Source organism: Xiphophorus maculatus, chromosome 3 (assembly GCF_002775205.1).
Source record: "Xiphophorus maculatus strain JP 163 A chromosome 3, X_maculatus-5.0-male, whole genome shotgun sequence".
NCBI classification, from domain to species: Eukaryota; Metazoa; Chordata; class Actinopteri; order Cyprinodontiformes; family Poeciliidae; genus Xiphophorus; species Xiphophorus maculatus.
Window position 1 is genome coordinate 13,855,964 of NC_036445.1, and position 70,478 is coordinate 13,926,441.

Below are 70,478 nucleotides of genomic sequence, written 5' to 3' on the forward strand. Positions count from 1 at the left end.
CCGATTTTATTCCCAGCTGTCTGGTGTGTTTCTTGTAATATAAACAGGACTAAAAACAAACACACCCCTTGAAAAGGTTTTAACTTCAAAAACATTTTCCTTCCACTTAAAAATTACTATATGTTTTGTGTCTATTAGTCAAAAGAAAACACGTTGCAGTTGGTTGTGAAAAAAGTTTGCTGACCTTTGGGTTATAGTGTAAAGGGGCGTAGGAAACCTAGAGAATACACCACGCACGAAGCTGACACCCTCGAGCGCACCAGCACGTGCCAGCGCACGGTCTTGGAATAATAAGCAAATAAGTGCGCGCGGCCGCGAACTGTGTGCAGAAGTCATCAGTGTGTGTAACGGCGCGTCGCCGGGTGGCCTCCAGCATCACAGAGGAGACCAGGCGTTTCTGTGACTCCGTAACTCCAGCGAGCAACAAACAGGAGAAGGTCCCATGCGCAGCTCTCCCGCCGGGCTATGCCTTCCCCTACTCGGGAGGACGGAGCAGCTCCAGCTGAGAGCCGCGGAGGGGACGGCCGAGGTCTGGTGTGCGCCCTGGAGATGGAGCTGACGAACCGCAGCCTGTCAAGCAAGATGGACTGCGTCAGCTGCGACGAGCTGATAAATCGAAACTGCGCGGACTCCCCAGAAGTTTCAGTGCCGCTGCCTCCCCTGGGGAAGCGGGTAACTCACATGGAGGGAGACGACCTGTGCAGGCTGATAGACAGAAAGTTTCTGATAGAGGACAAGAAACGCCTCTGCGCGCTGGCTTTGGGCACCGCTTTGGTGGGGATCTTGCTGATGATAATCCACGCCGAAATATGCCCTTATGTTTACGAACCGGTAGGTTGCACATACAGTCCACTACTGTCAGTAAGGAATTGATTCTATGTGACAAAACCTCTCATTTCTAATCATTTGCTTATTTTCCTAGCTTGGTTCTGACATCACTTCCATTCTTTATGCCCTGACTTTTCCTTTACTCAGTTGATTGAACTCGTGTATATATTAGGACAAAATAAAAGAATGTCCACCCTGCCTTGAACATATTGGAAAGCAAATGATGTCCGTACATTTGCGTGAAAGTGTCACGTTGTACGACATCAAACAGACATCTGATCTCTGAAATTAAGAGGATGTACACCGATTCAGGGAGAATAACATAACATTATAACATTTGAATGATTTGTGCAGTTCAACAATTCAGCTTCTTAAGATCTGAGTTTTGTAAATGTGGATATATTTTGATTCTCATGGCTAAGGAGTTGTCAAGAAAACAGAAAAAGCAAAAACAAACAATGCGCATTGGGTAAATGCTCCACTTTCAGTATTGTGTTCAGCATCACTTTCTGTTTTTGACTTGAAATACAATAAAAACTGTTTAAAAAGTAAAACAAAAAATACTTGCCAAATCTTTTCTGCCCTGAATGTATTGTAATTAGAGGGTTAATATAATATTGCATCAAAACCAGACGGGCAATATGGAATTAAAAATGTAACATAAATAATTAGTTGCCTTTATTGCTATCATAATAAAAAGTAATGACAATAGTTATTAGGAAGCTTGTTGTTTTTGGAAGTAAACCACATGCAGAAAACAAATTCTGTTCTAAAAGATAAAAACTAAACCACCCAAACGGGCTACTCCATTAGAATAGATTTAACTTTGCCAAGTTTCATAGTTCAGTGAAAGTATAATGGTTCCTGTTCATTTGTACTGTAATTTATATGGCAATTAAAACATAAAATATAAACTAAAGTAGCTGAGAATTGAAAGAAATTAATGATTAAATGAACAGTGTGTTTCATAAGTACTGTTAGTTGCTCTTAGAATTGAACGTTTTTCACATAACAACATGCAATAGCACTGACACACTGTTTAATTTAGGTTTTTGCTGTTGGTAAATAGTTTTGTATGAGGTGGCGCCATCAGAGGATTTATGGCGTTTGGACATCTGACGATCGGTTGCATTCAGTATTTTAACTGTGCTGCTGAATAATTGTTTTTAAGCCCATTTTGAAATGTCAACACGATACTGATGCTCTCAGGAAACCATGGACTAACAGTAAAAACAGCAAGCTCAATCATACAGACAGGTTTAGTGGTTTGGGAACATTGTCATTTAGTTTGATTCCTTTCACAGTATATTTTTCACATTCAGAATAGATAATGTGATAATTGCTGTCCCCTAATGAAAACAGACGAGTTTTTGATTATGAAAGTATTTCTTTCAGTCTTGCTTTCCCTATTTACTAAATAATAAGATATCACCCTGACAGACAATGTCAGTTGTAGGAAGAAAGTGCAAAGATTGTAAAACAAAAAAAAGCAGAAAAGTTAGATGGTAAGAGGTAGAACAAGTAGACAGAGGACAGGATGAAATGAGGTACAGAGGACAATAAAGAGAAACAGAAAGCAAATATCAGGTAGAGTGTTCAATATTCCCAAAGTTTTCCGCTACAGACAATTAAAAGTTCTGATACATAGACAGCAACAGAATGGAGGACCATCAATAAAATCCATCATACTGGCAACTTTTAGACAAAACGAGTCTCAGATTGTAGGAGATATATTTGATTATACAGCCAAACAAATTATTGGTTCAAACATCATTTTGTCTGTTTTTTATTTCATATGATAAAGTTTCATGTGAACTGGATCAAAAACAGTAATCACAGACAAAAACAGCGTTCTCTGCTGTTTAAAAATCTTGAGAACAGGATTAGAGTGTTCTCTCTGTAACTTTCAGAAAGCAAACTTTTTCTAACTTGGTCTGCTTCGAGTCTAGAGACTTTGATTTTTTTTTTTTTTTACGAGTTTCAGTTTCAAAGATTATATTCAATGAAAAAAAAAAAAAACAACTCCAGAAAATCCACTGTAACATTTTTTTCCTGCTGTCATAAGGAGTTTCCTGATCAGCAGGCAACATAAACCCCATGCAGCTCGGCACTAGACTCTGCACCTGGGCTTTGACCCCTTCTGACCCACTGATTAGTGAGTCTGTTTCCAGATCTCCACTTTGGTAGCTCAGCCTGACATTAGCATGCAGATCTCATTGGATAACAATGCCAGGCCACACAATCAACCAATTATTAACCCCCCCCCCCTCCCCGTCCTCTGCCCTCCACCTTCTTAGCAGCAGCACGCCAGCTCAACATGTGGAAAAAAGTTCTCATGCGAGCCGCAGAGCATCCGACCCCCTTCGTCCCGCGAAGCGGCAGTGATTGATTACAGTGTCGAAGGGCCCCACGTTTCCAGCAAACATCAGCCACACGTCTTTGAGCGACTCGGAGGAAGCGGGGAACCCTCATATACACCTGATGCATTCGTTGGGGGAGTTTGGAGCCAGAGACCTGACTGGCAAAAAAATCAGGCTTTTATTTTCCAGTTCAATATGTACAGAGAACAGGTGTTATCCAATCATTCCTGAAAACAGTCATAAAACTGTGGTGGTGGAAATGTTGATGCACTGGAAAAGTGCTCTGTTGCACAGTTAAAACTTACTATTTTGGAGACTCTTCATCGTAATACATTACATGATATCCAAGTCATGTCTGAGAGCTTGACTATCATGGCTCTTTGTCAGTAACAACTACTTCATAATGCAGCAGATTTGCAGTGTCTTAGTCTTATTTTTTAGAAAGCAAATAACCTCATTTCTAAGTCTGCTGCAGCATACTTTTGGGACTGTTTTTTCAAAGATATCAGCAGCCCTCAAAGTTATATTTGAGCATACTTTTACATGGTTTTGCATGAAAACAGGTCTATTTATGTCACATTTTTCCACACTTTACCTCTTCCCCTGCAGCAAGATTGTTAACAGCACTCCAGGCTATCTTTCCACATCATTTAGTTTATAATTATGGTGTTTGCATGACCAGTCTGAACAGTCTCTCTCCATTCTGACTTTGGCTGTGTGTCTCACAATGAGCGTGTGCTCCTGTTTGTGACCTCGTGTCATCTTTTCTTATAGTTTCCTTTGAAAAGCCTTTTACGGTTTTAAACTCCACTTCGATTGGCCGAGCAGACCTGACGGATTTCAGGGGGAAAGTGGATCATTTTGACTCAGACGCTTGTGATTCCAGACGTGTGGACTCATAGTCCTAAATAAAATGAAAATTAAGGCAGAAACCAAAATCAGCCGCTTCAGATGTTGAAAACGTGACAGCTGCAACAATGTCTGAGGCAGACATGACACACTGTTTACAACGCTTTGCCAGAATAATCCATGTACCACTTGAACCTTCTCACATTTTTTTCACATTACACCAACAAACTTTAATGTATTATGTTGAGATTTCACATGATAGAGCAACACAATGTAATTCACGATTATACTTAAAAAGATTTTCCATATCTTTGCAAAGAAAGTCTGAAACATGTGGCATGAATGTTTATTTAGCTTCACTATAGAACCCCCTGCTGTAGCAATTGCTACCTACACATTGCTTCTACTTGCTAAATAGCATACTTTTCAAAGCATTTAGCAATATTGTATTTTGGCCTATCATCACATAGCCATGTATCACTTCCAAGTTTGTACACTACAGTGTGCTGGTCTATCACAAAACACATTTTTTTTTAACGGTTGTGGTTGTGATGTGAGAAAACACAAAAACATTCAAGGTGACGAAACCACAATTTTTCAAAACACTGTAATGAAAGGTATGCAAACGCAACCTGTGGTGAATCATGAATTCACATTAGGTGGGCCCACATTAGGTCTGACAAAAGTACTACAATACGCACAACTAAACTGTAAATTCACACAAGAACATAATTTCTATGATGGGGAGAATATTATGCTGTTCGATATACAACAGCAGAATTTATCAAGCTATCATCCAAAGTATCTTCACATCTGCTGACACCTTTTCTTCCATATTTCATGAAGCAGCTGCTTTACAGCCTGTGATGCAAAAACAAGATTTTCTGGGACGCCATCCATTGCAAAGTTTATAAAATCATTTTTAATGAAAAAGTTTTATTTATTTTTAGATTTTTTTTTTCTTTTTGCATGATTTGGGAGCTTTTTAATTATGGTGTACATACTTAGAAAATGTAGGTGAAATGTTCACTCTTTTGTAATACACCCACGGTTTTAAAACCATAATGTCATTCAGTGTGAAAACATTTTGCAAAATTAGCGAATCCTAAACCATTGTGTAACTTTGTGTCCCCCTGATTACAGATGAGTCTGTTCTTTAGTGCACAGAACAACTAGAATGGGGCCGTGAGACAGACCTGTCCCACATGTGGACAGCCATCAGGGAGATTTTGCTGAATTGCATCTCAAAGCAAAGTGCAGAATTTATTCAAATGAGCTGCAGTGCTCATTTGTGTTCATAAAAACAAAGCATACACCTGAAACTCTGAACAGTGTTAGACTTCTGTTAAGGGTTAACTCCTGCACATGGCTCAGTGTTTACTGTAGGCGTCTGCAGTACCAAACTATGTTTGAGTTTTGAATTAGACTTTTGCGGAGCGGGGATTAGAACAAAAAAAAAAGTTTGAAGTTTTTTTTTTTTGCTTGCTTCTTTGCATGACTATGTTGATGGTTAAGAACTCTCTTAAACACAAATTATAACATTTAATATAATGTGCATGATAATTAATCTTAAAAATATCCTGAAAATCACAGTCAGTTTTGGGAGTTGATACTTCAGATATCACTGTTTATACTTGTTTGTTCTGCTTTTAGTGGTTTGATTTCATTTTTGTAAAGTCATGTCCTGTGTGGTCACTCCTGCTTACAGTGGTTTGTCTTAATGCCTTTCACGGTTAACCCAAATTTGCTTTACTCATCTTAAAAACAATTTTTTTCTAAAAGAAAACTGCTACATAAACATTTAAAGAAACTCAGCAAAGTGTATGCTGCTGTCTCTGTAACGGCACTCGGCGAAATGTTGAGCTTTTGTGAAATCTCCTAATTAGTTCTGGATGAAGCACAGACACGACGTGGATGCTACTGCAGAAACTGTGGAAAACAACGTACCTTGCCAACGGACGTCACACACTACCACCGACACTCTTGGGCTTCACAGAGTTTGAAAGTTGGCAATTTTCTTTTTAAGCGTAAACCACATCCTGTTTAAATCTTCCACCGAAGTTTCATCCTCTGCTTTGGGATGCATGACTCACGGGTAAAGGTGCCGTTTAACCTGCTGTCATGAAGCAGTGCGGCGAATCCCTGCTTGGTTCCTCCTTCGGCTTGCAAACCGACCCTAGCGTGTGCATCTGTGCCTCCAGCTGTCAGCTTCCTGCTGTGGAAAGTATTCCATTACAAGCATGCTGGTTTCAGCAGTTCAGTTCATTATACAATCATTTATTCCTTTTTTCATTAGAAACAATTATTGTAAATCTCTGCCCAAGCTTCACGTGGAAAGACAATGATCATAATGACTCCTGTTGTGTTCTCTGAGCAGAAACAGAAGAACAATCAGCTCAATTTGTTCTTTTGTGAAACTTTCAGATACTACAGGTAGATAATATGAGCAGAAATAATGCAGAGCAGTGATCCACAAAACAAATCCATTCTTGCATTGTACAGGCAGAGGTGGAGTTCAGCAAGGCATTACCTAGGAAGTTGCCAAATTGAACATTCTTAAAAAAAAATATTTTGAAAACACAATATTTTTGTAGCATTTTATGTCTTCGGAGTTAAGTTTCCAAAGACACATGAATATATACACTGTGAGGCATTTTAATTGATTTAATTCATTCGAAACTATTTATTAACAATTAGAACTTTTCCACCGGAGATGTTCCAGTTTTTAACCATGACTGATGCTGGAGCCAGTTCTGTAAAAGAACCGGTTTGCTTTTCCACCTCTTGAGAGCCAAGACACAGCCACATCATTAAGTCATTATCAACAATTCATTTATTCATTGCTTAATTCTCCCAAGTGTTTTATTCAGTGTTTTTGTGAAGGTTTGCAGTGCACGGAGAAAATGTATCGCCAGAAATAGTACTATTTATTTCAGTAGCTCTATTAATATCACCAGCTCTGTTCAGGAATACTTTTCTATAATCAGTCCTGATCAGTTTAAATCATTGACACCAGCAACTTAAAAACAGGAGCTGAGCTCAGCTTTCAGAGCAAAATTTATTGACACCACATAAAGATAAAAAGCTGACAGAGTTAAAGGACCAAGTTGGACATAATTTCACTAATTGTAAACTAAACTGCAGGAAAACAGGAGACAGTAATCTTATGTTATTGTGATGCTATTTCGACATTTGGTCTTGAAGCTTTCGATGTTTAAATCTGAATGATTGAAAAACAAAACATCCTAACATTTTGATTGGCGTCTCCTCTGGCCGAGTGGCGACGCTGATTGCTGCTGAGAAACGCAGAAGCTTCTGGTCCTTCTACTGGTCCACTCAGTCTCTCAATATTTTCTTCCAGTCAGTGTTTTATCTACCAAAAAAACACTGATGTGTGTAAGAAAACCATATTTTGTCTTCTGCTGGGGACGATTAATGTTAATTGATCGTCAATACTTTAAATGAAGCTGAATTGTTTTGGTTTCTTGACATGTGAAGTGGTTGTATTATTTTCTGATGTTAGATTTAATTAAGTTAACCTTTTTGCAGGGAAGCTTCAGGTTTACGGTTCTTTGTTGGAAAACTGTCCTTTCTGCACTCTAAGAAATTTTCCTTCTGTTTGTCCACATTCCCTCTTGGCAAACAGTAACTCCAGATTGTCAGATGAAAGAAGTTAATAATTTCCTCCTTGCTGCATATTGTTTTCAACAATGCTAATGGGCCATTTGGGTCGACTGACAGGTTAATTTCTAAGTATGTGATATCTTTAGATACACACTGAAATGTTCTGCCACTGGGACACGCAGGCTTTTATTACAAATCGTACAATTTTCCAGACACGTGCAAACAGTTGAAGCACCAAACAGCTTAACAGTAACCATATGGTAGGTCATGTCTTTAAAAAAAAAAAAAAAATTAATCAGCCTCCATCACAGGCAACCTCAGCCTTCGAAACGCAATATATAAAGCTTTTGATATGTATGACCTGCCTTTCCCTCTTTTTCTACACACATCAGAGCCATGCGGTCTGAAGGGAAGGGAAAGCAATAAAATCACAAACTGTAAGGTTAGCTTGACCTTTACGGTTTTAGCTGCTTTTTACAGATGTTAACACGCCCAGTTAGCAGTAAAAACAAAAGCAAAACAAAAAAACAAAAAACAGGGAAATTAGAACAATCGCTCTGGGTTTTGGAAGTTTGAGGCTTTAAACGTGATAAAGGTGCTTAAGCACACAAAGCTCTTATGATTTATATCAAGAGTTCAATGGTAATTTAGAAAATTAGAACAAAGGGGAAGTAAAATATGAATAATTTCTTTTGCTATTTTGTTGCAAAGTGGAAATCTTTTTCAGCATACAATCCCAACGTTCAAAGTTCACATACCGCTGTTGACATCAGTGCTCTTTTGAGCTGGTCCAGTTGCATTTTTCTTTTCATTCTAATTATTTACATGTTAAATTCCTTCTTCAAAGCGTTTACTTGTATTCAGCAGCAAAATAGTGGAGTTATGCATGAGAAATCTGTATGAATTTTAAGAACACTGACAACAGTAAAACAAATGGAAGTGGCTTGTAAAAAGGACCAAGTTAGACTGGAATGGTCCAATTTTATTCGGTTGTTACAAAAACCAAGTTGCCTCGTCGATGTGTTCAATGTCTCTACAATGCTTTATTACATGCTACTTTTGCCAAGTTGTTTTCAGGCAGACAGACTTATAATGAGCCCAGTGCAGAATAAACGACGGCCATCATTCCAGTTGACATCAAGAGAAACAAAAGAAAAAAATACCAACTTTGGCTGTCAGAGTGAAGTTGTTTGGATAACCAAGATCACCAGTTAACTATTCAAGGTGATGCATGGAGAATGTCCTCATTTTACCAGCAACAAATATGTACAGGCACCAATCAGATGGAAATATTCAGACAGGTGGAAAATCTGATGATCCTGGCCGTCATCCACAGCCGCATCAAATCCGTCTCATCCAGACTCTTTGGCTCTGATGTGTTCGTCCATTAAAAAGCGAACCCTTCACACCTGGAATATATCAGCTAACAAATACTTTGTTTTAAACAATGCTTTGCAATAATATTTGGAGCCATTGCACCAATTACAAGTTGGCCATCAATTGAAGGCTGAACACCTCAGAATTTATCTCAAAACATGAAAATTCGGTGCCTCTTGCGATGTCACCAACCTTAATAAACTCAAAACTAGACTACCATTTATTTTATCTGCAGTGGAAATCTGCTTTTGCTATCAGTGTGTGCTTGTTAATGCACTGACTAGTAATGTACAGCACTTCATAGTACCTTTAAATAACTGCGTAACAAAAACATTAAGGGAAATAAACTAAATGTCTTTTCTTCTTTCTTTGCTTAATCTCATTCTGTTGTGTTGTCTTTGCAGGGCTCAAAAGTGTCCTTGGTAATCAACTGCTCCATAAGCCTGTCCACTGGGTGTCTCCTAATCCTCATCATAGCCTTCCATTATAAGGACATCAGGGTGAGTTCCCCTTGTTTCCTCTACTTGGTTGCTTTGTAATGAATGTTCATTTTTTTAATGTTTGTTCCAAATTAGCTTGTTTTGTTTGAGATCCCTCATGACAATTGTTTTTGAGGAGCTTTTGGTCCACTGGTGATAGCCTCAACATTGTTCCTCTGCCGTATGAGTAAAACGAGTCTGGATGGGAACATAACCCCGCACGGAGGAGCATTACGTCCCGGCTGTGATGTCGTTCCAGTCCACATGGCTTGCTGTCGCAGTTTGTTTAGCCAGTGTACCTGAAGGGATTTGACTGAGGTTAAACTGAGAAAACATTTTAGTCTTTGTCCTTAAACAGTTGCAGCATGCTTGTTCAGTGGAGAACTTTTAAAGGCAAAAGCTGTTTTCCTTTTGGACTGAGTTTGTTAGCAGTCGACTGGGTTCCTATTCTCGCTTGCATCTGCCTGATAAACACGAGGCAAAGTGTGAGGAGGAGATAAGGGAGGGAAGGTTGAGGGTGGAAACGTGACTCTTTAAAATGCACAGCAACTTTTCATTTCGATAACTTTAGTAACCCCTACGCTAGTAGAACAACCCGTTTTAGAGGCTTTACTGAGGACAAATCCAGACATGTAGGCATCAGTGAAGGTGAGGCAATCATTTAAAGAGGAAAATCATGAAACGCAGCACAAAACAAAATAAAATAAAGAAGAATAAAAAGGAGAGGACTGAAATCAGATATGAATTAGGAGGCTGGATGTAATCTTATAACAGAGGAGAATAAAAATTAAACAAACCTCATTAGTCACAGTGAAAAAAGCAAAGAACCGCAGGAGGACTGTGGTTAAGCAAAAGCAAAAGTTGAATTAAGATGAAGAAAAACCCACAATCATAGCACAGCTGTGACGTCTTTCCCCCTCTGCCATAAACACGTTATGATTGTGTGTTTCTCTTCTTATATTAAACATAAAAACTCAAATGGATGTTTGTGATCCCTGAAAGAACAACTTTTTTCCACTTTATAGACAAAATTATGGCAGCACATCAAATTCCTTTGCCACGGGTTCTACGACAAAATGGGCAACATCCTGTTTAAAAATACAGTATTGGTTAAAAGTTTTAAATTACCCCTCATTTGAAGTTATTTTGCTTCTTTTGATTTTTCCTTCCTTAGTTTTTCCTTATTAATTTTTTCATGTCTGCTACTGTGGTTCTTTTGTTTCCTTTCTTTGCTGATACCTTTTTTATTTTTACATTTATTGTGTTTTGCTACTTTGTTACTGATTTTTCTCTGTTTAGTTAGTTAGTTAGTTAGTTGGTTAGTTGGTTAGTTAGTTGCATTCTTTTTCCTAAAGCCCCTAAAATCCATTTGGAAAAGTTTCTTTGGTAAAGAGTCAAAAGACTTGCGTTAGAAGTCTTTTTTTAAACTGAATGAATCAGAAGTTGACAGGAAAAACTAATTATTTTAAATATAGTTAGGGACTGAAATTAAATGTATTAGGAGGCTGCTAAAATCTAAAAAAAAATATAAAAGACCTTCAGAAAGTGAGGGACTTTGGATCATGACCACTGTAAAAGATTATAAGAGATCCTGGCTGCCTGAAAGCAAAATACTAAGAGATGATAAAATACTTTAGACTTTGCATGTTATGCTGCAGACTTTTGTTCAGCAAAAGCAAAACAGTTTTATTAATTCCCATGTTGCCTTTTTTAATTTTCACCAGTTTCTTTCTCTGTCTGTTCCTCCTTCTAGCTGTTCATCATTGATCACAAGGAGGTGGACTGGAGAATAGCTATAACAAGTCACAGGGTTCTTGTGATCACCCTGGAGCTGTTGGTTTGTGTCATCCATCCAGTTGGCTCGTACTGGGAGGTGGACCTCTACGCCAACTCCTCCTCCGCCGCTCCTCTCTGTATTTCCAGTCACCACGATAAGGCCCTGCTGGACATGGAGCTGCTGCTGTCCATGCTCATGTTCCTGCGCCTCTACCTGGTTCACAGAGCCATCCTGCTGCACAGCAAAGTGCTCCTGAGCGCCTCCTACAGGAGCATTGGCTCGCTTAACAACATCAACTTCACCTTTCGCTTTGTTCTTAAGGTACTGATGAACAAACATCCGGCGCGTACGCTGCTGGTGTTTATCCTCCTTTTCTGGCTCACAGCGTCGTGGATGCTGACGTTGTGTGAGAGGTAAGAGAGATGTGTGCGTGTGAGTAGGTTTGTGAAAAAGAACAAAAGCGTGTTTGTGTTTTATAGCACATAGCAGAAAATAAACCGTAATGGTAAACTTTATTCAGGTTTATTCTAAGTCTTGTATGCATTTAAGAAACTTTTGATTATTTTTCAAATGATAAAAAGAAAGAACTTTCTCTTCCAACACTAAAGTTCTAACATGCAAATGATCTCTTCGTTATCAAGACCTGAAATTATGAAAATCTAACCTCAAGCCTGCCAAACCACACACCATAGATTCTGCTATGATAAAGCCAAACTACAAAGGTCTGTGACGAACTGAGATCACCTCAAAAATCTGATACTAGCAAAATATAAATATCTATTATTAAAAGGTGGCAAAAATATTTTTGTTGCATTTGTTGAACTTTCCCACATTATGTTACATTACAAATATTCCTTTATGCATTTTATTTGGATTTATGTGACAGACCAAGACAATGTAGTGCATGAATGTCACATAGACGGAAGGTGATGCATGCTTTTAAATGGCACCACTTTGTGTTGAAAGTACAACACATAATAAGAGCAAAGTAAGATAATTTCTTGCTACATTACTCACACATTTGGGTGCAATTTCATGAGATGTAAAAGACGTTTAAAGTGTTAGAATATTTTTACTAGACACAAACACTGTTTCCTCATCTCCAGTCCTTTACCAAAGTTAAGCTGTCAATTTCTTTTTCACTGCTGGAAATTGGAGCACTTGCAGATTTCCATGTCATATACTGACTTGCAACAACCTTCCCAACAACAGAAATGGAGGAAATCAGGATGCCTGCTGCACGGCTGTTTGATGCACAGAGCTTTAGGGTTGCATCTGAGGGGAAATGTGTTGCTGATATTTGGCTGGAGATGAACCGACCTGGCTCAAGTCCAGCTGAGTACTTCAAGATTGTTCTAAAGTATCAAATCCAAAGCAAATACTATGTCTGAAAAAAAGATCTCTCCCAGGAAGGTTCATGCAAATTCTCCCAAAATTCAAAGCTGTTAGGTCTAGATTTAAATATTTAAAATAATTAAATTGTTTAACTAATATATTTTGTTTCTGGATTTCTGCTTTGCGGTACTTTGAATTAAAAAGAATAGGTGGAACAGTTTATAATGTACTGTATTTACCTGTATGGGATCACAGATTGAACTTGATTTTTAGATTTGACTTCATTTGAAAGACAAATTAAATTTTAATTAAGCACAGTTTGCCATATCGGTAGTTTATAGAAAATGGTATCACCTTTGGTCAATTGAGCCAATGTAGTGAACTTCAGTTAATTATTCATTATAAGTAGTAATTTTATTGTTGTTTTCTTTGTTGTTCTTCTAAGAATGGTTTTTCTGTGCGAGTTAAAAAGCCTAAGTAATACTCTGGCTGTCATGGTGTGAGGTCATTTGTATATTTAAAGCTTAATGAGAGGTCTTACCCAAACCAATACTTGTTTTGCTTGTCAAAAGTAACATTAGAGCTGAAAATGATTGGTGCTTTGACCTCTAAATCGTTTCATAATGAACTACTATGCCAAATATTCCCCACACTTGCCGCTACCTACCATTTACAGGAGACAAACACAGTGTCATACATACTTTTCCTTCAAATTTATGTGGACTAGAACATTTCCAAGCACATGACAATGCAGGCAGTTTTGTCAGTCTGCTCATTTTAAATTTGTCATTTGGATAGCAGTCTTCAGATTATTTGGAAATTGCCATACAACCTGTACCAAGACTGATACCACTCCTGTTTGGCATTATGTTCACCCACACCTCTATATACCAAACCAAGCTAAAAAACAAAAACAAAAAAAAAAAAAAAAACAGACAGAAAACATGTTTTTATGGAGATAGTCCCAATTGCTGATGATCAGTTAATCCTATGGTAGAAAGAAGGGTGTACTTAGTGTTTGTTTTTGTTTTTTTACCTATAACTGTATTGACAGTAACTTTCTTTTTTCTCTTTGTCGCCATTACACTTTGCATTTTTCATAATTCTTAAGGTGTGTGCACTTGTTCTTTACAATGTCTTTCTAGTTTATGATGGTAATCGTTCCCTTCCTTCACTGATAAGAGAGTTTGATTAGTGAACCCTGCCTTTATTCAACATACAGGACTCTGTTTGCTCTAACATGAAAACACACACAGAAAGTGATGGATTCCTCAGCGCTGAAGAATCAATCAACTCTGTTATTTTCCGATTAATTTTATTCATGCAAATGTTCCTTAATGTGAGTCCAACTCAAACAGAGACAATAAACAGGGTTATATTATCATATAGTATTACTGAGCATTCTGTAAATATTCATCAGGTCTGTATTTTCATTTGGTTCGAGATTGACTAAATATTTTAACATGCATTACTTAAAAAATGTGCATCTCTTCTAAAGGTCTTAAACTTGCTTTTTTCTTAATTTTATCAGAGAAGTTGGTCAGCTGACAAATCCACAGACATCTATATGCATAAATCCTTTTTATTGATGTATAAAACTCAGTTGGTAGTTTTTATTTTCATTACATCCAAAATTACACGTTTCCTTTGTTGGAAGGACTTTTTTTTTTTTTAGGAATTTACAGACACCTGCCATAAAAAAGAAAATAATTGTGAAAATATGATTGGCGATTATAAACAAAAATGATGATAGAAAATACATTTTAAGGTAAACCCTCCATCTCATCTCTCAGTCACACCTCCTCCAGTCTCCATCCTCTCATCTGCAGGCGGTCCGAGTCGCTGACGACGGGCCAAATGGACACTGCCTTGTGGCTCATCGCCATCACCTTCCTCACTGTGGGCTACGGAGACGTTGCACCCAAGACCAGCTGTGGCAAAGGGGTGTGTCTCTTTACCGGTGTCATGGTAAGTAGATTAATTTCTTCTTCAGATAATGTGCCGCATGATAAATACAGGAGTCTTAAAATGATTAAAACAAAACTGCGATACTGTGGTTCTCATCCACTGGTTGTTATATTTGTTCCAGAAGAGATAAAGTGATGCTTGACTTGATGAGCTTATCTTTGTTTCACTTCTCTGTTTATTAAAAACAAAACCACTTCTAGCTTCTGATTTGCGTTGATAACTAGCCTGATAGTTATCAATGTGCTGATTCAGTTGGTTATGCTGCACTTCTCCAGCCATCTTCCGTCAACTTCTTTTGCTTTTGCATGACCCCAGTGAGGCTGCGGCAAAATGCCAGCAAAAACTTCTCCGTTTTGTAAAAAATATGAAAAGCTGAAATAAACAGAAGTAGTTGAAGGCTATGACTACATTTTAGAGCGAAATAGTGTTTCTAGCTGAAAGTATGTGGAAGCGTTAAGCTGTGAAAGAGCGCAAGTTTTTTTGGAGAATTTTTCTGAAGTTATGGGGTTTTCCATTCATTTCAAGGGGACTCGAGGTGATCACAAAAAGCTGAACATTACATAAACAATAGGAGATATCAATATCTAAAGACATAGCAGTGATGTCCTGAATGAGCAGCATATGGTTAAAATTGAATGAATGGAATAGCACCAGGGATGTAGAAATAGTTGAATGAAGGAACTTAAGGGTGAGAATGCCTGCAGTGGGCTTTCATAAATAAAGAAAAACCTTCGTTTGAAGTGATTTTACTCAGTAAAAGAACCATTCACAATATGAAGTAATTGCTTTTACAAAATCACCACAATTCTATTTTGCATTAATTCAATTTTGTTGAATTTATTCTTCACCAATAATGACTCTTTTAATTAGCAATACAGGATGTCCTTTTTCCACCGGGGTAGAAAATATAACATCATTTTCTAAAACAGAAGGGAATTTTTTTTGCCATTATATGATTGGTAAGACAAACAAATTTCTGTCTTACCAATCATATAATTATAACTACAAGGCGTAATTATACTCCTTGTAATTATACAAGCAATATAATTACTCTATTCCTCTGAATTGTTTTGTTGTATAAGACACAAATAATTAATAGAGATTAAAATAAAAATAAAAAATGATTCCTTTATTGCTTTCTTGATATGGCATTTTATCAATCTATCCTCAGGCTAAATTTATTGCAAAGAATCTGCAACACAACCTGAAAAACAGCTTGGAAAGCCAAACCAATCATTCAGACATATCTAAGCATTGTGCAGGCTGCTGTGCAGACCAGCTTTAGAAATTAACATAAAACAATTTCCTCTATGAATAGTTTAACTGCATGTCCTCTTCACTTTTCACCTTGTAGCTTTTGTCTGGCATTAGAGTATAAAACGCTGCCATACTACAACTTGCATATGTGTTAATTTAATTAACATAATTAATGTGATAGTTTTGCAACATAGATATGTACGTTTTACATCCTTGTTCAGTTTTTGCAATAGAGCCTTTCATCTGTTTTGCTGGGACTCAAACTAAATATTTTCAGCTTTGTTCCAGGTTTCTTAGATTTATTCTTCTCTGGTTTGTTTCACTCCTTCCTTGCTCCGTTACAGAACATTTCCCTTCTTTTTCTGTTTGATTTTTCCTATTTCATTTGGAATTGGATCTTTGAATTTCTTTCTTTTGGCAGTATATTTATTCTGTGCTTGGAAACCAGTTTTCTTGGATACATAAGGCTTCTGCCATGAATGCATTTTCTGCAGCACGCTTCCCAGCTGTAAGTTAACTCACTGTGGAGGAGGACACCAAACATATGAAGTATGGTCTACAGTTAGCTGTCTTTTTCTTATTTGAGGGAACAAATTAAAGGGTCCCAGTGAGAAATCTTAAAAAGCAATGCAGCTCAATTGTTAGTTAATACTGTATGATCTTATTCTTAAACATTTTCACATTTTGTCATGTCACAACCACAAATTAAAACTATCTTAGTAGGAGTTTAGAGTCAAAGAAGTATGATTTTGAAGTGAAAGTAAAATAATCCATGATTTTCAACATTTTACTCATAAAAACATGATTGGCTGGGTGAGTATTTGCATTCAGTCTGTACTTTCTAGAAGCACCATTTTCTTCTATTGTCAAAAATATTTGTTTATCTAGCGATAGAAGTCAAGCTCAGTCAGAGTTCTATGTGTTTAACATCATTTTTCCAAGTCCTGCTATAAATTATCCATTGTATTTAGATCTGGACTTTGACTGGACCATTCTAACGCAAGAATATACTTTGATGTAAATAATTTCTCTGTAGTTCTGGCTGTAGGTGGACTGTCAAACGTCTTCCCCAAACTTGCAGTCTTTCTATGCCAGGTTTTCCTCCAGAATGGCTTCGTATTTATCCTCATTCATCTTTCAGCAACTCTGACGAGCCGAAGGGAAGCATCCCCACATCTTGATCTTTCAGTCGTCATGTTTTGTAGTTAAGATTTTGCATTCGGATTGATGTCACATGTTAGTTTGGTGCCACACCTAACAATTTATATGGAGACTGGAAGGTTTTCTGTTTTACTTATCTGAGCAGAGCACCTTCTTTTATGATTGTTGTGGTGTCCCTTACATGGCGTCAGCCAAACTTCAAATAGGATGTCTTTTAGAGTTCTGCCAATGTAAGGGTTATTCCTGCTGTTTCTCTAAAAAGGTTAGCTTTATGAAGTTTCCTAACAGTAGTCCTGTTAACAGATTCTTCCACAGGAACATGGCAGCTCCTCCAGAGCTAATATGGACCTTTGGGTTGCTGACAGGAGATGTATGCTGTCTTGTCTAGTTGGTTTACATGGGAATAGCTACATAAGTTTGGGTTGTGCCACATTTTTTCAGTTAGCAGATGGTGGGTTGAACAGTGGTCTGTGAGACCCTCAGTGGTTTGGATGTTGTTTTATAGCCTAAATATGTTTAGATTAACTCCATCTTTTCCCTGTCTGCTCTGCTCTTTGGTCTCCATGGACATGTTTGCTTACTAATGTTCTCTAACAAACCTCTTAGCCATTAACAGCTGGATTTATTCAAATCACATTGCCACACCTGGATTTTGAAGGAGGAAGTTGCACCAAATCTGGGGTAGCAGAGTAAAGGGGGCTGACAAACTATCCACACCACACTTTTCTGGTTTTTATTTGTAAAATATTCCAAAAATCTCTCATATGTTTTCTTCCAAATCAGGTAAAGCTTTGTATTCTCTTGTATAGCACATAAAATGCCAGGTAATTCGAAGATTCTGGCTGTAACTTGACGAAATGTGAAAAGGTTAAAAGGGGGGGATTCATGTTTTTTTTTTTTCTTATACACAAAGAGAACTAAAGCTAATGTTCCTGTGATAGCAGGTGTTCAGAAAGGTCGGGAACAAAGTTAAAGATTAAATACATATGTGTAATAAAACAAGAAGACGGTACAGCAAGACAAACATTAAGTCACTGACGATGAGGTGTGGAGGATTCTGAAAAAGCGACACACTTCTCTGCCACCTTGAATTCAAGTTCTGGATGTGTGGTTCTGCCACACATCCAGAACCACCACAGGGATTCAACCAGATCAGAATCCCTGTGGTGGTTCTGGATGTATTTAGACACCTTTGTGACAGAGTGGAAAACAACCACTCTGTATCTCATATTTCTCCATCTGCCTTGTTTTATAAGTTTCCACTAAAAGAGAAAACTTTCCACCATATCCATTTTTACCAGGTTTATTGCATTTGGCACCACTACAGCGGGAGGGTGTGCAAACCTGTGCCCACTGTTAGAATTTTTTTTTTCCGACTCCTACCGGGAAAGTCCTGGGAGTTATAGGTAGTGATGCTCACACCTGTAATATGGCTGGAAGCTATTCTGCTCAGCACTCCTGCAAAAGATCGGTCTGCAGCTGTTTCCAGGGGTTGACAACTGTGTGTACAATCCATTGCTGTGTGTAGATGGATCCGACGAAAGAGTTTCTACCTCCAGGGTTTCGCAAACGATGTGATGATGGATATTTGGTGGCTGCTGAAGTAAAGAATAAACATCTTTCAAAACTCTGCCCGAACGTTTCTTATGATCATGCTTTGTCTGTCCTTCTTCCTCTCTTTCTCTCTCTGTTGCAAGCCAAAACGCAGAACACCAGGTAAAAACTGGTTAACTCCTACTAACTATTGTGGACATGAGCTCAGTGCATTGATGTGTGTATCTGTTCTGTTTTACATCTTTTTGTGTTGTGTTTGTGAATGGATTTTTGGAAAACTGCAGATCCTTGTTCAATAATAGCAGGTTATTCTCAGAGGAAACCACACAATTATGGAGTCTTAGACTTCTGTTTAACTACAAAACTTCTCTTTTCATGAATATAACTTGATTTATTAGCAGTAACCATTAAAATACGAGGATCAACATCAACGTCAATGACTAGCTCAATTCCTTTGAGGGTAGCATCTCAAATACTAACATGGTAAAGTTACCATAATTTTAATGGGTTGGTGTTACAAAACTTAAATTATTAACTGAGGGTCTGTAGTGAAACCAGCGCTAAATGGTTTTTTTGTACCTTTTTGGGTTTCAGGGTGTTGCCTGCACTGCTATGCTGGTGGCCATCGTTACCGAGAAGCTGGCGCTGAACAAAGGAGAGAAGCATGTTCACTTCTTCATGATGGACATCCAGATTTCTAAAAGGGTTGGTTTTTAACTCTCCTTCAGCAAATGTGTTCAATACCTCAAACATTGAGTGTATAAAATAGCAGAATGTGCAGCAGCCAAACTTGGTAAAAAACGGAAACAAAACACTGAGACCCAGCGGTGCTACTGCAGCAGTAGGAGGGGATAGTGTGGTGTTCAATCAATCAATCAATCAATCAATCAATCAATCAATCAATCAATCAATCAATCAATCAATCAATCAATCAATCAATCAATCAATCAATCAATCAATCAATCAATCAATCAATCAATCAATCAAATTTTATTTGTATAGCACATTTCAGTAGCAAGGCATTTCAAAGTGCTTTACATCATATCAGACACAGAAACACAAAGTTGGGGGTTCTTGCTTTTGCATCCATAAAAGGTTTACCAGTTAAACTCCTACTGTGTTATATGGAACAAAATACCTATTGATATTTTTATTCCCACTCACGCTCACAATCACGCAGTTTAAAACGATGAAAACAGCTTTTCAACGGGCTTCCTGCACGAGGCTCCATACACCTCTTTCACAGAATTTCGCTCTGACTCCATCATCCCTCACGGATTTTTGTGCAATTCTATGGTAGCTGTTAGTGTCTAGAATTTACAGGGTTTCCGTTTTGGGCAATGACCCTCAGTCGCTCGCCGTTTTGGGGCCTGGAGGGTTGCTTTTATTTAAATGACACCGTCAATTATTATTAGATTATTAAGAACAAAATGTTTCATGATCTATTAAATGAATATGTTAACAATTAAAACTTCCTCTTTTAGAAAAATCAAAATGTTCCAACTAGTAATCCATACATTACAAACATTTGGGCCCATATTTTCTTTTTCATTATCTCATAAATGTGACCACTGATCGTTCTCAGTGGTCAGAACCGGCTCAAACAGTGACGTGTTGTGTGAGTGTGTGTGTGTGAAGAAAAAAAAACTTCTTTCATCCACACATTCAGACATTTGTCATGTTTTCCTTTATTGTTATGCATCATTTTACTCATAATCATAGTAATCTTAACATTTTCTACTACAGTACATATATAAACATTTAAATAATATTGGAATACATTAAATACATGGATAAGTGATTACTACATTTTAAGAATTGTTTAATACATAATTAAGAAATAAAATGTGTGAGTCATAATTTAAGGATTGAATTAATTTCATGTTAATTTCACCCCTATTCATACTATTCAAAGTTAATTTAATGAAAGTAGCAGGTTCCCCTTTCCATATTTCTTCAAAACAAGAATTATTGTTTTTCTTCCTCTGTTCATCATTTAATCTACCATTTTCTTTATCTTTTTATCTTCCCGATGAGGAGAAGATATGTAACCTACCCAAAACTTATGTATCCCAAACTTGTGAGATAATGCACTAAAAGGAACATTGTGTCTGTCTTTTTACTTGTTGTCAGCATCACGGGAACATTGTGTTTTAATGCTACTGTAAATCCAGATAAGTTTGTCCTGAACAGTTTTTTTTTTACAAGGCAATGTTTTTAACAAGAAAAGACTGATTCAGCTAAAGCACAAACACATCTGTTCATTTGATAGGAATCGATTCAGTCACAAAAAACTTACAAAAACCCTCCAAGGACTCTTAATCTACAAAACTGCTCTGAACTACAAAATGTGTTTAATTTTGACCAAAGGTGTTGACTCTCTAAAAGCTAATCAGATACAAAAAACAATACAAGAGCCCTAAAATGATCCTACACCCATTATTTAAAAGAAATATATTAAAGTTTCGGGAAGTATGACTCATCATTCTGTTCTGCTTTTGTAACTTTTCTATTCCTTAATTGATACACACATGAGAACAGGATAGTGTGAGGGGGGGGGGATAAGGGAGGAAGATGAGGCCTGCCAAGTTCTTTAGAGCTCTTTCAAGGCGTCAAACAGAGGAAATAATCTTATCTCTGACAGGAAAGAAGCTTCAGTCAGTTTAGGTCGGAGCAGGACGGACAGGAAACTTAGCTTACTCTGGTGTTTCTGTTAAACGTGGCCTGCAGAGGAATTTGAAAAGTGGAAGCCTGTATTTTAAATTGTTGCTTGATTAGAAATCAGAGTTTTAATTCAAAGGGACTGATTTAAGACCCTGAGTTGAAGAAAATGCTGATTTATGACATCATAGTATTAGCATCTGCTTAGGCTTTCTAAGGAGAGCTACTTCTCCTCGCCACATGCAGTAGCGGCACTGTTTAGAGAATAGAACCATTTCCTCTCCTCTCGTGGCTGCATCCTGTCTCTAGGTGCATCTCTGTGCGTGCCCATGCATCCTTCAGAGCTATCACTAAAGGGAAAAAGGGAAGACATCCGGATACGGACACTGACAGGCTATATTAATAACCACCTCAGCAGGGCCGGAGTGACATCACAACAGAGTAGTTGTAGCGATTTGTGCCGGAAAACGAGCTGGACGCAAATAGAATCACAGTGAAGAGCGCTGCAAGACCCGAATGTGAGCCGTTGGGTCTTGTGACATTAAGAAGTTTAAGTTATGGTTCTGAAATGTTCACCAAAGAGAGAAAGTGTGAAACAGGAAAGACTATCTGAATTTAATCAGCTGCCTTAGATGCGTTAATGTCCTTTTTCAAAGATATGAGGAAACTGCTTAGCATATTGGTCAACAGTGTTTTGTAAAAGTCATAATAGAACTATATGGTGTTGACATTTTATGTCATAGACTGTAACAAAGTAGTGCTTAGTGGGGAAATAGACGGAAAATTATTCATGGTTTTCATATTTTCTACAAATAAGGAAGAGCATTAAATAGAGGAGCAGCTGAACGGTAGCTTTGAGGGAGCTGCAGAAACCCAAAGCTCAGAATTTGTTGAGATTAATGGATGAAGCTAACTACAAGACAATCCTGGAAGAAATCCCGAGGCTGCGAAAGACTTGGGACAAAGTTTTAGTCCTCAAGTGCTGGTGACCCACAACTCCTAGGTGTGTCCCTGTTCTGACAAAATGGAGTCAAACAGCTTCCTTCCTCATTAGGTGGTGATTTTCTGCAAGGTCCTATTAAAGAGCTAGTTATATGATTTAGGTGTGTTAAAATTCAAGACAGCTTAAGGCTACAGAGCACCGACTGTCGGGGACTGAAGACCTTCTTGTGTGGATGAAAGCATATTCATAAATTAAAGTAGCTTAGATCTAAATCTGGTCTGAAACGTTTGGTAAGATCTGAAAATTGCTTCTGTGTCTCACTGAGCTTGAACTACGTTGCGAAGAGTAAAGGGTAAAAAAATCACTTTCTAGTGAACACATACACACTTTTTGAATCACGTTTATTCATAAACAAATGTGAAAACTATGTATCGCTTTCCTTCTTCACTGTTCACAATTATGCACTACGTTGTGTTGGTCCCACTGAATATATTGAGGTTTGTGGTCCATATTTGCAAATATGGAACAGTTAATGTGGTTTAAATGTGTTGTGCAACATGTTAAAGATGGACTGACATTATCTTGATGATCTTATCATTTTGTCTCTGCGTTCTAATACAGATCCGGCATGCTGCTGCTAATGTTCTGAGAGAATGCTGGCTGCTGCACCGTGCTAGCCCGGCGAAGGGCAGCCGGGACGAGCATCGGCGACACCAGCGATGTCTTCTGGAAGCCATCAGAGTGTGAGTCGGACAGTGATGGCAGTGTGTTTAAGCCTGGGCAGGAGCTACAGGATGATGGCGTTTGTATGCCTTGCAGTGTGTACTTTATGGACCATTAACTTGGTGTCAGCACCCTGAATCCCCAACTGCAATGGCTAATTTAGATTACCAATGAGATTGACTTGCAAGTCTGGTGTTAGCGGGACATGTGTGAACAGGAACACACTCTTCTTTTGAGCCCAAGTCAAAGTTCCTGCTTGCAAGTGACCAATTAAAATCGTTATCGGTAAAACATTCGTTCCTAAAGATTCACTAATCAATAATACACTGAACACAGTTTTGTATTTCTTGTGGATATAGAATCCCCAAACTCCGAGAACAAGTGGATTGCACAAGCCAGGAAGTTCAGAAGTGTGATTAAGAGCTCCATTATTCTGTCAACAGGAATACTGTACATGTGTGAGGGCGCTCTGCGTTAGCATGCATGGAGGGGCCTGTGCTTCCTGTTTCAAACTGGGCTGAACCATTACAAATAAACACCCTGTGGAAAGTATGAGAGCGGGAGGAACCTCCACACCTCGGGAATTACTGTCTACTGTAATGAGACTCCATCACCTCATTATGTTCTCGGCCGCCAAGCACCGATCGCAATATTGGTTTCCATAAATCTGTTTTCTTTGTACTTCTGCTTTCGTCCATCTGTGGAGCTAAATTTATCCGTTTTCCGCCTCTGGCAATGTTTTACAGCTGTTTAACAAACTCAGCATGACCCTCTCCGTGCTGATTAGTGGAATACTCGTCAGCATATTCTTTTCCCAAACCGGACCGTCTTGTGCCAGGACTGGTATATTTGTCCAAAATTGGGACGCTGTGTCTTCAGATGAGCAATCTAGATCACTAACTGGAGCTTTTAGACCCAAAACATGATATTATTGGCTTTAGATGAGGACTTTGAATCCAAAAGAATTTTTTTGTGCCATAGAAATGACTAATTTGATCCACTTTCTGTCTCTATGTGCAACACAATGAATCATAAAATACAAAGGTGCTTATGTTTGAAATACCTCTACATGACTGATATCTAACAAACATGGTTTTTATTATTATTATTTCTCTACAGATTTCGACATTTACGCCTCAAACAAAGAAAACTGAGAGATTATGTCAGTGAGATGGTGGACCTCCCAAAGGTAAACGCCAGCTGGAACATTCAGCAACTGTTTTACATCACAGATATAAGAAACAATGCATGTATCTAGTTCTCTTTATTTCTAATCAGGGTTCAGATGCTTTTTGAGAAAATTATATAAAACAGAGAACCACTAATGGATAGTTTCATACAGTGCATTTGATTGAGTTACATGGAAAATAAGCTGAGGGTTAAACAGCCCACAAGTATGGAAACTTGTAATTCGTCTGCAGCTGGCTGTTTAGCTCTCTGGAAGATATTCAGTGAAATCAGTTCACTGTATCCTTTACTCACTGAAATCTGCTTAACATCATTCATTCTGAGTACAGAACCAGAGGAAAATACTAAAACAACCTCAACAGAAAGAAAACATTACAACCTGACTGCAAAAATAAGTAAATGGATCTCATTAAATTAAAATTTAACTGTAAGGGTGTTTCAGTAATTCAGTTAAAAGACATTAAAAGTCCTACATTAACACAGACCTATTGCACACAAAGTTATATATTGCAAGCATGTTTTTATGTTGTGAGCTTGAAATTCTGCTTCTGAAATGAATGTTGTGTAAGATCAATGAAAAAAGGGGAGTTTAATAGAGTAATATCAGCTTACTGAAGAGCAGTATGGTCTATATAGCAGTATGTAGTATATAGTGGATTTAGTTGAAACTCATTTTGTATGAATTACTGCATCAGTGCAGCTTGACATGAAGGAGATCAGTATGTAGCTCAGCTGAGGTGTTAAGGAAGTCCAGGTTGTCATAGCAACCTGGACCTCAGCTTATCAACATTCTTGAATCTGATGTTTCTTCTTCAAGATCTGTGTGGGTGCTTTTCAGTCAAACGCTGTGATACCGTAGTAATTAGACCAGCTATCGGTACTTTTGGCAGAGTGGGCATGTGCCAAGTCCTGCTGGAAAACAAAATTAGCATCTCCATAAAACTTGTCAGCAGGGGGAAGCATGAAGTACTCCGGTCCATGTCTTGGATACATCTGTGTGGTGGCTGTCTGTCACCACTCCAGCCGCATTGCAAAACTTCTTTGTTTCTCCCAAACTCTTCAATGGACTTTGCTTTGCAATTATTTTAAGGCTGCAGTTATCTCTGCTGCTTTTGCATCTTTTTGTCCTAAACTTCTTCCTTCCACTGAACTATTTATTGACATGCTAAGATAAAGCTCTCTGCGATTAGCAAGCTCCCTTAGCAATGATTTTTCATAACTTACTTTCCCTCTGAAGGACTCAACGACTGTCTGCTGGACAATTGCCAAGTTGGCTAAGACATTTCTGTAATATCAACATTGCTACGAAATTTAATTTAGGTTTTTAATCTAGCTTTAAACTAAATCTACAAAATATGAGGTTCACTTTTAAAACTGAAATAAATCAACTTTTTTAAAAATTAAATTCTAATTTAATGAGACGGAGATGCGTTCCTGTTTCCACATTTCATGTTACAACTCTCTTCCAAAATTAATTAAATTCATCCTACTCCCCTGCACTCATTAAAACTCCACATACTTCATTAGGTCAGCGTGACATTTTTGCAAATATATTTTAAAATTCTAAGCTCAGAAATCACACTCATTTGCATAATACTTTTGCAGCATTTACATTCTCTTGTCTTCTTGTATATGATGCCTCAGGTTTAGAGGCGTAGATTTGAAAACAAAAAACATAATTAAAGACTGGTGTTCATGCCAAAGAGTTACATTTTTGTCTAATCGGACCAGAAAGTTATTTCTCGTGGTCTGATAATCCTTCGCATGTCTTTTTGAAAACTCCAGCTGGACAGCCATGTGCCGTTTATGAAGGAGTGTCTTTTGTCTGGACACTCTACAAAGACTGACTGGTGCATTGCTTTTTGGTCATTAAAACATGAAACCAGCTAGTTAAGATCCAAGGCAGGTGGCAGATTGTGGTGGAGAAAAAGTTAGCATCTCCATAAAGGTTGTCATAGTTTCTTGTGCAACATATTTTCCTTCCACTCAGCTTTCTATGAACATGCTTGAATACAGTGCTCTGTATACAGCCACCTTCTATAGCAGTGGCCATTTATCACTGGTCTATTTGCAACTCTCAAGCCGTTAGTCTTCCCACTGAGTTTGTAGTAGTGTGATCGTTGCTTACATGACTCATTCATCAATAAACGGGTGGATCTTCAAAGTCCTTTAGAAGCAATTGAATTAAGTTTTAGAAACATCTAATTGCAAATAAAAGTTACATTCTCTTTAGCTGGGGTTGAATTTACTCCATTTTGGAATAACAAAATGTGGAGAGAATGAAGCACTGACATTTTATGTTATAATATTGTTTTTTTTGTTTTATTTAAAAAAAAAAACAATATGTGCATTTGCTTTGTACACTGGTCTCCATCAGATGCAGATGATCATGTGTGACCTCAGCGCCAACTGGAACAACTCCTATCGAGAGCTGGAGCAGAGGATTCTCTTCATGGAGCAGAAGCTGGACGAGTTGACTCGCTGCTTCCAGCAGACCTCAGAGCTGCTATTTGAGGTCCTACGTCACAGAAACCCTGAGATCAGGTAAACAGCACTTACAACAGCAGCTTGTGACGATGCCGCTGCTGCTGCACAGATCTGCTGATAACACAAAGACGGCAGGATGTGGTAGCTGAGCCGAAGTGAAATGTTCCAGCTCTGGTAGAAAGTAGAAGTTTTTTTCACTGTATTTCCTTCTTTTGCAGGTGACATGGCTGCAAGCACTTTTTTCCCCCCTACATATCGGTGTCTGCAGCATTTCCGTCTGCAGCACCTGCAGGTCCTGGCTGCCCAGAGCTGCTGGAGAACTGCTTCGGTAAACATCTCATCCACTGGCTCAGCGCTGCACACGCCGCTCAGTGACTCATTCTGTAAAGTTACAGATGAATTACATCTTCAGAAAGTGTGACTGTCAAAGTTTTTTGGGAAGTCTGCTGTGCTGTGTGGCAAATGTATTTGTGACAGTGCACAAAGAACTGATCTAACAGAACTGTAAATTACGTTATATCAGCAAAGTTTGTCTAAACTGACTTTTTATGAATAATTATTGCTACATTATTCCTGTGGAATTTGAGATATTTTTAGCTCTATTTTATTTTTTGTGGTAATTTCTATATAATTCTCTCTAGGTTTAAGGAAAACCTCAAATTGCTTTTTTCCTTTATTTTTGTTTACTGGTTATTTCTGTGCTTTCTGTTTGCAAACATTTAAATTTTGATATCATTTCTAACAAGTGCTATGGTCTTATTATTTTTTCCTTGCTCCCGAGCCATTTTTCTAAAATATGCATCCCAGAACACAAAATGCAAGATTAATCACCAAGACTTAAGAGAAAATATTTATTTATTATTTTTTACATAAATCAGTAGGAACATAAAAAGCAGTAGCCACATTTGATACTAATATTGTCTGATGAGAAGCTTGGCTTGGAGCTGCTTGAGTAACTCGATGGCTCCATCTAGTGGTCAAGTGTTAAGTAAGCAACGTGTTTATTCGCGTTGAACTTAATAATAACGAATCCAGGTCAGCTTGTTCCTTTCCCAATTTGTTCAAATGTTTTTCCTAAAAGCTTTAAAAAAAACTTTAATTGGGAGGCTTATTATTTTTCTAACAATTTTGAAACAACAAACCACAAAAGTTGCCTTATAATCCAGCAGTACATTGTTATTTCACTGCTTTCTTGTCATTTGGACAAAGTTAAATCATTTCTCTTTCGAAACCTACAAACCAAATGTATGAAGTCTGGACTGATTTATCCTATGTTAAATAAAGATTTTCTAGACTGTACTTTTTTTTAAGTCATAGTACTTTATAACAGATTAGAGATTGTTATGATTTGCTAATCCACTTTACAAGTTATTCAATATTGTAACTACCTGAGAAATTCTACTTATACAAAACAAAAACAATTATCGACCTGCTTTTCTTCAGTATTAATTCTTACTAAAGTATAAACTGGATGTGTTATTGACATACTTAAATAACAAAAAGTTAAGTGTTTTACAGGGGAACGTGATTTAACTCAGTTTACTTTGGACTATTTGGATGTGAAGAAAAGTAAATAAAAAGTATGCTGCATTTTTCCTAATGCATAAATGTGTTAAACAAATGTAAATATTAGATAAAAATAACAAAAAAAGAAGGTGTGGAGTTTAAAGAGAGTGTTTATTATGAACAGGAAACAAAATCCAAACCTACATGGCATAGTGTTTGAAAGTGTGTGAGAACAGTAGAGAAATCAGGCTCATATTTCTGTAACCTGAAGATTTTATATTCTAAATTTGGAGAAATAAATGAACAAATGTGTATTTAGTATTTTCAATTGAAAATCTAAACTGCTATAGGTTTTTGGTTTTTCATCACTGGTTTCCAATTAAACCAAAACATGCACAGACCTTGCACTTCTTCAAAGGTTTTTCCTTTTAGTTCGGTTTTTAAGTTGGTGCCATATGTAGGCCGAAGGCCTTAAAAACACCAGTCCACAGTCACACATCAAGGGCATCCTGCACTTTTTATTCTCACTTTCTTTCACTGTCCGTCCACGTTGATTTCCTCTCCATGGTTTACCGTTTATGTGGCGCGTTAGAAGTTTTGCTCCAGAGAAAGTGTCGCCGCAGCCGACGCAGATGTAGCTCAAGGCCTCAGCGTGCTGAACGCAGTGTCGCAGGAGGTGCAGCTGGTGCCTGAACGCGCGGCCACACTGGCAGAGGTAGGAGCGCTGGCCTCGATGGAGGTAGCGGTGGCTGATGGCGAAAGAGGGTTGTCGGAAGACGGCACCACACTGCCTGCAGTGGCAGGGTGTTTTAGAGCGCCATCCTGTGTTCATCCGCTTCATCAGAGCCCACTCTTGGCTCTCGTTCTCAAACAGGGCTAGAATGGAGAGCGTTGAAGAAGCTACTGCCTCGGAGCCCTGAGTGACTGGAGTTGGGGTGGCGGGATCTACATGAGCCTGACCAACACATAGATTCCTCTTAGCAGCCTGGGTTTGGACGCTTGTGGCTCCTGCCAACAAAGATGAATCAGCAACGATGTACTGTTTGGTGCTGATTTCAGATGAGTGAACGTTGGTCAGATGGATTGACAAAGCTTTATCAGACGAGAAAAAGGATTTGCATATTTTGCATGCTTTCGGCATCGACTCGGAGCAGAAGAGCACCAAAGTGGATTTGACTCCCCTGGGACACGGGTGGCGGCTGAATGAGTTCTTGGTGGGGAGAACCTGACCACAGCTGTGACACAAATACAGAGGCATGTGATGTTCCTGTAGAGCGTCCTTAGTAAAAAAGTAGTGCTTGCACAACACACACTGAAACTTGTCCTTCACCCCACGGCAGTAAAGCAAATGGCGCTTCACCGATCTGAAAGGTCCCCGACCACACTTGCTGCAGGTTTCTCCATTTTTGATGGGGGGAGGTAGAGCAGTTTCCTCAGAATCAGAGTTTTCAGAGGTTTCACAAGAATCTGACGTCTTCTCATCAGAGTCACTTTGGGTGACACTCTCCTCATCATCTTCACCGACTTCATATTCCACAGTGTATTCAGATGCCTTGCGATACATCTCCAACATTTGATAAGTACTTAAGATTTGATACTGAGCAATAGCGACCAGATTCTGTGCTTTGTTGCACAACGATATGACTAGAAATGCTCCAACATAAGAGGACACAATTTAGAAATAAGAAAAAGACTGCAGTGTGGCTCTTTGCATGCCCCCAAAGTCCTCAGTAGGTAGAAAAAGATTGATGGGACAACAGTCATATGGCTGCATTATCCAGCGGCATGGTGTGAGTCTTCAAGCAATGAAAAAATTTCTCCACATCTGGCAGAAGATTTGGACAACATCAAGCTGCAGATTTGTTTAGCCACTTGCCAAACATTTGGTGTCTGAGTGTTCACGATTCACCTGCGATTATGTAGATTTCCCCACTGCTCATCAGCGGCATCAGACACAGGAAGCTGCCCAGGCCAGCCTCTGGCTCCCTGGAAATTAAGTAGAGAAGATGTAATCAGTTCTAATTATAAGTTGAACTTGTCTAGGATAATACATGTGTACCTCAAAAATTACATTATGGAAAAATTATTTTATCTAAGTGATACAATTTAAAAAACTATTTTATAGATTTATTGCACACATAACAATATATTTCAATTATTTCTGTTAATTCCCAAATATTTTTTTTTAATGTACACACAACAATAGAAGAGTATTATTATGACAATCTTAAGAACTTTGTGAAAAACCTCCAGCCACCTGCGCCTGGTAGCCTTGGGAAGCATGGTAAAGTTATTGCTAGAGAGTCTGATTATTCACAGTGTGCTGTATCCAAGCACAAGCCTGTCACAATAACTAATTTTGCTAAACTATAAATTGTCCCAGAAGTTATTGTGATAAATTTTAAAATTGTTGTTTTGAGACCATTTTCAAGTATTATGATGACAATGGCATAATAATGCAAAAAGTCATTTGCAAAGATCAATAAACTTTAAATTGTAATGAACATTAAACAATGAAACTGGTGGACATTTTAAATATCCAAAATAAATAAACAAAACAATAGAAACAACAAATAATATGAATGTTAAAGTTTTTGTAAACAAATCCTTCAACATTAGGGCTAGTTGAGACCAATGCACCAGACTGGAGAGGCTTGTCATACAATTTTGGTAAAAACAGAGAGAGAGAGAAAAGAAAAACGATAAATCATGCAAATGGAAATGATTGAGCTTGTTTTGATTTATCGTGCAATTAATTGATTTATTGCTTATTGCGAAAGGCCCATCCAAGCATAATATTGAAAATTTGAGTGGAAGGAAAGTTGTGGAAAATAATGAGCAATAGGTAAAACATCAGTGTTGAAAGGATTGTGAAGCAACGGCTATTCAAGTGTTAAGAGCGGAGATTCACAAAGACTGTGCTAGCAACCTGGACCTCAGTTGAATCACAGTTAGTGCTTCAAGTGCTACCCACAGAACGAAGTCTACAACTTTACAATCCTTGTATTAAACCATTCTGGAATCAGAAACAACCATTCCATCATATCAAGATACTAGAATCTGGAGGAAATGTGGAGAAGCATAAAATCTGCTTATGGTCAAGTGCGACGTTTTAACAGGGAATGGTTATTTGGAGGCAATGCTTTCTGTGGATTTTAATCCATTGTGTTTTACCAAGTCCAAAGTCCTTTCAGCCATCTACAAGAAACATTTACATTTCATCTAGAGCTTTATAAAGATACTGATTTTATTTCCCAACAGTACTTGGTACCTGCTCACACGCCTTAAAGTACCAAGTATTTAAAAATCAGGGAATTGCAGTGAATGATTGTCTAGCCAACTTACAGAGGAGGAAGATGAAAGTCATCAGACAAGCTAAAAGCTGCAATTAAAGTAACCTGAAAAGCCATGCTACATTGATGCAGTAAGTACTGTAAAATTAGGCCAAAACATGTATTATTTGATTAGAATGTGTATATATTTTTTAATAAATTTATTATTGGTCTTGCATAATATTCCAATTTTCTGCAAAAATGAAATTTTGGTTGTCATTTGTTGTAAATAATTATCTAAATGAACAGGAGTAAATGGTTTAAATATATCACTATTTTTGTAATATACATGTTGTTTGTATCATTTTGCTAAATAGCATTTGAACGTCTCACTCTCGCTTTCTTAATATGTAATACGCAAGAGTACATTTTCACCATTACGAATCTCATTTTATCTCATTATATATAGCAGTTTTGTTCATGTCCAAGCTAAGTTTGGTTTAAACATTAAAACTTACCATTTACGAGTTAACTTTTCATATGTGTGTACCCTTATAGCGTGGTTAGCGTCTACTTAATACGGATTTTTCACACTTTCTGTCTATATGCTTTTTAAGCGACACACCTTCGTTCCAAAGAATCTGATATCTGGTGTCTATCAATTTACAAATGATTAAATAATGATAAGAAAAAAAGACCGACACGTACAATGTCAACACTAATTGTCCACGATTTTCCCTCAAGCACGTGTAAATACTAAACCGAGTGTTAAAAAGTATTTCTAGTTACAGCAAAGTTATTGGGTAAATCCGCAGTATACCTAACTACCTGCACAGTTGCTGTGTACTTACCAACGGTTTTCTCTTGGTCAAGGGTGAGCACATAAAATATAATTCCTCACATGAGGTAGATTTAAATAACACACATTTCACACTTTGAAAGAGACATTTTTGGCGTGCGTCAGAAGTTGTGGTTTAAGTAATATTGTAAGCATTGAACTTCACATAAAAACGGATAATAAATATATATATATTTTTTAAAAAACTCAAGATATTTTCAAACTGGGGGGAATTTCTTGATGGCGTCCGAGAACATACCGGTTCCACCCACATCCTGTTTAGACCGGAAGAGGATATCGTACAACTACCACAATGCATTATTATGGTCATATTAGCGTTTCTACTTGAAATCTGACTTTACAATGAATTCAGCCGCCATTAAAATTTACAGTTTTGTCACATGACTTTAATATGCTTCAGTGTATTTTGTTGATATTTGTGTGATAGGCCAACATTTAAAACAGTGCATTATTTTGAAGTGGAAGGGGAAGGTACAATGTTTCAAAAGTATTTCCAAATGAAAATCCGAAAATAGAGAAAAGTATTTGTACTTACCCCGTGAGTAAATTCTTTGCAGAACCAGTGGTTGCTGCAAATACAGAAGCAAGTCTATTAACAAACGTTACAAATAAAATAACGAATATATATATATTCATTTATATATTAGCAAGATGAGAACACTAAGAACATACCCGAACAAAACAGATGTGTCGCGACTCATTGTGAGCGGAACTAATTATAAAATGCACATTTTAATACGAGCTTGTTTGGTAGACGGAAAAGGCTGTTTGTTTAATTGCAAAAGGATTTCCACGCGAGCGGAGTTATACGGTTCTTAACTATTACCGCCCCCGCGTACTGTAACGGTGAGCGTCAGATTGATAAACGAGCATACCACCCGGAAGTGCTAGCTACATTTGTTTACAAGTGGGGTATACACATCGACATTGCTTAAAAATATTTAGTAATTGGTTTAACTGATTTCCTACCGTTATATGTTGCATATTTGACAGCTGCCAATATGTCAGAGTCCGGTCACAGCCAGCCCGGGATGTACGGACAAGGGAGGAGAAGGAGGCGACGCCGGGGAGAGAGAGATGGACCCCCTGGACAAAATCTGTCTGGCCCTAGCCGCGATCGGGAATACCAGCCGAGAGAACGAAGGGTACTTACAAACATACACTTTAAAGAAGGAACCGCGTCCTGTTTATCAGATAAACTGTTAACATACTGTATGTGTGTGTACAATTTTGTGGTCAGGATGGAAGTGAGGATCCACCAGGCCCCCTCATCCAAAAAACACCCATCATTCTTGCGAAGCCTCCAAGTGAAAGGGTAGGTCAGTTTGTTTTTATTTAGCTGCTTATAACAAGCTTTTCTATCAGCCTTGTGTCTATGACAACTCTAAGTGTTTGTTACCCTAATGCCACGTGATCAATTCTTATACCTGTTTTGCTTTGGGGTATTTTTCTAAGGCCAAACCATCACAGAATGCACCTGTTAGTGGAGCTCCACTCCTGGAAAAGCCCATAATGCTAATGAAAGCCAGGGATGATGGAGGGAAGCCAGGGACACCTCCTGAGGCAGCAGCTCAGTCCTCTGGTCCTGGACCTTCTAAGGTAGAAAGGGAAGGTCAGAGACCCACACAACCTGTTTATCAGATCCAAAACCGAGGAATGGGGGCTTCTGCATCTGGCAATGCTGTGGACCGTAAGTCAGGATAGGTTTAAAGCCTTCTTTTCTTTTTCAGTGGTGTTTAAAATCCCTATAATTTATTTTATTTCCAAAAAAAAGGTCTTCACTCTACAGAAAGTGAGGAAAACAGCATAAAAAGCTATTGAACTAGCAGTGTCTGTATATGTATTTATTTAACTTAAACATTTACTGTATAAACTTAGAAAAAATGTGTCAAGATTTTCTTTTTCTTGTAAATTTCTTAACTGATATTTAGTTGCATAACCATTTTTTTTTTATAGTACTCACAGGCAGCTGTAGACGTTGATCACCATAGACCTGGTTATTGGTTGAGGCATCCCTTTTGGCTAGTATTCAATCTATTTAAATGGTAGTTTTCCGTTTTGCAGTTTCAATTATTTGAGATTCCTGATTCACTGAGCATTCCAGAGACCCTTTCACTGTAACCAAATTTTCAGCCTCCAACTTCAATGGCTGAACTCCAAATTGCTGTTCATTTGGATGCAGTCCTTTCATTGAAACAATCAGAAGGATGCTTGTCACAGCTGTTGGCAAGGAGTTGTGACAATGGCTTCCTATTACTCTACTACACCTTCTAGTTATGTATTTATTGCCATTGTATGAATATAATCTAAAACTAAACCCAGCTGAATGTTGTGTAATAGAAGGTAAAATTACTTCTTTATTTGTGATTTTCAGCCATGGTCGGTCAGTCTAAACTCCTTCATCCAGAGAAAATGAAGCACAGTATTAAGCTGGTGGATGATCAGATGAATTGGTGTGACAGTGCCATGGAGGTGTGTGACGGTTTTTTATTACTACGTTTAACTAATCAAAGCAGAGTGGCTTAATGAAAAGGTCTGATTTAAAGTGTGCTGAATGAACTTAGAGAAAGTTGTGTTTTGTTGTGATGTGCTGCAGTATCTGAGGGACCAGACAGACATGTTGGTGGTGGGAGTCATTGGCCTGCAGGGAACTGGGAAATCAACCATTATGTCACTGCTATCTGCCAACACACCTGAAGAAGATCAAAGGTAAGCTTGGTGTTAGAACCTAGAATAAGACAAACCTTACACTGTTCTCAATTTCTGTCTAATTCATTCATTTGATGTAATTTAACTTATCAAATGAATGAATCATTTAACTTATACTGTTATATAAGTTAAATAACAGTATAAGTTATTTATACTTAAGTTACAAGTTATAACTTATATAACTTATGCTGTTATATAAGTTAAATGATAGTTGTAGAGTGAAGTCCACCTCCATTAGATGTTTTACTCTTGATTTTAATTCTGGATTATCATTAACTGTATATATGTTTAACTCTGTTTTGTCACTTTGTACAGTGTAGCTCTAGATTAATAGGGAGTTACTGAGTACTATTTTGATTTTAAATACTCATGCTTGTGTGTGCAAAACTTCTGGTGCAATGCATGTTGAAAAAATTTCATCTGCATTATGGAATCTCAGTTTATCTTAGCTGATATGCAAAACTAAAACCAGACTCTTTTCTCAACAAAGGTTCAGCATATAAGACTGTGAAATATGTATTGTATCAGAAATATAGGAATTTTAGTTTTCCTTAAACTCTCCTGAAATTAGTTTTCCCACATAAATAGACCAAATTAAGTGTAAAGCATCACAAATGAAAATTTAATGTGGCAGGTTTAACACTATGACTGTCACTTGCTTATAAGCAGAAATATTTCCAACCAAAACAAAATCAGTGTTTTTCTAAGGAAGGTAAAAGTGCAACGACTTTTTTTTTCTGCTCGCTGCTAGACAGCAATAGGTGGATGGGGGGAAGAACTACAGTATATTGCCCTAATGATTCACTTTGACATACAGTGTCTGTAATGTATGTTTTCCAAATCTGCAAAAAATATTGTATATAAATAAAATTTCCCTTCTACTTATTACATAAAAATAGTTGTGTACTGTTGGTGGAATAATATTTTCTTCTGTGCAGGAGTTATGTCTTTAGACCCCAGAGTCAAGAAATTAAGGAAAGGGGAGGCAATCAGAGCACAGGTATCGATTTCTACATCACTCAGGAGAGAGTCATCTTTTTGGATACCCAAGTAAGATGTTTGCTTGTACGCACGCTTATTGAGGATTCAGAAGAATTGAGTAGGAGCTTTATTGTTTGTAAATGCATCACTTCCTTTTTTGTTTTTTAGCCTATTCTCAGCCCATTTATACTTGACCACGTTATTAACAACGACAGAAAGCTGCCCCCAGAGTACAACCTTCCTCACACATATGTGGAAATGCAGGTTTGTATTTGTCCTGCAGAGGGCAGTAGGCTATGTGAAGGTAGTCATGGGGTATGCAGTATTAATCTTTACTTCAAACCCTTTAATTTATTTTTGAATGAAAGTCCCACAAACAGGTTGACACATTTTTTCCTTTTAAATCTGCCAACAGTCTCTTCAGATCGCCGCCTTCCTGTTTACTGTGTGCCATGTAGTTATAGTGGTTCAAGATTGGTTTACTGACATAAACCTGTACAGGTGAGCACTTGTTTTTGTGTTCTTTTTAATTGCTTAAGCTTACAAGAAAATACAAGACAGAGTGATTCTGACTACAACCAGAAAACTAATTTTCAAAGCAATGAAAAATATGTAATTTATGTCTTTTGCGTCATGGTTCTGTATATTACAGTGACAGTGGATGTGGTGTAACATTGTTTGTTGGTAGGTTTCTACAGACTGCTGAGATGCTGAAGCCTTCCACCCCATCTGCAAGCCATGACAGCACCGGCTCCTCCGGCAGCGATGATGGTGCAGAGTACTATCCTCATATTGGTGGGTGTTCTTATAGAGCCACGAAGGCACTGTTCCATATCAACCAGATTTATTCATTTTGAAAATAAGAATGCCTCTACTTTTTTCCCCCCCTTCGTCTAGTTTTTCTCCAGAATAAGTCCAGACGAGAGGATTTCTGTCCGAGAAATGTTAAGAACATGCATACGGTGGTGGACAAATTGATGGCATATTCTCATCTTAAATACAAAGGTGCAACACTCTACAAATACTCTTCTAAAAATGTCTCCTTCTAAAGGGCGAAGTATTCTGAAATATTCAGTTTAAGCTCAACTATTGATAAATCAAGTTTAGTTTAAAAAATATGAAGCTCAAAAGTTTGGTCACACTTGTAAAAATGTACTGTAGTAATTTTCATACAAGAAGATCCAGTCAATGTTTATCAATAATAATTATTATGATCCTTTTTTGTATGATAATGGTGTAAGCTGTTTCACATCATTACATTGGTTTCATTCAGTGCCCCATAATCTGGAAGTCTCAAAGTATGTAGTGAAAATTATGATTGTGAATATTAAATCTTTTATCACAATACACACACATCACATTCACGTACACACACCCACACACTGTAAACAAATGTGTCTTTTTAAATGGGACACATATACTTTGTAAACATGGTTGAACTTGAATTTCCACATATAGTAGTTGAGTCTTTAAAGTAAAGCAGTTGTTGCGATATGAGAAGCAATGTCACATCTGCTTCAGGATAAAAATCATAAACTTAGGTATTTTCTCAACCAATATTTGGTGTTCTTCACAGGTACATTGTCTATGTTGGATTGCAACATTTTTCCTGGACTGGCACAGGAATACCTTGATACTGAAGTCAACATGTTTCTGCTTCCGGTCCAAGAAAATGATGGAGAGGATAACTTGAACAAAACAGGTTGGTTAAAAAAACATATTTATATCAGAAAGGGAACATTTTGTTTTCTGTCACTGATTTGTTTATTTTTTCCAACTGTATTTAGGAGCAGGAACATATCCACTGTTCTCTCTGCTGCCAGGTTATAGAGGTCACCCCACCTTTTCCACCATGGTCTCCAAGCTCCGCAGTCAGATCCTGGCCATGCCTCGCTGTCAGCTGTCCCACACCATTCTCACTGAGAAAAACTGGTAAATATCTCACACTGTGTTTTGGTGTTTGTGTTTTTCCCTGATCTATCACTGATTTTTTTTTTTCCATACCGCAATGAAAAAACAGAGGAATCTCAAAAAAGCACATTGTTTTTAAGGGATAAAGTATTTCCCAATAGGTTTGGATTTTAATGCGAATTAAAGCCTCTCAAAAATTGAGTATTCTTTACTGCATCTGTTGAACCATAATAATTTCAGTACAGTGGCAATTATAACCACATTAAGTGTCAGCATGGACTTGCAGATCTTTGTATCCTCATCTTTTTTTTTTTTAAATCTACTTCCCGCCATCTTTATTTTTGTTTTTCTCTTTCCAGGTTTCACTACGCAGCACGAATCTGGGACGGTGTTAAAAAGTCATCGGCCCTCTCTGAGTACAGCCGACTCCTCTGCTAAATCTTTGATCTTCAGGGTCATTTTATATTGATAAGTTTTCTTAAAGAACAATACTTGCCTGAAGAGAGAGACTCATTCACTCAAATGATGAACTGTACAGTTTAAATTGCTCCACTCAGCACAGTGCTGGAGGAGGGAGAATGTTACAAGACAATACTTGTGGAGCACAGTGTCTGTGGTAAAAAAAACAATTTGTAAATTATATTTTGCGAAAAACACAAAATAAAAAAACCCCCATTGAATTAAACCGATTTAAAGTGTCTGTTTATTACGATAGAAGACTGTTACATTATTATGCTTGCTGTAATGCTGACTAAATCTATGGTGAATTGTATGGTGAGTCTTTAGGTGTACGCACACGCTTCATGCACACGGCTGACATATCAATGTGGGGCTTTTAAAAATTCAAATGTAATAGAAACGTCAGTTTGCCATTTACACACTTTAAATTGTGGACACCAGGAAGAGTAGCCATGTTTAAGGCAAAGGCTACAGGAGATCCAAATAAACCTCTTTTAAAATGGGGAAGAAAAAAATAAATTCAAATGTAAAATAATTTTTTTTTTCCCTCGGGTGTAATGACAGTGATTGTTTGTGTAGTTAAGTTTTATTTAAGCTTAATTTATTGTGAATTGTCTAAAATTGACACCATCATCTATACAACCTTAAGTATTTTTATAGATGCCCCTTACTTTTTTAATAAGTGGCACAGAAGGATAGAAAATATCTGAATTTGAACAGATCACATATATATTTTAGTGGTCAATATTGATTGCATATTTTTCAGTATAAAAAGGACTTGTTTAAACAATCAAAACGTTAAAGGGACATAGCTACATATATATCATGTAAGTAGCAGGGTTTTATTTTAACAATACTATAGATGTGAAGTTTTGTCAAAATCTGTTTATTTTTTAAAATTTATTTTGTTCAATAAGCTGTTTCTCCAGATATTTATAATTGATTAATTAAGTTCTGTTTTGCTGCTCTTGAGAGTGAGTGGTTACCATAGCAACCAGTAATTGTCAGTACTCCCCTTTTTCTGTTTCTGTCTGTAACTGAGGCAGAAACTGCTGGACTGATGTTAACTACAAACTGGACTTCCTATTTTGTTAGAATAAATACAGTAAACATGAGTGCATTTATATTTATGCAGATATAAATATGCATATTTCTCTTCTTTCTCTCCTCTTTCTTGTTTCTAGTCCTTCTAGTTATGACATTCATTGATTTATTTACACGCAAGTCTACCAGTTCAATAGAATAGAAACAGAAAAGAAGAAATAGAAGTATATATGAAAACAAAATGAACAATAACAACAATAATAGCAAAAACTTTCAATAATGTGCAACTAAGTAGGACGACTTTGTCAAAATGTACAAAATGTGCATATTGAAGTGTAAAAATATAACAGGAAATTTACAATACAGTGTGTTGGTGCAGAGAAAGCTTTCTGCAGTAATAGCGGAAATTTTTATCAAACATGTCTGACAAAACTGTGCAATAACTGTATGTAAATGCCATTAGGGAAGTAAACATTTCTCGATTTTGTTGATAGCAGTGATTTGATTCACTAATTTTACAGCAGAATGGACATTTCTTTGTACATTATTTTTTAAAATGTTTGAAATGAATTTAAAAGAGCCAGAAATGAATTGTGGGCAGGTTCTGATGAGCATTGTGATGTCACATAGGCTGACTTGTCATCAGGCGCTTTTGGAACGTTTGTCAATAAGAGAGGAGTTCCTACAGGAATTCATCCATTTGAAGAGTTAGACATCGATATATAACTTCAAGAAATTCAATAAGTTGAACTGAGCTTCAGTTTTTCAAGTAAGTATTTATTTAGAAATTAGTGAAGCAAAGAAAAAAATAATAATTTTGTGCTAGGGTTTTTTGAAGGAAGTGTGCAGCAATGTTGCAAATACACCGTGTTTGAAATTTTTTAGGAAATATGGAATTTAAGTGTCATTAAGATTAAATTTTTTGTTGTGCTATTAAATTTATAGATGGTATTGTGTGTCAGGGCTCTTTGAATGACTATAATTAATTTCAGAGAGCTAGGTTGATTAGTTTGTCTGGTGAGCTCAATTAAAGAAAATCTACTTAAGAAGGATGTTCCAGATTATTAAGCAGGCCACAGGTTTCAAGCAACATGAGAAAGAGAAAGGATCTCTGCTGACGAAAATCATCAGATAGTGTAGTGCCGTATGACAAGATATGAAAACATTAGATATTTAATGAAAACTGAAGCATTTTCGTACTGTGAAGAGATTTGTGGCTGATTCAGAACAAAGATGGGTTTGTACAGATAAAGGCAGAATGAGGAAGGTTTCTGTTATACAAATTCATTGGATTAAGAGAGCAGCTGTTAAAATGCCCTTAAAAGCAGCAAACAGTTATTTGAAGCTGCTGGTGCCTCTGGAACCTCAAGGTGGAGGATCCTCCAGAGGCTTGTGGTGCATGAACCTACTATTGGGCCCCTAACCAGAGCTCACAAGCAGAAACAGTCGCAGTGGACCCAGCCGTACATGAAGATTAAATTTCAAACAGACTTGTTCACTGATGACTGCTGGATGGTCCAGATGGACGCAGTAGTGGATTGGTGGTGGATGGCCACCTTGAACTTGGTCTGTTAAGATGTTTTTGATTGAAATAGCTTTTGATTTTAGTACATGTGACCACTTAATGCTGCACATTCAAAGAATGACCGTTTGCAGTTCTTTATAATCCATAAAATGTTTAGAAAATCTGCTGTGCATAATAATTTGGAACAGTGCATTATGAGTATTTTATTTTTGAAAAAAAATACTGTTCTCATGGGGAGCTTTGTTCAGTAAAATTTGATTTATACTGAAATAGTTTATGACTTGAAAATTATACTGACCATCATTTGCATTGACCATTTAAGAAAATCTGGGAAAATATCACTTGCATAATAATTTATAACACGATGTAGATAAATTCAATATGATAGGTAACTAAATGGTGATCTGATCAACATTAAATGAAGTTCTAGATACATTACATTATTAAATTTACAGTGTTTAATATGAAAATGACTTGTAGTGTTGTACATTTTAAACATGCCAATCACCGACCACCTTTCCCTGTCTGTTTTTTTTTACAGTCATGCTAAGAAGAAGTCAACGTTTAATAAACAATGGATACTATGACATGTATGGAATACCAGTAATTTCATACAAAGAGACTCCAAACAGGTATATTCAATCAGGAATTTGTTTGGCTCTTATGTTATACACAGTCATCTGCTGTGTAAAACATAAGTGTTTACACTATAAAAATGTCTACACACTTGTATTTTCTCCATCTAGGGCCAGAAGGAGGCGCATAGCACGTCGCCCTGTAAACCAGCCTGTAATGTTTAGGGAAAGGTTTCGTAGTCGTGAAGACAATAGGCGTGACCAAGAAAACCAGATGATGGAAATTCTCATACAGGATTATTATAAAATCTTTGTATTTGTCTTTCGTATCTTTGTCGCTTTTGGTAAATACTCTCCTTCAACAAATAGTCAGTTTGGAAGTGTTATAGAAAGGCTGTATTTTAACTGTTGTCTGACTGTCATCTTCTGCTCATCTTCATCAGCTTGTATTTGGTGGATTATTGCTCTGCACTCGCAGAGAAAATCTTCAGAATTATCTGTCACACCACCTCAAATAGACATGGTAGGCTTTCTCTTCCTAATTTTAACAATGATTTAATTATCCTGAACAAACATGAGAACAAGCTGTTAACTATTATGTTGTGCACAGGCTATAATCTCTGGATGTAAGGATCAGGGACATCTCTCCAGGCTGCAGTCGTTGGAGGCAAAGCTTGAGTACCTTCTACCACAAGCAGATCTGTGGCCCAACTTTGCTCTGGAGTCTCAAGGTGAGCCATTACAAATATGATCATAAACTAAATAGCAAATTTTCAGCATTAAACCTTCCTAACTCACAATATGTCTGCTTTTGTTTTTGTGTACAGGAGCAACGATTTTACACAAGATGACCTCACAAACATTTCAGAGCTATAAAATGTGTAGAATGTTTGGTGCATCTTTTAGGCTACCAAATTTTGGCCCAGACATTGTTATTAAGGTCTGAATGACACTCAAATCATTAAAAATCAATGTTAGGAAAAGTGGTGTGTCTTGTTGATATAGTATTAGGCTTTACGGTTTTCTTTTCTCTTAGTCATGGTACCCCACCTAAACTTTGTTTTGTTCTCTGTCTTCAGGGAAGATCTCAGCTGAATCCAGGACAATGCTGGGCCTTTGCAGGCTTCCCAGGACGTTTATCCATCTCACTGTCCCACAAAGCCACCATCACTCATGTGTCGCTGGGTCATATTCCCAAGATTGTTTCCCCAACTGCGTCAGTCTCCAGTGCTCCTAAAGAATTTTCTGTCTATGTAAGTCAAGTAAAACAAGTGTCAAAACTGTAAAACATATATATCCACCTGTAGTATATTTTAAGTATACATTTAAGATGTGATAGCAATGATTCATTATGACATCACTTGATCTCATTCTAAACTATGCAAACTTTCTGTCTGCACTAATGAATTTTCTGCTCATCTCAGGATGTGATGTGTCTTTAGATACACCAACTAACTTTCACATATATGCATTTCTATCTAATTTTGTCTCAGGGAAAGAAGAATTTAGAAGATGAGAGTCATTTGGGAACTTTCCTATACGATGAAGATGGCGACCAAATACAGACCTTCAAAGTTCCTGTAAATATGTCAAATTAATGTTTTATTAACCAAATACAGTTCTCACAGAAGCCCAGAATGACTGACCCTGTTATAAATATGACAATCTTTCCTAACATACAACCATAATGTACTTCACTGGGTGTTACTAACATTCAATTAAAAAAACAAAAAAAACCAACTTTAAATAAAATGGCAGATACCGTATTATTGTTCCATTCAAAATGCTCCAATGAAAATGTCTATTTAAACCATAAAAAATTATGTTAATTCTGCACTTACAGAGCTGTTGAGTGAGACTGCAACTGATAGATAGCATTGAAAAATTAATCAATTAGTCAAGTTTGTAACAATTATGTTGTCTAGAAATAGTGCCAAAATGCACCACAATGCTCCACTTGTATGTGCAGCCACAGAAAGTTTTGTTATTGAACCCTAACTATTCCAAAACACAGAGATACAGAGCGATTAATAACTTGAACAGATGCAAAACACTGTAGATTTTTTTGGCCATCACTTAAGGAGGAAATTTTTTTTTTTCTTGGTATAAATCTCATTAATAAGACTTTTATTCTGTCTTGACAAAAAAAAACAAAAAAAAAACAAGTCAACCTCTTATTGTTACGGTGTGTAAGCTTCTTCAATCAAAACGGAGACTTGGATTTCTTTTACTGAACATTTCTGCTCAGTTTTTATTGAGGAGCTGATCACAACAACTGATCACAACAGCTGTTTGTTACCTAGCAACCAAAATCAACAGAAGCAAGACAGTGACAAAATACAGAACCAGATCCTGTTAAGCATTCTTCAAAATAAAAGACTTCCTCTATCCAAATAAATTATGCCTCGCACTAAAATATGTTTCACTTCAGCTTTTGTTATTACCGGTATATACAATCATGCTAAATTCAATTAATAATAATCATCATGTAAATTATGCTTAACATACAATTGTAAATAAGTCACTTATAATGCAAATTATACTTAACATATAAGTGCAAGAAAGTCACAACACTTTTCACAAAACAAAAATTTTTCTTGTCTCTGTATAACAAACAATAAAATCCCAGTGTTACTACATAACATTTTGTTTTCTGGTTAGCAAGATATCAGTATAATTGCCTTGCTATCTTGAGATAAACTATGCAAAATATATTTACAGCAAGGCCAGTTGAACTAGGCTTCACTTTAAGACAGACCTCCTTTGTTTCTATTGTCTGTCTATTTGTAACGATGGATTATCAATCTAACCTCCCTAATTTGTATCTGTCTTGGTTTACAGGCCAATAAAGTTGGTTCCTTCAACCATGTCACGCTAAAGGTGATCAGCAATTGGGGTAATCCGGATTATACCTGCTTGTATAACTTTAGAATTCATGGGGAACTTTCCAATTGATGACAACAAGGAGGAAAACGATAAAAGATATGGAGAAAAATATTTTTTTCCCCTTTCATATATTTCTTTTGTATATGTTTATATAATTAATTTTAAGACCTCACAAAAGACAGATACACCAGTCAACCATAAGTAGATAAACAAATGAAGAAGGAAAAATAACACACGCATATGCACACAGGCCCTCAGACAGGTATAACAGGAACCAATTACTTGTAAGTCTAGATTTTGTTCTAATGGACTGAAATGAGGGCTGCACAATGGCGCAGTTGGCAGAACTGTTGCCTTGCAGAAAAAAAGTGGTATGCGTGGGTTCTTTCCGGGTGCTCCGGCTTCCTCCCACAGTAAAAACATGACTGTCAGGTTAATTGGTCTGTCTAAAATCTCCTTAGATGTGATTGATTGTTGATTGTCCTGTCTCTCTCTAAATAGAGCAGGATCCATTAACACATCTTTTTAAATAATTCTTATTTTCGTAACCTGCTCCCAAAAAGCCGTGGTTTTGTTGCATTGCCATAAGCAATGTAATAGTGCCTCTTTCTCCACCATGCATACACAAATCTAGAATTAAGGGGATTAAATTATTCAGTTTTACAGGAGTGATGCATATTCTCATCATCCATTTATACTGTAATAATCTAGACTTTGTTCTAATGGATTGGGAATGGGGGCTGCACAATGGCACAGTTGGTAGCACTGTTGCCTTGCAGAAAAGAGGTTCAATAATAATAAAAGTGGCATGCGTGGGTTCTCTCCGGGTGCTCCGGCTTCCTCCCACAATAAAAACATGACTGTTTGGTTAATTGGCGCTGCATGGTTGATTGTCCTGTGTGTTGCCCTGGGATGGATAGGTAACCTGGACAATTCCATGTTGTGAATTTAAGTCATATTTTTTGCACCATTTAAAATGAAAACACTGACAACATAACATAAACTGTTAATACAGTTTATGTAATAACAGTTTTTACATAAACTGTTGTTACATTTAACATAAACTGTCTGAGAACATTAACATATTCAAACACAAACATAAACTGTGAAAACATGTTTATTTCTTAATCAAAATTAAAGATTTTCTGTGCAGGATATGGGAACACAGCAACATGATTTTTTAGAAAATGGTGAACTAACACAATTCTTTAAGTTCTTTCAGGACTGACTCCAGTGAGAGGTAGTTTACTGCTACAGGCTCAGACTGCAACAGTCTGGGCACTATTTTCTGTCAATAGCTATCTTATAGACAGAGCACTACTTTCCTAGATCTCCCTTTTTTAACATGTGTAATGTAAACTAACATTGTAACTAAATCTGTCTTTCTTCTTTCAGAGGTTTGCTGACAGTTTTGTGTTTGTGTGGTTTTTTAATTTTTTTTATTTTTGCCCTCTTGAAGCCAGCCAGTCTCGGCAGATGGCTGCTCATCCTGAGCCTGGTTCTGCTGGAGGTTTCTTCCTTTTAAAGGGAGTTTTTCCTCTCCACTGTTGCCTTGTGCTTGCTCAGGATGGGGGATCCCTTGGATTAAACATCCATCGCGATCGGCTGGTGACCCCTCTGCAGAATCGCCACCTTAACGTGGTGGAGGGGTTTGAGTATCCCTATGACCCAGATGGAGATTTTGTCTTGGGATTCAGCCAGTAGTGAGGATTCTCAGGGCAGATAACCATTGGGGAGGGATCAGACTAAGAGCGATTCAAGGTTTTCAATGAAGGACTACCAAAGGGATCAGGTATTTCTAGGAGACAGACAGTTATCCCAAGTCCGGATTTGCAGGAAGTTTCTTCCTATAAAAAGTCAGTTGTCTTCCTCACTGATGAAAATGATAATGAATTCACTGTACTCCAATGCCCTCCTGTGCTTCCATTAAGGTACCAGAATGGGAGGCTCCAAAGGTCACATGGGGACTTTGGTCTATTTGGCCCAGGGGCTTCAGTTCAACGTGTGAGCAGTGTAAGACAAGTGGAGATTTGACACAGACACACAGGCATGGAAGGTTCTGGCTCAATACTTGGAGAGGAGCTGCTCATCCACACTTGAAGGAGGTACACAGCTTTTAGCAGTCACCTACACATGAAGGGGCCAATGGGTCCATGCTTGAAGGAGAACTGCGCATGACAGAGGGCCAGAAGGAGGCGTGCACATGTCAGTTCAGCGATTCCCGGGCATATGCCTACATGTCTGGGCTTCTGCCTACATGTCTGGGATGGTGACCACATACTCTTGACTTGTGTTTTAAAAATAAAGGCCTCTGAAGTGCTTAAAATGGTTACTGGTGTTGTATCCACTCATTCTTCTTTTATGGCCTTTGAGGGGGCCCGTAACACTCCAAGTCAGTAGATCTCAACCCTTTGAAGCACATTTATGATGTTGTGATATGAAAGATTTGCATCATCAACAAGGAGACAAAAAATAGGCAGCAATTCATCATCTGCCAAAGATACAACTATACTATTTGTACAGTCCTTCCAACCTACAAACAACTGAATGTGAGAAACTGCAACATTGCATGGCATGTGCAGGGTTTCCTTCAGAAAACTTGCTAAGCCCGGGTTCAGGGCACCAAGGATGTCCACTGGTGTTTTGTAGGTGTTGACAGGAAACATAAGATATTACTGTGTAATTATGTTACTGGAAGACTGGAAGGCAATACTTAAACCCAATATTATAGAATCTAGAAAACAACAGATAAAAAAAATACAATTTAAAGAAATAGTTATTTGCAATTCTGTTAAATCCAAATTAAGTCATCAGTTCGTCGATCTAAGAACACAATGTAATGCTGATCACATTTAAAACTTTGTAAGGATACAAAGCTGGCAAGTTTACTTTGTAAGAGTTCAAAGAACAATATTTATAATTAGACTGTTTTGTTACCACAACCACAATCCAATGCTGTCAGTTAAATCTTTGAGTTTTAGCTCTGTTTGTTCACAAATACATCTTAGTAAACTACAATTATAGCTGACTGCTCGGCCAATTAAACTAGCCCCCCTCCCCCCAGGTTTTACTAAATCTAAATGTTGTTAGTAGTGCTGATGTTCTTAGCAGCAAGAGGGTTCCCTAAATAAAATTCTGCTCAAACTCTCATTCAACACTGGACTTCCTGATGTCGGGACCGGGAGTCGAACCCGCGACGTCTGCGTCGAGGACTAAGGCCTCCAAACATGGGGCGTGCTAACCCCCTGCTCCACCACAGCACCCCCGAAGAGTTATAATTTTAATGTATTTTCCGTCAAATAATTTGTATTTTTTTTTACATTTTCTACCCTTCTAAGCCAACAGACAGGCTAGAAGAGTTGTCCAGAAAAATATGAAGCATATAGTAACCCAGCATTAGCTACAATAATCACAAAAATTTGAGAATGAGAAATGGTGAAAATAACAAAAAATATACGGTGCTTTCAGACCTCAAATAATGCAATGAAAACAAGTTCATAATTATTTAGAAACAACACTAATGTTTTTACTCCAGAAGAGCTCAGAAATCAATATTTGGTGGAAGAACCATGAGGTTTTCAGTGGGGTTCAGTGCAGTGGTCCCCTTTCTTTTTCCAGAGCTATATGTATACAGCTCTGTCAGTGACATGCTATACATTGCATGTCACTGACATGCAGTGGGGTTCATAGCTGGTTATGGACAGCGTCCATAACAATAGCAATCCATAATAACTGTACAAGGCAGCTTTTTAGATGAAACACAGTTTGAAACCTACCATTAAAACAAAAATCATACCACCCTCTTGTGTCAAAATGGACAAGAATGGCTGCTTACAAATAACTAATTCCAATAAATAGAGAGAGCTTAATATTTTATATGCATAAATGTCTTAACAACTTGTTCTGTGCTCAAAACAAATATTTTTTTAGAATCTTAACTCCTCAAATTCCAGCTAACTAACATGAAATTATCACTGTTATATGTTTAAAAAAGAAATAACAAGCAGAAGCAGGTCTGGTCAGAGTTCAACGAGAAGGGAGTTTTCTGTAGACTCGCCGTTTCTAAAGCGAACACACTGACCGGCTTGTTCAGGCAGAAGAATTATATCAGAAAATCACTAATCTGTGGTGACTGCTTTAAAAGACTGAATGAGAAAATAAGAAGTTAAGAAATTATGTGTCTCAATCCCATAAATAACATTGTTCTCTGAATGATAAATATTTTATGTCTTTATTGTTTGTTTTTAATGTCTTGTATTATTTTCACATTATTTCAGTAACCAAAACGGACTTTGTTCTCAGTGTAGTGTGACAAGGTATCAACATTTAGCCCTCCCTATATTTATGAACATCTTTGAAAAATTGCTCCTATTAAAACATTGATTTATGTTGCTGCTCTTATTTTGTTCGTCCAAACAGTCGTGGTCCTTGAAAAACGCATTATTTGTTTCCTTGTCCAATCATGTGTGACTCTTGAGAAACATTGTGATTCATGTGAACCAAAAATTTTATTTGGATTATAATCCATCTTGCGTGACACTCCTTTATCCCCCTGACTTCATGGCAGAGAATACAGAAATGAGGCATCAGTGATTCCTTATTGTTTATTTCTTCCATTAAATGAAAAGTAAAAATTTGCCATTGAAATGAAAAGCAGAGCAAAGCGAGAATAACATGATTATAAATGTGAAATATAAATTGAAACTTGTCAGCAGAAGAAGAGAAAGAGCATCCAAATCGATGCTCAGACTTTTTACTCAAATGTTGCCGTACAAACTGACATCCTGTAAAGAAAAAGTAAAGAAAAATATTTAATTGGTTCATTATTGCTTAATAAACTTCATGTGCTTGTATTGTACTATGAACCGTAGAAGAAATGTGCTCTTGTAAATACAAAGGCTCCTGACAAATATTATCAAAAATGTTGAAGTTTGATCTAATAAGAGATTATCATTTCATAAACAATAAAAGCCCAGAGGTTAAGATTTGAGACCATTACTGCAAAGTTGATCATCAGGTAAAATAGTTATTTTTAACGTATAACAAGAAAAATTGTCTGAAACATCCTCACAACAGCTGTAAACGGTAAAATTCAATGAACAATGCAACTGACCTCTGGTGTGGGCGGGGCAGGTCGTCTTTGGTTACTGGATGAACAAAACAAGATAATCAATAAAGAACCAAATTAATCACAGCAGTCTTTTGAAGCCTGAAATAAACAGTTGCTCTACTCACTTCTTTGGTGACGGATAACGCTGTTTGTTTTCTTTTCTCTCGCAGACGACCACTTCTGCATCACTTCTAGGAGCAAAAACATATTTCACAATATCACATTTTCAGCATTTCTGCTCATTATAAAATATTTTTGAAACCACAGCTGAAAACTTACAAATAACTGACTGTGAGGTCAGTCGAGTTGTTTGGGCGTCTGCAACAATTATACATGTTGTTCTTACTCTGCTTTTAACTTTTTAATCACTTAATGTCTGATATTCTTGTTTGTAATAAATATGAAATTATTACCTTGAAAATCTATTCCAGAAAGACCTTCTGTAAAAGAAACATTTAACTAGTAGCAACTTTAACATTGAGAATGAAGAGATTTACCAACAGAAAAATTCCTACCTTGTGTTTTGCCAGCCAACGTGACTTTCCTCTGATAGTCTGAAAATAATAGTGTTGTTAACATCAGGCTTTAGCACTGAGAATTAAAAGGGTAGAATTTGCTTTTTGTTGTTCTTACCGAGAAAACCTGCTCCAAACTGATCTCCTGCACAGAAACAGTTGTTAGTTTTTAGTAGGTGTTCAACTGCACAGTTTCAAAAAGAGCTTTTTGGTTTGTACCTTTTTTCTGGCCTTGGAGGTTTCTCTCTATCTCCCTCAAGGTATCTCCTATTGGTATTAAAATGGTTTTGGATTTAATATTTGCTTATGCAAAAACAAAAAGAAACTCTGAGTAAAACGTTTAATTCAGCTCACCTGGATAATCTACCCCAAATAGATCTCCTGTGAAAGAACAGGGATTTAAATATCCATTTATCAGTGACACGATGCTACATTTGAATGTGAGAGTAAAATAGAGCTGATATAAATTTCTTATTCCAAACATGTAAGATCATTGTTGCTAATCAGTATTAGTGAATAATATTGAGCAAATACTCATTAATATCTATAACATTTGAATCAAAATATTTAGTTTGAGAGGCAGGACATCTCTCTTAATTTGATCCATGATCAAAATTAACAACTCATATCAAAACAGAGAGCAAAAATACTAAATTAGCACAGCACTTAAGCAAACAACTTGCATAAGTGAAATAGAAAAAATAAAATGGAATACAGAATAATTAGCCTTGTATTAGGCTTTATTTTGATTTAAAGTTTCATTTAAGACTGGACAGTGTCTTTTTGCACTAGGTTTCTTTTATAACTGCTGCTGGATATTTGAGGGTTTTGATTTAGTTGGTTTGATTTTAACAGTGCATTTTAACTTGCTTTTCTTACTTATTTTATTATATTATTACTTATTATTATTAGCTATATTTGCTTAATAATTAAGCTGATCAAGTCGAGTTCATGTTCTTTTAAACAGAGGGCCCATTCCATTTGCATTTAAGAAAATTAGAGAATATATTGGACACAAACCGTTTTTGGGTCATTTGTTATGTTTGTAATCTATCTGAACATTTATTGAGAGGGATCTGTTCTTCACACATTTGCTCTAACCTTTTGCAGAAATAAAATGTGAGAATCTGCATTTATTCTCTAAAAGGTCTTGGAGGTAAAATTCTTGCCTTTTCTCTGGTCTTGGCGGAGGCCTCTTGTCAGTGTGCTTTCTGGTGATGAGAAAATTGTAATTTCTTTAGGTCATCTTCAGTTACTCTCAGTTTTTAAGGTCAACAGTCATCAGCACAATAGACACAAATTGTATATTAGTCGATTTTGAGAGGTTTACTGACCTTTTCCTGTAGAAGAATATGCCAAGCACAGCAAAGAGGATCAGCACTAAGATGACGACAGGAATAACCACATGGATAGATTTCTGCATCTGGTACTTCATAGTTCCTGGAGATGAAGATTTAAAATAATCATAATGAAAAAACCTCTCAGTTCCCTGTGTCCAATGCTTTGATAACAAAAAAAAATTTGTTTAATCTAACCCTCTACAATTAATTTGAAAGTCCTGGTTTGATTCTTTCCCCGCCAGAAGGTGGCGGTACAGCTTAGGTTTCTCAGTCCATCTCCTCCAGCAACCACAAACGTGATGGTGGATGTCGTCTTCCAGACACCTCGTGATATCTCAGTGTCTGAAACGTCGTTGTTGATGGAAGGGACACTCCATGAAAACGTTGGAGGATGTGATGAACATGAGTGACTGACAGAGCAGAAGACATTTACAGTTGAACCAGCATTCACTTGAGCTGGAACTGAGCTCATCACTGGTGTCTCTGGAGAAGCTGAGGATTAAAACCAAGGACAAATTGCTCAAATTGTAAGAAAATTAATCAAACAGAATGATGTAAAATATTAGTAAGGATTCTTGACCTTTCATGACAATAAAAACACAGCTGTTGTTAAATCTGTATTTGTTTGTTCCTTTCTCTCCATAGAAACAGAAAGGGCCGCTGTCAAAGGGTTTTATATCATCAACCTCCAAAGAGCAGTCTCCTTCATTCAGGTTTCCCAGAATTTTGGTCCGATCCTTGAAGTGGTCCAAAACGTTACTGCGGGCATTGTGGTACACCATACCCCCAGTTTTTTTGTACCAGATGCCACGAGTCAGGGGCTGATCCTCGTTGTCCTGGAAACTGCAGGGGATGACCACACAGGACTGAGTCAAGGCACTGAATCTGGCAGGGACGTCAGCAGTCAGGACACGGAAAGCTGTTGGGGGGGAAAAGAGGAAGACTTAAATTTAATAAGGTCCCGTCAAAAATTACAGGATATTCAATACAGAAGACATGAAAGTTATACAGATACACAAAACTGACAGCCTTAAATATGACATAATGCACACAAAGAGAAAATAATAAGCAGGAAATCAGTTTGTCTTATATAAGTTGTATATTGTAAGGAAAAAGAAAGGTGAGCTCACTATCTTTCTCGTTCAGTTCTTCTTCAACTGGCACGTATTCTGTAAAAATATATAAATTCATTTAAATGTTATCAAGATAAACAGACAATTTTGATTGGAAGCTAAGCAATAAACCCAAGTGAAAGCTATAACTTTAACTTTAAAAAGTTCTCTGAATTTTAATTTTAACTACAGTAGTAAACAATGTGTGTTAGATGTAAAAACTCACTTTTTATCTGAAGCAGTGAGGATTTTGAGGTTTCTCCAGCGACAAAACGTGCAGTGCAGGTCAGAGATTTTCCATTGTCTTCAAGGGACCCAATAAACGTAAGATTGGACTCAGTGGTATACATATTACTGGATATTTTGTTCTTTTGTAAATACTGCATGTCTGAAAAGTTCCACTCAATTGTTGGTGTATTTTTCTTGCACTTGTAGGACACAGAACAAATGACACTCTTTGCCACTCCCTCTGTCAGCTCTCCTGGAGGTTCAACCATTTTGATTGTTTCAAATGGACCTAAGCAAAAAACGATTGAGAAACTTTACTTGTAAAGAAAACTTAAAAATCTAATCAATTTAAACCACAACATGTATATTTATACTCACATTCAACTTGCAGGAGGAGCTCACTTTTGGCACTTTGTCCACCAGGATATCTCACAGTGCACTCCACCTTCTTGTGGTCTTCTTCTACTTTCCAAGTTCGTTCTATTGTTCTTTCCCAAATGCCGTCTGACAACAAGGAGTCAATGGTGCGGTTTGTTCCAGGAATGCCATTCATAGACAGGACAGGAGGAGCAGAAGAACATGTATGTTGCACTTTACAGGTAACCCTGCTTTGATCTCCCACCCTAGGAACATCAATGATGCTCATTTGGGGTTCTTGTGCATAGTCTATAAAGATAAAAATAGAAATATCTTAATCTATGATGATTCCATCTAAAATGTAGATATTTAAAACACTGGTGAAAGAGTGAAAGGAAAAGTTAAACATACATTATTTTGACCTAAACAACAGTTTAAATAAGAAATGAGACAGAAACAAGTTTCTTGCTGCAATGCAAATAACTGCAAGGGATATGAATATTTGTGAGATTTATTTTGCTTAATCAAGATTTTGTTTTCCCAGACATTTTTTGTTGTATGAAATTCTGTTATGCTGCTCTTGAAAGTTGGTAAATAAAACAAATGAGTGTCTGTTGTCAAGTCAACCAACTGGACCTGAGACAAACAAAGAAGGGCAACATATATATATGTGTTCTTACCCGAAACAATGATTTTGGTGCTTTTATCCAAAAATGAGTGTCCCTGTGAGTGGTAGGAGGTAATTGGCTTGATATCAACCCATGGATAGAGTTTATCCTCATTGTGAGACGTATCCAGTCGGTCTATTTTAAGACTACAATTGCTGTCTGACACAGAGCCAGTCAAACGTGTTATCCCTTTATATCTGCTTAAAATATTTGATTGGTTTTGGTTGAATACGTCTGCCCGTCCATTACTTTGGTACAAGTACCAGGCAACTTGCAGGCCAGCTGGTTTGGCGTTGCTGTACGAAAACGTGCAAGGAATGATGACACATGATCCTTTCATTCCCGTTACGCTTCCTGGAGTAGTGAAAGACCAATCCAGATTGAGCATGTTTCCTGAAAAACACATAAAAACAAAACGGTACAAATCTTTGATTAGCCACAATAGTTTAAGCCTAATTTGAACTGATTTTCACTGGACAGACCATAGATGTCTACATTTGAATGTTGTATTTGTAATAGTATTATTTGTTGTCTTTCTTCAGATGTTTGTTGTCTGGTGGCATTTGCCAACTAAATAGAGTGGTGGGAAAAATAAAGTTACCTCAACTAATAAATCGAGACTTAAAGGGTTCAAATGTCTACACTGCAAAAACATGAAATCCTACCAAGTATTTTTGGTTTAGTTTCTACTGCTAGTATCTTAATAAACTTGAAATAAAAGAAAATTAACTTACAAGTAACCTTTCAGCAAGATATGAGCTGGTTTTAAATAAATGATTCTTTAAGTTTGGGAAAGATGTACTGGCTCCATTGGCAGATTATTTCACTTATAGCAAAGCAGATTTGCTTTAATAAACACATTTTTATCAACAGTATCTATAAAGATACATTTTTTTAATGGAACAATTTACATAAGTTAACAGCAGAACATGAGGCACCCAGATATTTTTTTGTCAATTTCCTTTACCATAAAACTCTCCAAAATATTACTTCTGAGGAGGTGGCCATATAAAGTAATATTAAGATGATGCAGCATTCTTCACAGAAAAAAACTTTTTAGCACCATTTGTTATAAACTTAAAAGACATTACAGAAAATGTTTAATATATTCTAGTCCTGATAAAAAGATAAAAATTTTAACTGTGATTGGTACTCACGTTTTACCCGTATGGTCATGCTCTTTTCCTGGGTCGGCACTCCAGGAAATGTTGCATAACATATCAGAGACTTTCCATTGTCTTTAGCTGATGCTGTAAATGTCAATGTGGAAACAGTTTTCTGCAAACTCCCAGATTCTTTAATATCTTTGTCAACTGGCATGTTAGCGAAGTTCCATGTGAGAACTGGTGCATCTTTGGAGCAAGTGTATGAAGCTTCACATGTTACCTTGCTTGGAACTCCTTCAAAATATTCAGTTGACACTGAGCTAATGTTCGGTGGATTAATGGAGCCTAAAACACAAAGGACAAAAGGATGGTTAAAGCTTTTCCAGACAGACAACCCAAGTTTAACACAAAGGCGATGCTGATTTTGATCTTGGGACTTATCACTCACATTGTGCAGTTAGGGTTTCAGATATTCTTGCTGTTTTACCACCTTGGTGCAGGGCAGTGCACTCAATAACTTGAAAGTCTCTCTCTAATACTAAAGTGCCTCTTAACGTAGTTTGAGAAGTATAATCAGATAGCTGAGTGTTGGTAACTTCTTTGTCTTTCATTGTGATGTTGAGGCTAAGAGTTGGTGGATGGATGGAGCATGTGTGTTTAGCAGAACATTGCACCGTTACAGACTTTCCAACTTTTCTTTCACCGTAGATCATAATCTGCGGTGACTCTGGCTGTCCTACAAAGACAATGTAAAAACTTTAAAACTTTTTCAACAACATATTAATGCACTGATGTTCAAAGCAAAAAATCCAAAACAAATAAACATACCAACAACTTCAATTGTTACAGTTCTATCATAGAATCTGTGTGTGCTTTTCCCAACATTTTCTGGATCCACCCAAGGATAAAGCTTTTGTTTGTCGTGATTCCAGTTCACACCTTCAATCTCTAGAGTGCATGATTTTTTATCAGTGGAAGGATGTACCTTGGTTTTTTCTCTAAATATGTCAATTACATCTTTAGGGTGCCACTTGTCACAAACCAAAGGATATCCCCTGCTCACATACTGGTACCAAACAACTCTGTCTGCTCTTTTAGGTGGATACTCATTGTAGTCAAAGCTACAAGGGATAGCGAGGCAGGAATTCAACAGTCCTTTGATATTTGTTGGCATGTCAACGCGCCAAGCTTGTATTGCCGAGTAAAGACATCCTGCAAGAGAAAAATAGTTGTAAGTCAAAATTACTGAAGTAAAAATTCATCAGCTGCATCAAATTAAGATGGTATGTAATATTCCACCATTCAAAAGAAGAAAACCAAAGTACCCAAAAACCAGAAGTGCAGGAGCAAATGTCTAAACCAAAACATCTTGATATAAAGGTATCTGAAAGAAACAAATGAGGTGCATTAGTATTATTTATTAAAACAACTTATCACTAAAGATACAATCAAAATCTTTGTGCCATTTTTAAAATCAACTAAATTTTGTTTTACAAAAAACTTTTAATTTTCTTTTCATTTCTTTGAAGTTAAAATGTTTCAAGGTTGTAAAAAGACTGGTACCCATCTTAAACAAAGCTTTCTACAGTTTCTTTCTGTTCCCCTTTATTGTTTCCTCCAGACTAAGTTCTCATCTTAAAAGCAAATGAGAAAGAGGACTTTGTAGTGTGGCTTGTGTTTTGCATGAATGAGCTCAAGTTACCAGAGTAGAAAGAAAATGGATACTTTACAGCTATTTTGCCATCTTTCCATTTTTTATCCTTTAAGAGGATCATCTTCATGTTTGTGTTGGTTTCAAAATTCACATGAACAAAGAATAAGTTCACACAGCACAAAAAATTATTAATTCTCAGAATTCATAATCTGAAATTATGAATTAATTACAATATCTCAAAAATGGATTAGCTCACATTCTTGTTTACATTTGTTTACAATCGTAAACAATTAAAGAGAGTGGCATTAAGTAATCGGCATCTGTTCTGTCTTCACTACTTATTTACCAAGCCTCTCATTTCTACTATCTTGATCAAAATCTTAAGATCAGGTAAGGAATTTCAAGTATTTGCAATGTGTGCTGGTGGATCCCTATTAGATCATGAATAAGTCCTAAAAGTCTAAAAAAAACAACAAACCAAACAAAAAAAACCCAAACAAAGGCAAGAGCAATAAATTCAGGAAAGAGTCAGTAATATAATGAAAACTGCATTTAAACCATTCAAGAAAATTATCCCATAAATATAGTTTTTCTATTATTTTCTGTCAGATATTCACACCCTTTCAGCATCAACCCCTCCACAAACTGTGGGAGTGGGTGTGGGCTCATACCCGTTCTGAAGGCATTATTTTTATGTGGAGTAACATCCTCATCAGGATGCATCATGTTTAAAAACTTTAGTTTAATGTGAGCAGCAACAGTAGTCGGGCTACTCATTGCTGATCTCAGTTTTGAACCCTTTTAGTTCTGCTTTTTTAGGTAAACTTTTTCAAACTTTATTTAAATAAGATTTAAACATCCTATTTAAATCTCATTTACTCTGTTTCGCTTGTTGCACTTTTTTCTTCGTGCATTTTAAACCTCCTGTTATGTTTTAAAGTTTAACTTGTTAAAAAAAAATAATTGGGAGTATTTTTTTTGGATGAAACTTTTTTATTTGTCTTAAGAGGTGCACTCTATATATAAATTGAAAATTTATTCATTTCACACATTTGTACCAATGTCTACTTTTGATATAGATATTGTTTGTGTCAATTTGACCTATCAGTCAGGTTAAAGTGCAAAAAAAGATTAAAAAATGTCCAATTCTCTATGTTTCCTTGCAGCTATGAACCATATTTCACCACACACACACAAACACACCCCACCACATGCATACATGCACACGCCGACACACCCAAGCCCACTTTCTCACCATTCTCTGTACTTCACTAGGAAACTGCGAGAAAGCAGTTGTTTACACAACTTTTGACGGGAATCTTTTCTGTTGCCGTGGACAAACTCCACCCACACTGAGTGGACACTCAGCAGAAGTGGAGGAAAACATGAATACTCTCTGCATGACTCATTTATCTTGATTTTAATTGGCGGGTCAATTTGACCCTGAACAGTATGTGTGTTTCAAATTCAATTATAAAGATCACCCATTGGAAAAAAAAAGTGTAATATAAATTTTTTTACAAAAGATCAATTTCAAGGAAATTATAGTTTTTTTGTGTCTAGTTTTTTTTCAGTGGACATTAAAAATGTAAATTCCATTTTTTATGTCCAAATGAGTAAATGAGTAGGTTATCGTCAATGATCCTTAATTTCTGAGAAATAAAAAAAAACATCATTGCACAAATATTTATTGAAATGGTTAGTATTGGAGTTAATAATCAGATACAAAAATGTTTTGGAGGAATTTTTTGGTTTCTGACACTATTGCATGATTAAACACTCCCTGGGTTAAAGTTTACTTTAAAAAGTGGTTATTATTCAACAGTGTGAGATGAAACTAGTTGTAATGTTTTCCTCTGAATTAAGATATTGACCAGGAGTCTAGCTGTATAGATCTATTTATACAATATTCTCTGTTTTTTGCGCTCTCATATAAATTTCTGATAAAGTTGCTTAATTTTACATATTTTACTTCTTTTGTCTTGAAAGTAAAGGTTTTAAACATTGGAATGTTGTTCATCCAGCAACATTGCTCACAGTAAATAATGGACATCGACTGCTGCACTTTCCAGTCTGCCTGTTTCATCTGACCTTTTCTGCAAGCTGTATTCAGGACAACTCTGTACATGGCATTAATATGAGTCAGGAATTTACTGTTGCTATTATTCAGAAAAATGGCTCAAGCTGCAACATCAGAAAACATATCCTGATCTGGACAACCCAAAGTCTTACATACAAACATTTTAATGAGCTTGACTTAATAGATATTTGTTTTTTCTACTTCTCCCTTGTTGACCCAAGCTATCCAAATTCACACAAAAAGAAAAACTTTCAAATATATTGTAGTGATTTATATGATTTTACTATGTAGTGCATGCACAATCTGGTACAACGATTCAGATATGATACTGGGCAATTAATATGTTGTTTTGTTTTAATTAAGATAAGGTGTTGTGAACCACTTACTTTGGGTGTAGCAATGTAGGTGGTTCAAGGACCGGGTTCAAGGAAGTAAATCAGATTCAAGGAAGTAAATCTTCCTTGAATCTGATTTCAAGCTTAAAGGACTTTATAAGAGTAAGTTTCAAAAGTTGTTGCGTGCGGAAAAGCTTTGTGGATTCTAAATATAAATTCTAAATTCTTTCATGGAAACTTGTTCAAGCAGAACTAGTTTCCATAAAAGAAAGAAAAAAACCACAACAGGTTAATCTAACATCTATACTAGTTGACGGACAAAAGTTGCCAGCAATAACATGTAAACTTGAGAAAAGCAATAAAAAATAAATTACAAATGGTTTATGCATAAGGGGTGAACGTTAATTAGCATTTTTTATTACTGTAATAATATTAAACAAAAAAATAATAAAACGTAAAACAAAATATAATTTATTTATGCTTTTTAATTGCCCAACTTAATTATGTTATAAAATTACATAATTACTACATTTTTTTAGAAAAACAAATAAGAACGTTCTACGTTCTGCATTCAAATAGAAATATTTCTTCTATTCTTTTAAGGAAAGAGGAAGATGTAATTTCTGTGAAACATTTAGAGCAGCAAAATTATGTAATGAAGCCTATAGGCGCAAATTCAAACTAGAAGACTCTTTTATCCCCACCGGGACCCGTTAATTGCAGCGACCTGCCCACAATCATCGACCTATCAACGCCGGACCAAGCCTCGTCACGTCCAATCATCGACCAAGTCCCAGCTGATAAGGACCTTCATTCTTGGCGTCCTTCGCTCTCCAGCCGAGCTCAACCCACCACCACCCCTTCTCCTCCATTCGCCCGGTCCTGAGGCCCGCACCCTCCTTCAACCTCCACCACCAGTGCCGGGCCCTGGGGGATGACGTTCCTAACAGCATCAGGATGCTCATCTGAAGCCTATCGCTAACGCTGCGATAACCGTTATCCCCAGCTGGGGCCCAAGCGCCAAAGACTTTAAATTCTGTTTGTCAATAAACTCTTCTAATTGTCTTCTCATCTCCGTCTGAGTCTCTCCATTTTGAATTTCCTTTTTTACTGTTATTTGCTCTAATAAGTGAATAAAAAAATAAAAATGCAATATTTTCTTTGATGTGAGCATTCAATTTAAGTTTTAAAAGATATAAAAAGAACTTATTTCCCATATTCTTTAAAGTCTAGATCAACTTACCTTCAGATGTTGATGTTTATGGAAAATCTTTCAAAACTGCCCAATTTAATGAAGTCCTCCCTAAAAGTGTGGAAGGATGACGTGACTTGGCATGTTACTGCTTTGTCAAAAGGATGCTTTCAAACACACCTTTTATATGAAGAAACACAGAAGATACGGAAGTGAAAAAAGAGAAGTACCAGGCATGTGCGGGGGCGGGCGTGGGGAGCAACGGAGCTTGAGCCCTGCTCATTTTATCCTTGACACCCCAAGTGCCCCTTTTTGAGTATTTTATTTATTTTTACTTATATTTTAGCTGTGTGTCAGGCTATCTGGTAACCTGCTTATGACCCTCATCAATAATATTTAGCTAAATATAACAATTTAGCTAAATAAATTAGTCTGGCTGCCCTCGGTCTAATAATGACTGAGTTCCTCTCAGTTCCTCTGCCTCCATGTGATTCAGACACCAGGTCACAGAGACGGGTGGAACTGCGCCCTCTAGTTATGGGCAAGAATACATCTTTTTATGAACATACATTTCTTTGTGAATAAAAACATAGGTCTGATGTTGAAGTTTTTCTAACAAAGTTACAAAAACGTTTTTTTTATTATTATTTCCATAATTGTCCTCACAATAGCAGGTAAAAACCCTCCTCACCCTCAAATACTGAAATGGTTTGGCTGCAAAGAATACTTCAGACTTTAATTTCATCTGTCTGCCCCGTGCTGGTCTAAATGCTCAATTCGCTACAGGCAGCCCGAGTGGGTCACACATCTTGATATAGAAAAGCGATACAGCGATGACGCAGTTCAAAGCCCCAGTACCTCTGGCTCATTGTTCGCTCTCTGCTTCACCTTAACAATAGTACCAGCCGGTTTGCAGTGGATCTGGGCTGGAGGTTTGCGGATGTGAGTAGAAGCTACTGCAGAACCTGCAGAACTATAAACATTATTCTTTGCCCTTTTACAAAGCAAACTTCTTAACGCCCGGTGGTTGGGGACCACTACCTTAATAGACATTGGGATGATTGACAGGACACAATCGTCCCTACTGGCCCCGGTGACACCACAGGTTTCAGCTGTTTGCACAAAAGCAGTTGTTATAGATTGCTGTTCACAACTTTCCTTTACTGGTTCTTCTTTAGCACCTTTGGTTGTAATATGTAAAGATGCGGGGTGACATCTTGAGCATTCTTGACAACAACAGTTGTTGTAAACACCTTCTTTGGTTTGAATGATGCCATGTATTGGTTTGATTTTGGTTTAGTAGGTTCTTTCGTGGTTATGGTCGTGTCCTTTAAGTTTCCATAGAGGAGGTGTAAAAGGACTTAATCTGCTGGTTCAAAAAGTTAGAGTCCTTCAATTTAGCTCTTTTCTTCATCCTTTCTTGCAGGTCACAAGCAGATTTTCTTCATGATTCTTTGAGCTTGTATGGCAGTTTATTTGCTAAAGACTTTATATTAGCTGTATTGTAAAAGTCTTCCAGATAGCTAATATCCATCATTGTGTTGGAGCAGCCAGTGAGGAAAAGTGCAAAGGACTGAAGAGCATGTCCATCTTCTGGTTTAATTGCTGGCCATTCCTAAGCCTCTTAGGAATGGCCTTTGAAATCTTGAAGTCATCTCCAAAGAACTCCTTTAACATCTGTTTAGCTTTAGTATATCCTGCTGAAGACGGCCGCTCTTAACCAACTCATGTGGTTGTCCACTTGTGTATTGCAGCAAAAACTGAAGTCGATCACAATCGTTATCGGTACGACTCTCAATTCTATGTTCGATGGCTCCAATAAAAGATCTATATTCCAATGGTTCTCCATTAAATATTGGTATGGTGAGATTTGGAAGAAGCGATGCCTTATGGTTCTTCACCAGGTACTTTGTGACATGGGCTTGTTGTGAGTTAGCTTGGCAAAGCCGGTCCAGGACTGGCCCATGCTGATCTCTAGGTTCAACTTCTGATGCAGATGTAGTCTGATCTCTAGGTTCAACTTCTGATGCAGATGTAGTCATTTGAACATGCGCAGCTGGAGCAGTGCATTTAAAGCTGGCTGATTTTAATGTGTTTTGTAATGGTAGCCGCAATGTAGGTTTTATATCTTCTTCACTGTCTTTGTGATCAGCTTGAAAAATGCTGTTGTCTTCTTGAACATTTTCATATTTCTGTAAAATCTCCATTTTAGCATTAGATTCTGCCAACGCTGTTTGGATTGCATGCATTTCTTTCCTTGCTCTTAAAGCAGCTTCAAAAATCTTTTGCTGAGCTTCAAACTCTACTTCTTCTTTTTCAAGTTCTAGTTTTTCCTGTAAAGCAGCAGCCTTTGCCTTTAAAGCAGCCCGCTCTAATTCTGCTTTTAATCTCACTGATAAAGATGATGAGACTGAGCTTCCACATTGTGATGAGGAACTACTTCAGTGTCTGCTTGTCCGCCTAGATGTCATAGATCTACTATCTGCAGGTGTCATCTGTTTGTCACGCTCCTCGGCCTGCTCAGCTCGATTCAAAACGTCTTTCATCCATCCTTCACAACGCCAAAGGAAATCATCCATAGCATCATGTTTAGATTTGAACCAGTCTTTTTGATCTTTCGTGTATTCTTCGTCATCCATAACATTCTGCAGAACAGAGTTAAGCACTTTAAACTCTTCTTGCAAGCCACTAAAATCCACACGAAGCTTATTTTTTACAGCATCAACGTTTGCACCATTTTCCATTAACTGTTCAATTTGCTTCTTCAAGCTTGACACCTGGGCTATCTTCTGCAGCCTTCTCGGTCATTTTTACCGCTTGTTTTTCCACTGTCTCGCTCGTCCATAACGAGCTAAACTTCTACTTATGAATAATAATGTCAGCAGCACAAACCGATCCACTTCGTAGTTCCACCGAGTCACAAAAAGCTTGCCTTTTTTTTTTTACTCAGGCACTTATAGCTGCAGCGATCCACTTTCCACTGAATCTATGAACGAGCTGTCTCCTACTCGACGTGTCTCTCGTTATAAAATTTACTCCTTTTCCAAAGTCTCTGTGCTGTTTTCCTGAGATAATTCCTTGTAAGTTGGGTTGTTCCAAGTGGATACGGTCCACGTAGAGCAAGTTTTTTTACTAATGTAGGTTCCTGAATAATGAAGCCATAAGCTTGACGCTCTCAGTCTTTCCCATTCGGTCCACTTGATGACGAAACGACAAGAAAAACAGACTGGATCCTCTTGATAAAGTTAAACGGTTTACTTCAGAAATATAAAACTGTACAAATGTTAGTTTTCCACAAAATAATAAAGAGTAAACAAGAGAGTTTAAAGAGAGAAACTGTGTGGCTCCACTCCCACTGCCCAACTAACTCTCCCTAGCCACACCCTAAAATTCTTAACTGTAATTAGATATGCAAATTTAAAAGAAGGCTTTAGTATAGTCCAATATAACAAATTTGTATGCACTGGAGATTTAACTAGTAATCATTTTTATCCAAATAAATTATCATAAGAAATATAAACATAATTTATCCTAAAGGTCTGAAGGAACAATGTTCTTTCCATCGGCAGACGGTCTTCATCCAGGTCCAGATTTTTAAATCCTTGTGCCTTTTCCTCTTCTGGAATTGAACTGAGCGCCTTCCTGCTGTTACTTGATCATTTGATCATTTACATATTTATTCTAGAGTCATGGATGGAAGCACTATATTTTAAAACTTTTGGTAAGCCTTCCTCAATATCACTTTCTCAACACGAATCTGAAAAAAATATATTAAATCAGTTCAAATGTTAACCAAATGGGCTGTCTTTGAGTTGATTTTATACTCTGGCATTTTTGCACTATTTACAGACATTTATAGACCTTGGTCATTTTTAACTTTCTATTGTGGTTTTACTTAGTCTAATCCTAGAAAACTGTATGGGTCTACATCATTACAAACAGGTAGATAGATTATTATCAGCATTGTGATAATCCACTCATGTCTAAATGATATCTACACATAGTTTTAACATTGAACTTAGCTGTACACTGGGTACCTACCACAACAACAAAAAAAGTGGAATAATGTATTTACAACGACAGAAATATGGTCAGAGTGCAGAGGAGGCAGAGCGCACCCTCAAAGCCGCCTTACTTCTCAGGTTCACACTGATTATGTTTCTGACACACTCTTTTATACTTGGAGCTTTTGGAGTTGAACTACTGCAGTTCAGTTGTGTTTATTTTATGTTAGAAGTGGTGACTTGCACACAAAGTGTTCAGGTAAAACAGAATATTGAACTGCATCATACTGAAGGGTCTGGCCAGGTTTGCCGGAATAAAAATAATAACCTAGTGAGAATGCACACTCATAATTTCAACACACAACATCATGAAAATGGAATAAGTTCATTTTTATACAACTTTGATACTTTTGCCAGAAAAAGCATAACATATATATTTTTGCTGAATTAAAGCATAATAGTAATAATAAAAAAACAAGGCATGACTCTTAAAACGAAAATCATCCTTATGGACATAAACAAAAATTTAAATGTGAACAACTACATGCTCAACTACATTTGCTCAAATTTCTTGCACTGGATTATGACCACGAAGTCACTGGCCACTAGAATGGAACCTGAAAAAGTCCATAACTTCAGTCAAAAATGTATTTAGGCAAAACAAGTGAAAAGTCTCATTGAAATAAGTCAAATCTCACCTGCGAGACATCCTGGACAGTCTGTTGAACATGCTAAATGTCCCAGACAATTTGATTAATATTTATTTTTAATGTAATGACATTACATGTTTTTATTTTGTGTACAATGCTTTAAATCATTTTACCTTCCTTCACGACTTTGAAGCTCTGCAATGCGATTCCTTAAGAAAACAAAAGGAGCTTAAACAAGAACACCACTGAGGAAAGAACAATTTGCTGTTTTTACTCAGCGGATCCACTTAAATAGTCAATATCTGTAAACCTACTTGTACTTTTTCATCACAGCAATGCAGAAGACTCCAAAGATCACAGCCGTGCCAATGGCCACCGCGACTGGAATGATGAGGTGATAAATGTTTCCAGTACCTGCAAATAGAAATCAAATCAGACGCATTTCATGTGATGTTGACTCAAATTAACCACCAATTAAATCAAGTTAAATCTCACGTTTGACATTGAGTTTAATAGATGTGGATGATCTTCGACCTCCATTAAATGTTGCACTGCAGGTGATTTCAGTGTGGTCATCATTTTCCCCAGGAATAAACACCATGATGGACTGTGTCTCCCAGATCCCAGACACGATGGGTTTTTGAATTTGTATAATATCGTCTTCACTTCCTCGACTCCATGTGAACACAGGAACATGTGAGGGGCAGGTATGGCGGACTGAACAGGTGACGGCGTAAGGTTTTCCTTGAACAGCTGTGTTTGACTGGATAAGTTCAGGTTTGGGAGTTTCTTCTATAAAAAGAAAAATGAGATATTAACTAAGGGTTATTTTTATCGATTGTAATATTTATTGATAAATACTGAACAAAGTAGTTAAACATGCGAATAACAACAATGCACAGGACTTGAATAAATGACAACATACCGAGCATTTTGATTTCAGCACATTCCTCAACAAAGGAGAACTTTTCTGTAGTGGGTTGGTTGGTGTCTTTTTTCACAAATTCAATGCGGAAGCAGAAAGGACCGATGTCATGATTTTTAACTTGAACTATTTCTAAGGTGCAATTGTTCTGACCCAGGTTTCCCAGCATCTTGGTTCGGCCCTTAAAATTGTCCAAGACGCTTGTGCTGTCTTCATGGTAGAAGATCTCGTTCCATTTGTCCTTACGATGCCAGATGCCCCTGAGTCTGGAGGTAGACAGGAAACTCCCAGGATAAGTGAATGTACAGGGCAGCACAACACAGGAATCAACTAGGGCTTCAATTGATTTTACAACAGATGCCTTCCACTGTTCTTCAGTCGTTGGGCTGCAAATACCTTAGATGGACATAATAGAAGAGGGTAAGAATAAACAAATAAGAAATATAAAGAGACTGGAAATCAAGATATGTTCAGTTATTTACCAGCCAAAAGCAGAAAGAAAAGTATCCCCTTGCTATCTTTTTCCATTCTTTGGCTTGTTAGAGGTACAAAATGGTCCTCAATGTTGCAATCTATGTAAAGACAACAATTAGTAAAATTAGTAAAAACCTTTTTTACACTGACTGAACAGCCCTTGATTGAAACAGCAATACCCGCTGTAGGTAATAAATTAAATCATGACTAGAAGAAAACAAACTGACTGGTTACCATATACCACATTTGGCGTCACAAAAAAGTAGAAAACAGAATGAAATTATCAAAATGATCTATTTTTGCAGACACAACAGCCAAAGGTTCTTGCCATTACTAAGTTCTGAATTTTATCAAATGATGCTGAGTGAATAAGGTGTTAATCATGTGTACTTGTAATGGATTTTTGAGTTTTGATATGAACATATTCTATTCACGCATAAGACTGACTGAAGAATGCCCCTGACAATGCTTTTGTACCACAGTCCTATTTGATCACCCTCTTATGTATTACTAAATCAATACATATATTATAACTCAACTAATCCATGGCATAAATAATGCCAAAATGAATGCAGGTGAAACATGGAGCAAAACCACTTCTAAAATCACTATTGTGTTAAATTCGGAGGATAATGCATGTTGTGTTGTTGAGTTTTATCTGACTTACTCTATCCCCAAAAACAAACAAAAAAAGGCACAAGATGTATTTTAAGACATTTAATTAATTCTCAACTTAAAGATATTTCTTATTGTTTTTTTATAAAGGTGAGAAAATTAATATTTTTTGTGTATTGAAAAAAGTAACATCCAATAACTATTTCTGAAGCTGCTACAAAATTCATTAACCCTCCATGTTACTGCATCACTTTATAATATTATGAACCTGGGTATCTTTCATGGTACGGAAATATATCTTGAATAACTTCAGGCATAAAAGTCTCAAAGAAACAGTAAAATAAAACAGGGCACTAAGATGTATAAAGTTGAATAAATTAATACAAAGAAAAGTCCCACTCGAAGGAAAAGACTAACTCATTAGTATATAATATCATGTGATGAGCCATACTTAGAAAAAACCCATATCCATCAGAATTTACATTGCTGTAATATTATCTGCAATTTTAACCCATATTTAAGTAGCATGTAGGGTTTTTGGTCTTACCTGAAAAGAGAGCTGCTTTGCTGATCTCAGCCCCAGTTGAATAGAAACATGAGCAAACAGTCGAGCTGCTTATAAATTGGTGAGCGAATGTTTTCAGTTCATACTGGGAAGGAACCAATTTGATCTCACGGGAGAAAGTTCTGCAAAGTTTTTTTCCATTTACATGTATGAGACACAGCTGTGTGTTCATGCTCCAACTAGAAAATAACACAAAAAAGGCAAATAGGCAAACAATAGACAGTACTCTATGTAAAACCTCATCACAGCTGTTGGCTAACTATGAAGACCTTTTCAATTTGAATATTTTCATTTGAATGTGTAAAGTGTGTGACATGGTAAAGTTGTGATCCCAGATTGCTGTGAACAGTTTCTGTGTAACTGGATACCAGCTAAAAATAAATACTGAAATAATTCTTTGCAAGGTTGTCTTTATTAAAAGTTACTTTGCAGAAAAGAATGTGTTTAAAAATAACTGGTTTAGAGTTGCATGACTGCATAGCAATAACACTGAGCATGTGTTGTATAATTTAATTCAAATAGGATTATGGAGCAATGGTGGCGATGTTGGTAGGAGTTTGTCCTGCAACTGGCAGGTTACCGGTTCAATTCCTACTCTGCCTTTATCGTTATGATCTTGGGCAACACACATTACATGTTAAAGGCATTTACATTGTAAATGTAGATCAATTGAAGATTGTGTATCAAACCGATTAAACAGTGAGTTTCAACAGGCAGATCTACTAATAGAAACAATCAGAAGCTGCTTATTCAATTAAGACCCATGAGAAAGAAATTTGAGTTGCAGTGGTGCAATCCGACAGAACTTGAGCGATTTTGTAAAGAATATTGGGCAAAATGTAAGACTATATATCTACAAAGCTGACATAGCAAAAAACTTCCAGCTGTAATTGTGACCAAATTAAATGGGGTTACTAAAACCTGAGTCATGATAAAAAAATCAGAGCCCGGGCGTGCCGTGGTGGCGTAGTGGTTAGCGCGACCCATGTTTGGAGACCTTGAGTCCTAAACGCGGATGTCGCGGGTTCGACTCCCGGACCGGACGACATTTGCCGCATGTCTTCCCTTCTCCCTCTCCTTCCCCATTTCCTGTCAGCCCACTGTCACTTAAGGGATACTAGAGCCCACAAAAGACCCCCTGGAGGGGTAAAAAAAAATCAGAGCCCATATTTTGGTTCAATAGCTACCTCTTTTTCTGTAAAAGGGAAACGGTTTCCAAGGCAACGTCAGTGATCTAGGCAAATATTGTGAAAAGCTCTGACAGCTCTTCATCACCACCAGCAGCAGCACTGATGCTCTAACACCTTTTGCTCCACCTGCTGTAGCTAATCTGCTTCAAGATTCAGTGTATCGTGAGCTCACAGGCGATAGTCCACCAACCTCGGTTAGAACAAGTAGTGGTTGGAGGTAATCTTTCAATTCAATGGTCTGCCTATTCTTATCTGACATCTGCTTTTTTCCATTTGCAGAGATAACTGTAAAAATTTGAGTAGATTAGTAGTTTCTGACATACTAAGACCAGCCTATGTGGGAAGAAAATCTCCTTTGTTCCCCATTCTGATGCTGACTTTAAACTTAAGCAAATTATCCTAACCCTATCTAGATACCCAAATGTAAAAAGTACCTTCAGTGTGATTGTCTGATTTGTTGTTTGTATTAACAAGCAACTGAACAAGAGTGCATTATAAAGTTTCTCCTTTATACTAGTGATCTGCTTCAACCATCTTCATTTTCTTATCTCTTAACGCTCTGCAGGTTTTTTCGTTATTGCTTTGTGTTCTTCCCTCAGATTTAACCCACCCACCAAAATAAATGTTTTGACAAGATTAAGTGATTTTCAGTTCTGCTTTTTCTGAAGTTAATAGGCACCTGAAACAAACACATTTACTAAAATAACTTATCTGAGATGACACATTGAAGTCTTTCGTTTGAGTTGCACAAAAGAAAAATAGTAGAAAAACATGTGCAACATTTCTATTTTCAAATGTGGAAAATGATGTCAGACTAGCTTTACTGTAGACATGGTGATCTATCATACTTCAGGCATTTCTTGCCAGTAAGCAGTAAGATTTGGTCTTTGAATACAGTGGTTGTGTAAATTTGCATCAAAGCATACTTTTTTCAAAGGATCTTTATTTCTTTATGCATAAAATCTTTATGCTCATTCTGCAAGTCTATTCAAGGGTTTGTTGCTCATTGCTAATTTTAAACTAATCTGCATTAACAGTGAAGGCCAGATTATTGCTCGTATAGCTGGTAAGGATTTACATGTCTTTATTTTTAATCTTATTAAATCTTCAAATTCAGCAGAGAGACAGCTTTAATGACAGACATCTTTCTTTAGCTGGAGTTGTCAGTTTCACACTCATTTCTCAACTTGAAAAATATGACATTGCCAACTTATTCAAAGAGACAGCCTCTGCTGTTGACCTTTGGATCAATTATTTATAGGACCCATTTAATGTCCACTCATGGGTTAATTAGTATTCCTGGCTACAGTATGATTTCAGATTTATTTGTATCCCAAATTGGGCAATTGATGTTGCAGCAAGTATAAAAACTAAAAGACAAAGTATCAAAGATTGGTAGCTCTAAAACTTGTTTGAACAATAATGTCTTCATCAGGTTTTACTAAAAAAACTTCAGACAAACCTAACAACACAAGAAGCTTTACCGCTCTGTATGGATTTTGGTTTGGGGATGTGACGGCTCCAGCTGTACTATGTCACTGCTTTTAATTGATGCAGAAAAACCATCAATGGTTTTCTGATTAATATTCAGTCTTTCTGATTTTAATTTGGGAGGAATAGATGAAAGATAATGTGAAGAGTGCATGGATGGCTGGATGGATGGAAGGATGGATATGTATGATTTACACAAATAATCACTGTGCAGCACCACAGAGCTTTTCATGTTTATTGGTACAGGAAACGCCCAACAGTTAAGGAGATAAATGTAGCATATACTAGAATATATGTAAAAACTTTAATCTGTATATATTTGTGTAAAGTTCCTTAAGTCACCAAAGAGTTAAAACAAAAGGTGTTGAAAATTTACAGTGATCATCAAGTCTTACACTGGGAATCTGCTCTTAACTAATTAGATGCTTCTATCTTCGGGTCTGTCATCATTGTCATCCAGCTCCTGTGAAGAATAAGGATCAACAGCATATTCGTTAGTTTCAAAAGTAGATTGAATTTAACTACACTGAATAATTAACTGAAGAAAAAGTATAGTAACTTGTATTTAA

The 70,478-nt window shown here is 37.0% G+C and overlaps 6 protein-coding genes across 12 annotated transcripts in view; 2 read left to right on the plus strand and 4 right to left on the minus strand.

Moving 5' to 3' along the window:
* The first annotated feature begins 282 nt into the window (after positions 1-282).
* Positions 283-27,870, plus strand: LOC102231308 (intermediate conductance calcium-activated potassium channel protein 4). Its single transcript, XM_005798487.3, has 9 exons — positions 283-831; positions 9,443-9,538; positions 11,271-11,707; positions 14,459-14,597; positions 19,164-19,274; positions 22,795-22,916; positions 24,016-24,085; positions 26,462-26,628; positions 26,790-27,870. Exons 1-9 carry the CDS (start codon positions 466-468, stop codon positions 26,791-26,793), a joined length of 1,512 nt encoding a protein of 503 aa, XP_005798544.2. The 5' UTR covers positions 283-465; the 3' UTR covers positions 26,794-27,870.
* A 357-nt stretch (positions 27,871-28,227) lies between these two features.
* On the minus strand, positions 28,228-32,915 carry LOC106699604 (zinc finger protein 135-like). Of its 2 annotated transcripts, XM_023331073.1 has the most exons (3): positions 32,881-32,915; positions 32,744-32,777; positions 28,228-30,063 (listed from the first exon to the last, which is right to left on the minus strand). In XM_023331073.1, exon 3 carries the CDS (start codon positions 29,648-29,650, stop codon positions 28,490-28,492), a length of 1,161 nt encoding a protein of 386 aa, XP_023186841.1. In that variant the 5' UTR covers positions 29,651-30,063; positions 32,744-32,777; positions 32,881-32,915; the 3' UTR covers positions 28,228-28,489. The 2 variants fall into 2 exon arrangements, with proteins under 2 accessions (XP_023186841.1, XP_014324055.1); XM_014468569.2 differs by lacking the exons at positions 32,744-32,777; positions 32,881-32,915 and adding an exon at positions 32,201-32,505.
* A 143-nt stretch (positions 32,916-33,058) lies between these two features.
* Positions 33,059-38,488, plus strand: smg9 (SMG9, nonsense mediated mRNA decay factor). Its single transcript, XM_023330201.1, has 14 exons — positions 33,059-33,115; positions 33,202-33,353; positions 33,449-33,523; positions 33,664-33,898; positions 34,583-34,680; positions 34,805-34,917; positions 35,856-35,967; positions 36,067-36,162; positions 36,314-36,399; positions 36,587-36,693; positions 36,796-36,903; positions 37,475-37,600; positions 37,686-37,830; positions 38,169-38,488. The coding sequence occupies exons 2-14, from the start codon at positions 33,210-33,212 to the stop codon at positions 38,245-38,247; spliced, it is 1,524 nt and encodes a 507-aa protein (XP_023185969.1). The 5' UTR covers positions 33,059-33,115; positions 33,202-33,209; the 3' UTR covers positions 38,248-38,488.
* Positions 38,489-48,888: 10,400 nt separating this feature from the next.
* Positions 48,889-60,138, minus strand: LOC111608023 (myelin-associated glycoprotein-like). Of its 3 annotated transcripts, none has more exons than XM_023330197.1 (22): positions 60,047-60,138; positions 56,060-56,118; positions 55,563-55,946; positions 55,183-55,470; positions 54,786-55,079; positions 53,641-54,021; positions 52,982-53,269; positions 52,602-52,892; positions 52,394-52,432; positions 51,844-52,182; positions 51,459-51,755; positions 51,258-51,363; positions 51,093-51,134; positions 50,278-50,304; positions 50,143-50,190; positions 50,042-50,068; positions 49,924-49,962; positions 49,822-49,848; positions 49,688-49,726; positions 49,534-49,596; positions 49,412-49,445; positions 48,889-49,082 (listed from the first exon to the last, which is right to left on the minus strand). In XM_023330197.1, exons 2-22 carry the CDS (start codon positions 56,100-56,102, stop codon positions 49,056-49,058), a joined length of 3,123 nt encoding a protein of 1,040 aa, XP_023185965.1. In that variant the 5' UTR covers positions 56,103-56,118; positions 60,047-60,138; the 3' UTR covers positions 48,889-49,055. The 3 variants fall into 3 exon arrangements, with proteins under 3 accessions (XP_023185965.1, XP_023185964.1, XP_023185966.1); XM_023330196.1 differs by having other exon boundaries at positions 49,534-49,599; XM_023330198.1 differs by lacking the exons at positions 48,889-49,082; positions 49,412-49,445 and having other exon boundaries at positions 49,543-49,596; positions 50,042-50,070; positions 50,144-50,190.
* Positions 60,139-63,353: 3,215 nt separating this feature from the next.
* On the minus strand, positions 63,354-67,630 carry LOC102216483 (sialic acid-binding Ig-like lectin 13). 3 transcript variants are annotated; one of them, XM_005798436.2, is made up of 8 exons: positions 67,211-67,630; positions 66,057-66,146; positions 65,575-65,970; positions 65,145-65,441; positions 64,964-65,063; positions 64,823-64,858; positions 64,698-64,730; positions 63,354-64,616 (listed from the first exon to the last, which is right to left on the minus strand). In XM_005798436.2, exons 1-8 carry the CDS (start codon positions 67,398-67,400, stop codon positions 64,595-64,597), a joined length of 1,164 nt encoding a protein of 387 aa, XP_005798493.2. In that variant the 5' UTR covers positions 67,401-67,630; the 3' UTR covers positions 63,354-64,594. The 3 variants fall into 3 exon arrangements, with proteins under 3 accessions (XP_005798493.2, XP_023186275.1, XP_023186277.1); XM_023330507.1 differs by lacking the exon at positions 66,057-66,146; XM_023330509.1 differs by lacking the exon at positions 67,211-67,630 and having other exon boundaries at positions 66,057-66,775.
* Positions 67,631-70,130: 2,500 nt separating this feature from the next.
* LOC102238288 (myeloid cell surface antigen CD33-like) overlaps positions 70,131-70,478 on the minus strand; it is a 6,573-nt gene continuing 6,225 nt past the window's right edge. For both annotated transcript variants that reach the window (XM_005798435.2, XM_023330441.1), the window contains exon 8: positions 70,131-70,372. In XM_005798435.2, the coding sequence (XP_005798492.1) occupies positions 70,324-70,372 (49 nt within the window). In that variant the 3' untranslated portion in view covers positions 70,131-70,323. The remainder of the gene's footprint in view (positions 70,373-70,478) is intronic.

Coding starts and splice junctions, on each gene's coding strand:
- LOC102231308 (XM_005798487.3), top strand. CDS start 466: ATGCCTTCCCCTACTCGGGAGGACGGAGCAGCTCCAGCTGAGAGCCGC. Junction 9,539..11,270: donor TCCATTATAAGGACATCAGG/GTGAGTTCCCCT, acceptor TCCTCCTTCTAG/CTGTTCATCATTGATCACAA. Junction 19,275..22,794: donor ACATCCAGATTTCTAAAAGG/GTTGGTTTTTAA, acceptor GTTCTAATACAG/ATCCGGCATGCTGCTGCTAA.
- LOC106699604 (XM_023331073.1), bottom strand. CDS start 29,650: ATGTTGGAGATGTATCGCAAGGCATCTGAATACACTGTGGAATATGAA.
- smg9 (XM_023330201.1), top strand. CDS start 33,210: ATGTCAGAGTCCGGTCACAGCCAGCCCGGGATGTACGGACAAGGGAGG. Junction 36,694..36,795: donor AGAGTACTATCCTCATATTG/GTGGGTGTTCTT, acceptor CCCTTCGTCTAG/TTTTTCTCCAGAATAAGTCC. Junction 36,904..37,474: donor TTCTCATCTTAAATACAAAG/GTGCAACACTCT, acceptor TGTTCTTCACAG/GTACATTGTCTATGTTGGAT.
- LOC111608023 (XM_023330196.1), bottom strand. CDS start 56,102: ATGTTTTGGTTTAGACATTTGCTCCTGCACTTCTGGTTTTTGG. Junction 51,756..51,843: donor TGTTTTTATTGTCATGAAAG/GTCAAGAATCCT, acceptor TTTAATCCTCAG/CTTCTCCAGAGACACCAGTG. Junction 49,727..49,821: donor TTCTGGAATAGATTTTCAAG/GTAATAATTTCA, acceptor TAATTGTTGCAG/ACGCCCAAACAACTCGACTG.
- LOC102216483 (XM_005798436.2), bottom strand. CDS start 67,400: ATGAACACACAGCTGTGTCTCATACATGTAAATGGAAAAAAACTTTGC. Junction 65,064..65,144: donor TATTAAACTCAATGTCAAAC/GTGAGATTTAAC, acceptor TTCTATTTGCAG/GTACTGGAAACATTTATCAC. Junction 64,859..64,963: donor GCTGTGATGAAAAAGTACAA/GTAGGTTTACAG, acceptor TGTTTTCTTAAG/GAATCGCATTGCAGAGCTTC.